This window comes from Pygocentrus nattereri, chromosome 1, assembly GCF_015220715.1.
Source record: "Pygocentrus nattereri isolate fPygNat1 chromosome 1, fPygNat1.pri, whole genome shotgun sequence".
Lineage (NCBI taxonomy): Eukaryota > Metazoa > Chordata > Actinopteri > Characiformes > Serrasalmidae > Pygocentrus > Pygocentrus nattereri.
Genome location: NC_051211.1, coordinates 29,256,129 through 29,327,307, shown reverse-complemented (window position 1 = coordinate 29,327,307; position 71,179 = coordinate 29,256,129). Strand labels below are relative to the sequence as shown.

Here is a 71,179-nt window from a genome sequence, read left to right as displayed (position 1 = left end):
GTATGGGAGAGACTCCTAATGTTCCTAGGCTGATGTCTGCTTCTGCAGGCTATTTAAGGTATGCTGAACTAGACCACACAAATTTTGTTAAACTTAACATGCAAGGATAACTGTATTGATATTCTTTTTTGTAGGCTTATTGCAAATCAGTATTTTGTACTAAACAATAATAAAAGGCAAACTTAAAGTGTATTAAGAAATAACAGGGAATGCAGCTTAGTTTTATTGTAGCAATTACAAGATTAAATGTTTGTGTAATGAACATTTCATCTTGTAGATGCTTGCGGTCCTTGTCTTATAAATTAAGAGTCCAAGTTTTTTGTATTTCCTTTCCTGCTTTTTTCCTTTCTTTCTTTTGCTGTAATTGTTTTGGTAATGCTTTGGCGAAATTAATTAATACATTTTTTAACATTAATAAACCATGAATATCAACATTACTAAGACAATGTTTACATAATTTTTTTACATTATTGAACTGTATTTAACACTTGTATTAAATTATGTTTGTTATTGTAAATTAAATAAAAAATACTATATATCATGCTTAGTCTGTTTATTTTTTTAACTCACTTAATTTTTTGCTTGTTTTTATCTTTGCATTCATTCATTTGTCAATTACTCAATACAATTGTATATATTTAATATTTACTATTTCATTTAATATTTAATGAACTATAACGCAAATTCAACTTTTCTTTATGATGTCTTTTCACAGGTATCTTGTATTTTTTCATGCCTTTAAATCTCTCACTTCATTCTCAGTCCCAGCCTTTTGAGAACGGGGCTTCTGACTTTTGTCCACCCACACCAATCTACCGAACATCCCAGGTGGCAGAGCAGTTCTGTGAACAGGACAAAACAAATGCACCTGAAAAAAAGCAGAAGCATTTCAAAAAATAAAAATAATATAGTGCTGGATAATTCATTGGTAAGTCAAATGAAACGATGGAAAAAGGGAAAAAATTCAGGTTAATTGCCACAACACTAAATATTCTCTGTACAAAACCAAAATAGCATGGCTAACATACACAGTATGTAATGAGGCTAGATAAATTCACGTGTGATGGGGTACTATTTATTTAGAAAATTTTTCCTGTTTACTTTGTAAAAAAGTTATAGCCTGCAGTACTTGTTGGATGCAACTTATTAAGGAATGTTGCAGGTTCCAGTAATTTCAGTAAATCACAAGCTCCACAAACCTACAACCCATGGCAAGTCCCTTTTAATAGTGGTGGCTTTTGTGACTTCTCACTGTAGCTTGTGACTTTTCACTGCCAGCAAAGTGGTGGTGAAGTGGCAGTTGATAATAAAAGTGGAGGTGAAGCAGCTCCTCAGTGGAGGCCGCTAATAAAAGTGGACGCAAAGTGGCGATAAAGTAACTGCTCAGTGGCACCTGCTAATAAAAGTGGCCATGAAATAGAGGTGAAGTGACTGCTCAGTGGTGCCCCACTAAAAAAAGTGACCACAAAGTGCCGTAGCCATTAAGCCCATTGATATGTTTCAGTGGACACCTCCTGTGCCTGATAGAAAGTTCAGAATGGGGATGTCATCCATTCCTATGGTTCAACATCCAGACCAATAAGGAGCCAGTACTTTCTGCCTGTAATCATTAGCTAGCAGGGCTATTGCTAAGATTAAGTAGGGACCTCCTGCACCGCAAAGAAGGTTCAAAATGTGGCTGTCATCCATTCCTATAGTTCATCAACCAGACCAGTAAGGAGTGACAACAGCCAATGAAATGCAAGGATTTATGGATGCGCTTCATTCCAGCAGTGGCATAAATCAGGTAAGCATCTTTACATCATATAACTAAGACAAACATCTGAATACGACTGCGTTATTGTGATCACCTTTAAAGTACGTGGTTCTCTACCAGCTAAAATATAGCATTGGTTAGTTCTTTTGCTTTAATTTGCTTTATAACGAATACATGATACAAGTGAGCCATCGCCTAAGGTGATAACGTGTTAGCTAGCTAGGTTAATAGCTAGCTTTTTAGCTAACAGCTAACTTCATGTTGCATTGTAAGCTAACACATATTAACACATATACATAACACATTATATTACACAATATACATTAACACATACATAACACATAAGCTGATATTATTATTATCACATATATAATTTGAGTTTCATAAATCTGCAGTATGATGTAAAATAAATCTGAACATTTCATGATTTTATAGCACTGTGTGGTGAAAAGCTGGATATGAAAACAATTGTGCTGTATTTTCGAGTTTGTTGTTAAATCAGTCGACAAAAAAACAATTTAAGTAACTTTATCTAGCTACCATATTTCTCAAAGCTAAACTACTGCTCACTACCTGTAATGCTAGCATTTAGCTGCTGCCTTTGGCCAAATACTGCTAGCTATGTCATCAATCCTACTAAGGTTTGTGATGTTGTGCTGCATATGAGCGCAGCACATTATCAAGATACAGCACCCTTTCTGGGTAATTACAAAAGACGGTCCACTTTCACTTTATTAAAGACTTTGCTCATTTAAAATATTGTAGACTTGATCCAGATTTTTTAGACCAAAGCTTTTAGGTTGGAGTTGCCTGTTTATGTACATCTATCTAGTAGGTTGTTATACACTTTGACCATAAGAATGTTATTAATCAATCTGGATGTGTTTTCATGGTTGATCAATAGAAACGTATAGATGGTCCTGCTATTCAGTGGGTATCAATGGCCCTAAGGTTTTTATGAAAAAATGTTTGGTACACCATCATGCAGCCATCACCAGAATGAGGATGACACAAAACATAACTTTAGGTTCCTGTGTTTATTGCACTACTTTCTGATGTTTTCATCTGCATGATGAGAAAGGAACCTGGGCTCATCTAAACAAGCAGCTTATGTACACGCATTAATGATTGTTTTGACCCTGCTATACCTGCTAGAGTCTTTCTTGCGCTTTTGCTGACATAGACATCTGATATGGTCTCTAGCTGTTGTGATACATCTGAGATATAGTCTTATAAATAGAGTATTCTGAGATGACATTCTGCAACTCAGGGTTGATTTCAGATGCAAATTGCCATCTGTTTGCATTTTTTGCCAGTTTGTTTTGAGCCCTGTGATCCATAAGGTGTCCATGTCCACAGGATCACTTGTCACTGTTAGTTTCTTGCTTTCACTCCATTCTCAGCTAACCCTTGAAAAAGTTGTGTAAAAAGCCAAAATTTTGCTAATTAAAATGATCTTTGAACAGTAATTTTTGCAAGAAATGCCAATCTGTCTGATTTCAACAGTTGTAATATGATAGGTCTTGTTGAAATGTACAATTTAACATTTTTATTTTATTAAGTAAAGAATGCCTTTACTTGTAGAAGAATTAACTACACTGTATATTTAACTGTTTGCAGTGCCTGTTTTTTTTCATCATAAGTGAACATGTTGTACAGAGCTCTGGTGGGAGAGTCCATGTCCCAGTTTAAGCGCTATTATTTCCGACAGAGAACTTTAGTCAATCTTTGCCCTCGGTTGTTTGATGGGAGTACGTGTACTGCATGCCCAAAGGTTGGAACTCCTAGGATACTTTGTTAAATTACTTTGATTTAAGTTTTCTAGGAATAATTATATTTTTCTGTGCAGAATGTCATAATTACAGTTTATTTTTTTAATTATAAAATTGTGTGGAGTATGTTTATACAACAATATTGGCTTGTGTACATGTATGTTTAGTTTTGTATTCAGACTGGTGCTTAGTATGCATGATATTTATACAAGTGTTAAAGCTTGTGTATCCTTCAGTCTATGTTTCAAAAGTTTTCATTTTCCAGAGGGATGGAGACATGATAGTAACACTAGATACAAACGTTGGCCTTGTGAGGAAACAAAACTCAGGAACAAGTATATTTCAGCCTTTACATGGAAGCCGAATGTTTGTTGGAGATGAAAAATTACAGGTATATTTGTTAGCATATGCAGACGACTCCAAACCTTACAAGGTTAGTCATTGTTACAGACTAATTTATTTACTATTTAGGACTCATCATAACAGAGATCATTTGACATTAACGTGAGCCCAGAGTGTCATTCCTCCCGTATAAACAGAAATCATTCCCATTTCTCTAGGATTGCAATAACTTTAAGGCTGGCAACCTCCTAAGGCCAGCAAAACAGGTGTGTAAGCTTGATGTTAAAGGGGTATTTGGCGCCTCTTGTCATGAAATACCTCGTATGTTTGTCAACATGAACCAGGGAGAGTGGTAACTAAGTTCAGGTTTCAGTTTATGCTGCTAAATGAGAGACTTGCCTTAGTACATTCTCAACATTCAATTTCACAGTAACCACTCATGCAACCATGCTGAAATTGGCATTTTACACATAGCAATGTTGATTTATGAACACCTTTTGTTGGACGTTATATGATAATCCCAGTTTTTGTCTCATCCATCCATCCATCCATCCATCCATCCATCCATCCATCCATCCATCCATCCATCCATCCATCCATTTTCTAAGGGTCAGGGTCGCGGGGGGATGCTGGAGCCTATCCCAGCAGTCTTCGGGCGGAAGGCAGGATACACCCTGGACAGGTCGCCAGTCCATCGCAGGGCAGGCAGGCAGGCAGGCAGACAGACAGACAGACTCACACACACACACACACACACACACACACACACACCTAGGGGTAATTTAGCACGTCCAATTGGCCTGACTGCATGTCTTTGGACTGTGGGAGGAAACCGGAGAACCCGGAGGAAACCCACGCAGACACGGGGAGAACATGCAAACTCCACACAGAGAGGACCCCAGTCACCCAGCCGTGGAATCGAACCCAGGCCCTCCTCGCTGTGAGGCGACAGCGCTATCCACCACGCCACCGTGCCGCCCTTTTTGTCTAATCATTTTATAATATTCACCAAAGTTACACCTTTGATTGATCTATAGGTTGTGTGCTTTGAATCTTTTACTTTTTCCTTGTTTTTTTTCCTTTTGACATACAGTATCTCACAAAAGTGAGTACACCCTTTTCATTTCTGCAAATATTTTATTATACCTTTTCATGGGACAACATTATAGAAATGAAACTTGGAGTAGTCAGTATACAGTTTGTATAGCAGTATAGATTTGCTGTCCTCTGAAAATAACTCCACACACAGCCGTTAATGTCTAAATAGCTGGCAACACAAGTGAGTACACCTCACAGTGAACATGTCCAAATTGTGCTCAAAGTGTCAATATTTTGTGTGACCACCATTATTGTCTAGCACTGTCTTAACACTCTTGGGCATGGAATTCACCAGAGCTGCACAGGTTGCTACTGGAATCCTCTTCCACTCCTCCATGATGATGTCACGGAGCTGGTGGATGTCAGACACCTTGTGCTCCACCTTCCGCTTGAGGATGCCCCACAGGTGCTCAATTGGGTTTAGGTCTAGAGACGTACTTGGCAAGTCCATCACCTCAACCTTCAGCAAGGCAGTTGTCATTTTGGAGGTGTGTTTAGGGTTGTTATCGTGTTGGAAAACTGCCATGCAGCACAGTTTCTGAAGAGAGGGGATCATGTACTGCTTCAGAATGTTCTGGGACTGCTTGTCTTCAGCAAATTGTTTGCGTGCTTTCATGTGCATCAGCTTTAGCAGAGGCTTCCATCTGGGATGATGGCCATTGTTAGAAAAATCAGTATTATACTCTATGTTGATCATTATTATATTCTGTTAATGATCAATATTATATCAACGCTGTAACCACTTACTAACATATAGTGTAATGACCTTTAATGTTCTCTTATTCTAGCCGTACAATTTGTTTCACCCCTGTCCTACCAGTGCACTTCTCCATGTTTCACCTTGGCCTCTCGGTACACTTCCCTTTCTTGGCTAATTCTAGTGATATACTGAGACAGGGAGAGCTGAGTGGGGGAACCCTTGGAAGAAGTATGACATATGCTGGCGCATAACGAGGTGATGGGAGGTGTCAACTTATCTGGCAACTGGAAAGGAGGTGTAAATCTAAGGCGTGTTAATCTAACCACTAAGAGTACAAAAAGCATGATATGCCAAGTATACTTTGAGCATTTGCATTTAGACTTTGTTCTGTTTGTAACTGCTCCCTTGATGCAAGAATAAAGACTTCAAAGACATTGGTGATCTCAGGCTGATTATTTAAATAGAATTTTTCTGTCAGCCATGCAGACCGAGTTGATGCATTGTGCGGCGTATGGTCTGAGCCTCCCACTTCTTCAACATCTGCAGCGATGCTGGCAGCACACATACGTCTATTTTTTGAAGCCAACCTCTGAATATGACAGTGAACACATGGACTCAACTTATTTGGTCGACTCTGGCGAGGCCTATTCCAAGTGGAACCTGTCCAGGAAAACTGCTGTATGACCTTGGCCACCATGCTATAGCTCAGTTTCAGGGTGTTAGCAGTCTATAGACTAGGCATCTTTGTGGAGAGCAACAATTCTATTTCTCACATCCTCAGAGTTCTTTGCCATGAGGTGCCATGTTGAATTTCCAGTGGCCAGTATGAGCGAATTGTACCCAAAACACCAAATTTAACAGCCCTGCTCCCCATTCACACCTGGAACCTTGTAACTCTAACAAGTCACATGACACCAGGGAGGGACAACGACACAATTGGGCACAGTTTGGACATGTTAACTGTGAGGGCTTGCCAGTTATTTAGACATTAATGACTGTTTTTAGTTATTTTCAGAGAACAGTAAATCTATACTGCTATAGAAGCTGTACACTGACTAAGTTATATACAAGTTTAATTTATATAGTGTTGTCCCATGAAAAAGTATAAAATATTTGCAGAAATGTGAGCGGTGTACTCACTTTTGTGAGATATGTAGGTTAGCCTATCCTCTGTATGTCATCAGTGTGGTCTATGACATAGCATGTTGTTGCCTCACATATCAATCAACATTTATTTTATGTAAACTCAGAAACATTGAAGGAGACCCTCATTTACAGTGTAGCTGAGTAATACAGGAATCAGGGATTGATTCTATCTCTGATTCTCATATTTTATAGGGGGCATGCTTATTTACCACTGACAGGAATGTTTTGCAAAAAAGGTCTAGCACTAAATCAACATCCAGGATTTCAGAAGTGTAGTGGATGTCACTGTGAGATCATTTAAAAGGCTTGATCATTAAAATGTTTAAAGTTTCGTCTAACCGCCATTTGATAGCCTGAATAAAACACACCTGCAGAAGTCATTTTTCCATGTCTGTTGGATAAAATTAAGTCTATTAGTGTTGACTTCATGGGATCATGGAAGTTAGGTTGTGTTGGCTCCGTAATTAGTTGCATTAGACAGATTTCCACACTTCCTTTAGTTGATCAAATGCATTAGTTAACGAGTTTGAATTAATATCACCTAGGATTAGCATTTCTGAGTGGATGTATGGATTTAAAAGCTAAGTTAAGTCATCAACCATGTGAGAGGAAGGAAGTAAGTCTTTAGATCCCAGTTGCCACAAAACTGTTATTAGTTTCTTCCGCAGGGTGTCTGGACTCTCCCTTAGAGATAGGGTGAGAAGTTTGGTCATCCGGGAGGGACTCGGAGTAGAGCCGCTGCTTCTCCACGTCGAGAGGAGCCAGCTGAGGTGGTTTGGGCATCTGGTTAGGATGCCTCCTGGACGCCTCCCTCAGGAGGTGTCAAAGGCAAGTCCACCCAGGAGGATACCCAGGGGAAGACCCAGGACACGCTGGCGTGACTATATTGCCCAGCTGGCCTGGGAGCGCCTCAGAATCCCCCCGGGGAACTAATGGAAGTGGCTGGGGAAAGGGAGGTTTGCCCCCGCAACCTGAACCCCAGAGAAGCGGAAGATAATGGATGGATGGATGGATGGACGAAACTCTTATTGTATCCTATGCACACTTTTACACATGTGGCCGACAAAAGCACAGGAGGTGAGGGTGAACCAGGTGACCAGGCTATCGCATGGATTTGTTACATTTCATTCAAGTAATGCAGGCTGGTTTGGAAATGCTCAGACAGACATTAAATCAATACTTATTGTATTAATGTTATTTATATTTATTTTGAATATTTTTTTAAACAAGCAAATGTTATTAATTAACTGCTTTTTAATTCGAATTTTTCTGCACATGCTTTGTCTGGGCTACAATGCTGTCTTCATCTGCTCTCTAGATACTGTCCCTAGATAGAAGGACTATGTAATGAAGTTGATTCAGTACAAAAACCTCAAGTAAGAGTTAATTACACTTGCCTTGCATGTGATAATAAATCTTTGGGGGGATAAAAGTTTTTATGTATTAAATGGCTATGGAAATGTTTTAATACTGCAGAAACTGCATTTTTTGCGAAGTTGCCATGTTTCTGTAATGCTATCTCGTCAGTAATGTTTTTGTGGTCTGTCTCATTCTTGATCATGTACTGTAGGTCTGGAGGTAATAAATTGTGTATGGCAGTTAAGTAAAGCAAAGTAAGTAAACCAAATACTTTTCACAGGTTCTTTTTACAAATTTGCGCCATGGAATAATAGAAACTTTACTGATCATTGAAGACTTAAGGCATCTTTACTGAATTTGGAAGAAAAACACCGCATTGAAAGAAGATGTGGATTTAAACTTCCAGGAATGTGACTTAAACTTCCAGTCTACCCTGAAAGACTTCAGAGCACAACTCATCTGCAAAGCTAGAACTGAAGCAAGGGAGAGAGCAGACCTCCTCCAGCTTAAAAGAAAATATCCAGGTAAAGTGATGTGCATTTTAACACATTTATGTTCACCAACATTTACCAGAAATTGCCCCATAACACATGGCTATATCACCCCAGACGACAATGATGATGATGATGATGATGGCAGTGATGATGACGTAAAACAGGACTGGGTACTTTTTTTTTCATTACATGCTGGTGGTAGATGTGTAGTTTAGCAGTTACAGTAGCAGTAACTCCACTAAATGTTCTGAATTTTATTTTATTGACAATTAATGCATCGATAGCAGTCTAGAAAACAACTTTAAATTCATCTTGATGTATTTCCTTATTTATTTCCAATTGAACTGAGCTAGTTTCCTCATGGTATATTTGTTTAATTACTTTAAATTGTCCTCCCTAATACAAAAAATGTCACTTTGAAAAATGTATGGTCCTAGAGTATATGATTGGACTTCATAGAGAAGTGGAATTCTGTTGTTCTAATTTGTTCTGGTAGGCATGTGATTGGTTATTCTAAGCTACTGTTGTGTTAGTCTAACTGCATGAAGGGTGTGTATGCATGTGCATTTTCTGTTACTTGTAATGGTGTTAAAATTCACAAAAAAAACTGATCAATGCCATTCTAATCTTTGCTTTCTATTTAAGTATTTGTGACTGTTTACCACTGAGATCTACACAATTTCTAAAAACAAATTTGAGCTGTCTCTGAGGATGCTCTTGATGGTATGGTAGGTTTTCTTGTATTACCAAATAAGCAGATATATTAATGTACATATTAAAGGGTTGATGAGTATCTGCATCTCTAAAAAGTGCATAATGAAGTTTAAAACCTTTCATCCTATATGCATTTATCCAAACATTTAAGCTGTCATCTACTTTTTCTTTGAGAACCGATTTGTCTCAAGACCTAATATTGAATACAACACATTAAATTTACCTGTTAAACAGGCTGAATTGTGCAACGAGTGCAGTCATGAGGGGATAACCTGTGCAAATTTTATTATATATTATACTATGCCTTGATCATGAGGCATTTGATGTCCTGAATGGCAGTGAGGACAGCTAATCACATGTTCTCAGCTGTTCCCTCTAACCTCTACACTGTGTGCACAATTATTAGGCAAGTGAGTATTTTGACCATGTTATAAAGGCATATTTTAGGCATATTTTCAAACTCCAAGCTGGATAAACTTGAATGCTTAATGGATTTAAGCATAGCAGGTGATGTGTATCTGTGTAATGAGGGAGGGTGTGGCTTAAGGAGGTCAACACCCTATATCAAGGTGTACATAATTATTAGGCAGCTTTTTTCTTTAGGCAAAATGGGCCAAAAAAGAGATTTAACTGACTCTGAAAAGTCAAAAATTACCATCCATCCATCCATTATCTTCCGCTTGTCCGGGGTTCGGGTCGCGGGGGCAGCATCCTAAGCAATGAATGAAGCCCAGACCTCCCTTTCCCCAGCCACTTCCACCAGCTCTCCAAGGGGGATTCCGAGGCGCTCCCAGGCCAGCTGGGCGATATAGTCGTGCCAGCGTGTCCTGGGTCTTCCCCTGGGTCTCCTCCCAGGTGGACTCGCCTGTGACACCTCCCGAGGGAGGCGTCCAGGAGGCATCCTAACCAGATGCCCGAACCACCTCATCTGGCTCCTCTCGACGTGAAGAAGCAGCGGCTCTACTCTGAGTCCCTCCCGGATGACTGAACTTCTCACCCTATCTCTAAGGGAGAGTCCAGACACCCTGCGGAAGAAAACTAATTTCGGCCGCTTGTATTCGCGATCTTATTCTTTCGGTCATTACCCAAAGCTCATGACCATAGGTGAGGGTGGGAACGTAGATCGACCGGTAAATCGAGAGCCTTGCCTTATGGCTCAGCTCTTTCTTTACCACAACAGACCGGTAAAGAGCCCGCATCACTGCTGACCCAGCACCAATCCGCCTGTCAATCTCCCGCTCCCTTGTACCATCACTCGTGAACAAGACCCCGAGATACTTGAACTCCTCCACTTGAGGCAAGAGCCTATCCCCGACCCAGAGAGGGCTCTCCACCCTTTTCCGTCTGAGAACCATGGTCTCGGATTTAGAGGTACTGATTCTCATCCCAGCCGCTTCACACTCGGCTGCAAACCGATCCAGTGAAAGCTGAAGTTCGCGGCCTGATGTCCCCAATAGGACCACATCATCTGCAAACAGCAGTGATGTGACCCTGAGGTCACCAAACCGGACACCCTCCATCCCTTGACTGCGCCTAGAAATTCTATCCATAAAAATTATGAATAGAATCGGTGACAAAGGGCAGCCCTGACGGAGTCCAACTCTCACTGGGAACGAGTCTGACTTACTGCCGGCTATGCGAACCAAACTCCAGCTTTGTTTGTACAGGGCCTGAATGGCTCGTAGCAAAGAGCCATGTACCCCGTACTCCCGAAGCACCTCCCACAGAATACCCCGGGGAACACAGTCGAATGCCTTCTCCAGATCCACAAAGCACATGTGGACTGGTTGGGCAAACTCCCATGAACCCTCCTGAATCCTGGAGAGGGTGAAGAGTTGGTCCAGTGTTCCACGACCAGGGCGGAACCCGCAGGTTCGACTATAAGCCGGACTCTCTTCTCCAGTACCCCTGCATAGACCTTGCCAGGGAGGCTGAGGAGTGTGATTCCCCTGTAGTTGGAACACACATCTTTTTAAAAAGAGGCACCACCACCCCAGTCTGCCAATCCAGTGGTACCGCCCCCGATGTCCACACAATGTTGAAAAGGCGTGTCAGCCAAGACAGCCCCACAACATCCAGAGCCTTGAGGAACTCAGGGCGGATCTCATCCACCCCTGGAGCCTTGCCACCAAGGAGCTTCTTAACTACCTTAGCGACTTCTGCCTCAGTAATGGACAAGCCTATTCCCATGTCCCCAGACTCTGCCTCCTCACTGGAGAACGTGTCGGTGGGATTGAGAAGGTCCTAAAAGTATTCCTTCCACCGCCCAATGACGTCTTCAGTCGAAGTCAGCAGCACACCATCTCCACTATATACAGTGCTAGTGGCACACTGCTTTCCCCTTCTGAGTCACCTGATGGTTTGCCAGAATCTTTTCGGAGCCGACTTAAAGTCAGTTTCCAAGGCCTCACCAAACTCCTCCCATACACGGGTTTTTGCCTTGGCAACAACTGAAGCCGCAGATCGCTTGGCCTGTCGATACCTGCCAGCTGCCTCTGGTGTCCCACAGGCCAACCATGCCCGGTAGGACTCCTTCTTCAGCTTGACGGCATCTCTCACCTGGGGTGTCCACACCGGGTTCGAGGATTACCGCCCCGACAGGCACCAACTACCTTATGGCCACAGCTACAGTCAGCCGCTTCAGCAATGGAGGAATGGAACATGGCCCATTCTGAGTCAATGTCCCCCACCTCCCCCGATATCTGGTCAAAGTTCTGACGGAGGTGTGAGTTGAAGATCAATCTGACAGGTTCTTCTGCTAGACGTTCCCAGCAAACCCTCACTATGCGTTTGGGCTTGCCTGGTCTGACCGGCATCTTCCCCCACCACCTGATCCAACTCACCACCAGGTGGTGATCAGTTGACAGCTCAGCTCCTCTCTTTACCCGAGTGTCCAAAACACATGGCCACAAGTCCGATGACACGACTACAAAGTCAATCATTGAACTGCGGCCTAGGGTGTCCTGGTGCCATGTGCACTTATGGACATCCTTGTGTTCAAACATGGTGTTCGTGATGGACAAACTGTGGTTTGCGCAGAAGTCCAAAAACTGAACACCACTCGGGTTCAGATCAGAGAGCCCATTCCTCCCAATCACACCCCTCCAGGTCTCACTGTCATTGCTCACGTGAGCGTTGAAGTCCCCCAGTAGGACAATAGAGTCTCCAGGAGGAGCACTTTCAAGCACCCTTCCCAAGGACTCTAAGAAGGCTGGGTACTCTGAACTGCTGTTCGGTGCATAAGCACAGACAACAGTCAGGACCCATTCCCCAACCCGAAGGCGTAGGGAAGCTACCCTCTCGTCCACCGGAGAAAACCCCAACATACAGGCACCGAGTCGAGGGGCTATGAGAAAGCCCACACCTGCCCACCGCCTCTCACCATGGGCAACTCCAGAAAAGAATAAAGTCCAGCCCCTCTCAAGGAGATTGGACCCAGAGCCCAAGCTGTGTGTTGAGGTGAGCCCGACTATATCTAGCCGGTATCTCTCAACCTCGCGCACCAACTCAGGCTCCTTCCCCGCCAGTGAGGTAACGTTCCAAGTTCCAAAAGCCAGTTTCAGCAACCGAGGATCAGAACGCCAAGGCCCACGCCTTCGGACACTGCCCGATCCACAACGCACCGAACCCCTACTACTGCCCCTCCCATTGGTGGTGGGTCGATGGGAGGGGGGACTCATGTAACTCCTTCAGGCTGGGCCCGGCCGGGCACCATGAGTAAATGCCCGGCCACCAGACGCTCGCTGGCGAGCCCCTCCCCCAGGCCTGGCTCCAGGGTGGGGCCCCGGTAACCCTGTTCCGGGCAGGGTACACAAGTCCTGTTTTTGTGTTTTCATAGGGGTTATTATGGATCACACTTTGTCTGACCTGTCACCTAGGACCAGTTTGCCATGGGAGACCGTACCAGGAGCTTTTGCTCCAGACAACATAGCTCCTAAGATCATTCAAGCACGCAAACCCCTCCACCACGATAAGGTGGTGATCCAAGGAGAGGAAAATTACCAAAAGTCTAAAATTGAAATTGCTAAGATATTGGGGAGTGATCACAGAACCATCAAACGTTTTGTTGGAAATAGTCAACAGGGTCGCAAGAAACGTGTTGAGAAAAAAAGACGCTAATTAACTGCCAAGGATTTGAGAAGAATCAAGCGTGAAGCTAGCAGGAACCCAATATCTTCCAGTTCTGTCATATTCCAGAACTGCAGCCTAGCTGAAGTGTCAAGAAGTACAAGATGTTCAGTGCTCAGAGACATGGCCAAGGTAAGGAAGGCTGAAACCCGACCACCACTGAACAAGACACATAAGCTGAAGCATCTAGACTGGTCCAAGAAATATCTGAAGACAAATTTTTAGTTTTAATTTTTTAGGTTTAATGGACTGATGAAATGAGAGTGATTCTTGACAGACCAGATGTATGGGCCCAAGGCTGGATCAGTAACGGGCACAGAGCTCCACTTCGAGTCAGACGCCAGCAAGTTGGAGGTGGGATACTGGTATGGGCTAGTATTATTAAAGATGAGCTGGTTGGACCTTTTCGGGTTGAAGATGGGCTCAAAGTTTTTTTAGAAGACACTTTGTTTAAGCAGTGGTACAGGAAGAAGTCTGCATCTTTCAAAAAGACAATGATTTTTATGCAGGACAATGCTCCATCACATGCATCCAAGTACTGCTCTGCATGGCTCGCCAGTAAAGGCGTTAAAGATGAAAAACTTATGACATGGCCCCCTTCTTCACCTGACCTGAACCCAATTGAAAACTTGTGGGCAATTCTTAAACGGGAGATTTACAGTGAAGGAAAACAGTACACCTCTCTGAACAGTGTCTGGGAGGCTGTGGTTGCTGCTGCACAAAAAGTTGATCGTCAACAGATCAAGAAACTGACAGACTCTGTGAATGGAAGGCTTATCACTGTTATTGAAAAGAAGGGTGGCTATATTGGTCACTGATTTTTTTAATATTTTTTTTTAATATGTCAAATGTTCATTGGAAAGTTTTGAGTTGTTTGTTTATAATTCTCACTTGAACAGATGAAAATAAAAAACATGAGATGGGAAAATGTGTGTTTTTCATTTAGCTGCGTAATAATTCTGCACAGTAATAGTTGCCCAATAATTGTACACATATACATATTCTCCTAAGAAAGCCAAAACCTCACTTTTACTTTCTTAAACATTCATGTTTGCAGTTTATTAACATTTTGGATTAAATGAGAGCACTGTAGTTGGTGATTAATAAAAATAAACCTCAAAAATAAGACTTGCCTAATAATTGTGCACACAGTGTATATGGTTCTTACTTGTCTTGAGATGTTGTGTTGACAGTCCAGGTGGGGCACTCTAATATGTGCACTGCCAGGAACTTAAAGTAGCTTACTGTGGTCACCAAGTGCCAGGGTTGGGATAGCTACTAAAAAATTAGTTGTTAGCTACTTTGTATACAGTAAAAATAAAAATGTTACTTTAACACCTAGAGTTTAATTTAACTCCATTTCAGATAACGTTTGGTCCCACTCGAAAACAGTATTAAACTTTCCGAGTAAATTCTACTAAAAATGGTGTTGAAATTAACACCAACATGTGTAAAAGTATTTAACACTGGTTAATTTACACTTTTCAGAGTAATATAATTACACTTTTCAGAGTTAATTTAACTCAAAACTTTGCCACACAAAAATTGCCACTCTTACATGTAATTGTATTTAACCATGATGCAGTTGCATTTAATGATTTTTTGTCTCTAAAATGTTATTTCTAAATCTCAATTGCATGATACAATGTTACTAAATTGCTGTAATGTAATTACTGTCAAAAGCAAACAAACAGGATAACACAAGATGACAGTACCAGCATTTATTGTAAAGGTAATAATACTGAACAAACATGAACAAAACATGACCAATCCTGCTGCCCATGCTCATCTTGCCTATAATAGTGAGATCAATATATCAATGTCAAATGACAAATCACATGCTCACCAGAGAAAGCAATAGGGTCAACAGACCTGTTCCATATGACATTTGTATGTCAAAAGGCCTATTGTAATGCAGGCTGTCAAGATTAAGAGACCCTTATTAGTCCCACAACGGGGAAATTCAACCTCCGCATTTAACCCAACCGTGAAGTGAAACACCACATACACTCTAGTGAGCACACACACACTAGGGGGCAGTGAGCACACTTGCCTGTAGAGGTGGGCAGCCCAATCTGCAGCACCTGGGGAGCAATTGGGGGTTAGGTGTCTTGCTCAAGGACACCTCAGTCATGTGCTGTCGGCTCTGGGGATCAAAATGGCGACTTTCCGGTCACGAGGCTGGTTCATAATGTTGAAAAGACACTTTAACTTACATATTCATTGTGTTTGTGTTGTGAATATGGGTCTTTAAAATAAGGAAACAATGCAACTATCCCCTGTGCATACACTTTTTGGGGGGGATGTCCTAGGGAAGTTATTTGAATTCAATGATGGTACAAGCATACTTATTTGGCATAAAACAACACACAATTAAAATAATTACTAATTGTAAAATACTAGCAATATTTCTTTGCATCCTAATCATATGCTTAGGGCTTACCCATTTGTTTTCTCTCATCTCAGCAGCAAGGATGTTAATCATCTGTCATCCAGTCGCATCTGTCAGAGTTTTGTTTATTTCATACTCTTGTATAATCTGTTCACCACCAGGTTTTGATGTTAGGATTTTTTCAATCAACTTTAAGTGGAATAAAATGATGCTGTCAGTGATTTTCAAATCATATGTAAGAAGTAAAATTGAAAGAAAAAAAAAAGCTTGAGAACACTCCCCACCATATGAAACAACATTCAGATTAGGCTACTACCTTCCGCTTTTGCCTCACAATTCATTCAGCATGGCCTTTTAGGTTAGCTTCCTTCACCAATTACTACTTCTTTGTGAGGGTCACACACAGTTAAGTTTAGTGTGATGGTGTCATCAGATCTTACAGAGGATGACGATGATTGAGAGGCACCTATGCATTAAGAAATTAGTACAAAATAGAAATATTATATCACATAGATCTGTTATATTTATGAGGATTTTTTAAAAAGCAAAGATGTAAAACCACATGATCAATCCATGTGTACAAAATCTTTAGTATCTTAAATAGTTTCATACTAACCCAACCTTTCAGCTTAATAATAGTCTGAATGATTACCAGGTTCTTCACTGCATAGAGTGAACCTGAAGATTCCAGATGACTCCTTTGCAAGTTCTTCAAAAACCTCTGAGTCAACTTCTGTGTCAGACTGGTCATAAACCTTGATGTCAGGCTGTCTTCCTTCTGGTATGTTGAATTTAAGGAGCACTGGTAAAAAAGCAAGTTGCAGAAATAATGTGTTCTGGTCATTTATTGGTGCATGTCTACACTCTCAGGAAAAAAGATACGACACTGTTACTGGGGCAGTAACCTTTTTGTCACTGTGATGGTAACATAACTGAACCACAATCCACTGAAATTATATTTTCTAAGTTGTACTGACTCCACACACCCTGTCTCGCCTCCAGGGTTTGTATTTTATTGTTCTGTTTTAAAATATTGGTTTATAAAAAGATACAAATTTCTACTTTTCCACTAGGAAAAACTTACTCAAGGTACACAGTTGGACCTTAAAATCACTGTTGCATTTTTGAGGGTACACTTACATTGTTTGTACCTTGATGAACGAATCATGTAGCTGCATGGTAACTTTATTTCTAACAGTGTATATTAGTTTAGGTCCACAACTGGAAGACTACATACACCTTTTTCTGTAAGGTGATCAAACTGTAAGACCAGTAAGACTACATACACCTTCCTCTGTAATGTGATCAAACTGTAAGACCAGTGAGACTACATACACCTACCTCTGTAATGTGATCAAACTGTAAGACCAGTAAGACTACATATACCTACCTCTGGAATGTGATCAAACTGTAAGACCAGTGAGACTACATACACCTACCTCTGTAATGTGATCAAACTGTAAGACCAGTAAGACTACATACACCTACCTCTGTAATGTGATCAAGCTGCAAGACCAGTAAGACTACATACACCTACCTCTGTAATGTGATCAAGCTGCAAGACCAGTAAGACTACATACACCTACCTCTGGAATGTGATCAAACTGTAAGACCAGTGAGACTACATACACCTACCTCTGTAATGTGATCAAACTGTAAGACCAGTAAGACTACATACACCTACCTCTGTAATGTGATCAAGCTGCAAGACCAGTAAGACTACATATACCTACCTCTGTAATGTGATCAAACTGTAAAACCCATTAGACTACATACACCTATCACTGTAATGTGATCAAGCTGCAAGACCAGTGAGACTACATACACCTACCTCTGTAATGTGATCAAGCTGCAAGAACAGTAAGACTACATATACCTACCTCTGTAATGTGATCAAACTGTAAGACCAGTAAGACTACATACACCTACCTCTGTAATGTGATCAAGCTGCAAGACCAGTGAGACTACATACACCTACCTCTGTAATGTGATCAAACTGTAAGACCAGTGAGACTACATACACCTACCTCTGTAATGTGATCAAACTGTAAGACCAGTGAGACTACATACACCTACCTCTGTAATGTGATCAAACTGTAAGACCAGTGAGACTACATACACCTACCTCTGTAATGTGATCAAACTGTAAGACTAGTAAGACTACATATACCTACCTCTGTAATGTGATCAAACTGTAAGACCAGTGAGACTACATACACCTACCTCTGTAATGTGATCAAACTGTAAGACCAGTGAGACTACATACACCTACCTCTGTAATGTGATCAAACTGTAAGACCAGTGAGACTACATACACCTACCTCTGTAATGTGATCAAACTGTAAGACCAGTAAGACTACATACACCTACCTCTGTAATGTGATCAAGCTGCAAGACCAGTAAGACTACATACACCTACCTCTGTAATGTGATCAAACTGTAAGACCAGTAAGACTACATACACCTACCTCTGTAATGTGATCAAGCTGTAAGAGCAGTAAGACTACATACACCTACCTCTGTAATGTGATCAAACTGTAAAACCCATTAGACTACATACACCTATCACTGTAATGTGATCAAACTGTAAAAACCCATTAGACTACATACACCAACCTCTGTGAACTTCCTTTCATGGAATCAATGTGACCTTTCACTGTATCCATAGTTTAGTTTCAGTATGAAAGTTTGGTTGAAAATCTTTTAACTATATGCAAGCCAGCATAATCTCCCGTCCAGTCACTGATCTGGCCCAGCCTCGCTTAGCTTCACAGATTTATACAGCCAAGGGTTCCCAGCTCCACAGATCCATTGGTTGAAGCTGGCTTCCAGTGTTGGCCATTTAAAATATCCCACCACTCTATTAGGACAGACTATTCTGAAGTTCTTCATTTTAATTCAAACTTAAGTTAATTTCAAAGTAAAGGTTAGGTTCATAACATAATTGCAACTTCTAACGTCAGTTAGTTTCGATTCAAGGCCTGACCAAGACCCACATTGCTTAGTTTCTGACATTAGACCAGACCAAGGGTTCTCATAGGTTTGGATACACTGAATGCAACCACATTAAATTTAGCCCCCATTACGGAAGGAAAGAAAAGCCGTTATTAACAGAAAGCTACAAAGCATGTTACTTGTTCTCATAGGTATACAAATGACACGAAGTAAAAAGAAAACATTATACTAATGGACATTGCCCATGAATGCCTTTAAAAGTAAAAATATTCTAACTGTGACTTGAACGTGAGATAGCAGTTGGCGAACTATGACTGTCGTATCCAGTAAGAAAACTAGAAGAAAATGTGAATCCACATTTTATGAGGTTAATAACCTATAGCAGCCAGTAGGTGGTGCTCTAAGGCTGCAAACAACAAATGAGACCTTCTACTGCATGCGCAGACTACATTCGAGGTCCACTGAGATAATGACACTTGATTTTGAACCAGAGTTATTTTTATTTCAAAGTAAAGTTTTGGTTCAAAACCTGATTGCAACTTCCCATACTGGTTAGTTTCTAACGTAAGACAAAACCAAGGGTTCTCATAGAGTTGTATAAACTGGCTGAATATAGAGGCCTATACAGCTCTTCTAAAGTAATTCAGTAGAATGTATGTCTTTGGCCTTTTGCTTAGACCCAGAGTGTGAACTTCCTTTCACTGTATCCACATTTTACTTTCAAAATAAAAGTTTGGTTGAAAAGCTTTGAGCTATAGGCAAGCCAGCATGGCCTCCCATCCAGTCACTGACCTAGCCCAGCCTAGCTTAGGTTCATAGATCATTTCAGTCCATAGGTTCCCAGCCCCATAGAGCTACTAGTTGAAGCTGGCTATTTAAAATATCCCACCACTCTACTGACTATTTTAATGTTCTTCATTTTAATTCAAACTTACGTTAATTTCAAAGTAAAGTTAGGTTCATAGCATAATTGCAACTTCACAGACAGTCACTCACACACTCACACCTAGGGGCAATTTAGCTTGTCCAATTGGCCTGACTGCATGTCTTTGGACTGTGGGAGGAAACCCACGCAGACCCACGCATGGGGAGAACATGCAAACTCCATACAGAGAGGACCCTTGCTGTAAGGCGACAGCGCTAGCCGCCACGCTACCGTGCCGCCGCTTCGTAGATCAATTCAGCCCAAAGGATCATAGCGACACTGGTTGAGGCCGCGGTACCGTATTGGCTATTTAACGACCTCGTAATTTGTAATGTTATCCAGGAGAAAAACGAACAGAGGACAAAATCTTTTTAAGCATCTGTGATGTACATCATTTATGTGATCTGCGTATCACGTGACGGCACACAGTTATGCAGCATGCCGCCTACAGTTACGCGTTTGTTTGCTGAAGAATAAAGAAGTCACGTTATCTGTTATATCCTTCGTCTTTACCTTATTTCAAGAAGGTACAGAACATAGCAGCATCTGTCATTTCACACATCATTAACATGCATATATGCGCTAGTATTATTGCTCTGTTTCGACATAGTATGATATTCTACGTTTTTTGTGCAGCGTTCCATGTTCTGCGCCTCAAAGCTTGCAGCGTCTTATCTTCGTGAACACGCCCCGCACGACGTCGTGCAACGGCCACGTCACCAATAGGAAGTGTTCTGGACCCACTAGTTCAACAGCTGAACGAGTGAGTACGAAAATAAAAACGACAGTTTTTCACAAAGTTTTTGAAAGAAGGCAGCGTGTTCCGTTTATTTCTTTTTAGATTAGCTGCATGCTCTGTGTAGTGTAGACTGGTTAAGAAATACACCGAAGATTATCAGACGCTGTAATTATGAGGTCTGCCTTCCTTATTGGTCCACTCTTGTATAATTACAGAATGTAGCCCATGTTTTGTCGAGCACAGTTTTTCTTCTTGTTATCAGTGGTCGGTTTTTGCCCACAGGACTGCTGTTGACTAGGTGTCGTTTGGGTGGTGAACTGTTCTCAGCCCTGCAGTGACACCGACGTGTTAGTGTGTGTGGTGCTGGTCAAAGTGTGTCATATACAGCAGTGTTGCTGGAGTTTTTACACACACAATGTCACTGCTAGCTTGTGAGTGGACTGCCACCCAAAAATATTCAGAGTAATTCTCTGGTGAAGGGCTGGAGGATGGCTAGTATATCTGTGCGTTACCAAGAAGGGCGGAAGTCTTAAGTAAACGCTAGCAAGGTGAACAAGGTGTTTCTAGTAAAGTGGCAATTCAGTGTATATAGGGAACAATTTCACTGTTCACAAAGTGGTTTTGTAAGTATATGTAAGAACATATGAGGGGAAATTAGGGCCACAGTTGTTTTAGATTCTGTTGCCTTGCATGGGTTTGTTTTCAAAGACAGGACCAGTGCACACTGAGATGGTCTGTAGGCCAAAATGTAAGCACAGAAAGTAGCTTTAAGTATGTTTTTTTGCTTTCTATTTTAATTTTTATTTTGCAGAGATGGACCAGCTTGAGAAGGCCTCCCAGAAATCCATGCTCCATCCCAAACCAAAAGGGCTAATGTTGCAGTATGGCACAGCAGGGTTCCGCACTACAGCGAAACACTTGGACCACGTGATGTTCCGCATGGGCCTGTTGGCCACACTGAGGTCCAGAAAGACCAAGTCCACCATAGGAGTCATGGTCACTGCTTCTCACAATCCAGAGGTTAGTTGCAGTGAATATTTATTGCATTTATTTCTCGTATAGAGAAAGATAAGACTGTTCTCTTACCTTTTTGTCATATACATTTCTGACTCTCTTTCTCTCTGCTTTCTCAGGAAGATAATGGACTGAAACTGATTGATCCTATGGGGGAGATGGTGACCCCATCCTGGGAAGGCTATGCCACACAGCTAGCCAATGCAGAGCAGGAGGTTTTGTGCTCTGCTTTGAAGGACATTATTGAGAAAGAAACCATCAACATGAGTGAGACAGCAAGTGTCTTTGTAGGCAGAGATACCAGGTAAGTCAATGTGCAGTCATTTAGTCTGTTTTTTTTTTTACTTAGTAGTATAATAAAAATGAGTTATAAATATCAAGTATTTAAAATATGTGTATTGTAGTGTGGTACAACATATAAGCTGATTGTGCTTGCTAAGGTTGTGCTTGCTGTCACTTAGGCCAAGTAGTCAGAGATTATCACAGGCTGTTTTGGATGGGGTTTCCTGTTTAGGAGGGCAGATTCAAGGTGTGTTCATGGCTAAGTAAATTTCTTTTTTCTCATTCAAAATTTGGACATTCTATTGCTATAATAGTAGTCATTATAGTAGTAGCCAAACAGACTAATATGGCTGTTGGTGGTAGAATTTTCTTAATAAAAGTAGGGATGCATGATATTGGAATTGTACCCATATATTTGACTGTTTCGAACTGATTGCAAATGAGGGCCACCCTCAATATACTCTGAAAAATCAACCAGGTTGATTGACTGATTATTCATGTACATTTTCATTACGTGTTAATATAATGGTGAGGAATGAGCAAAGACACTTTTACAAAGTCTTTGATGTTTTAGTTTGCTCTTTGACAGATTTGCTGCAAGAAATAAGATTTTCAATAGACTATACTGACAAGATATGGTAGGGACAACATAAACATAAATTATGCCTGTGCTTCATTGTTTTTGCAACCTAATTTTTGCCTGAAATCAGAAAACCCATTGACTCAACCCAGTAGCATATTTACAGTGGAATATAAATGCATTGACTCAGGACAGAGAATTTACTGTCCATGGTAACTGACTATTCTATAGAGACTGCACATAGAGATTAGGTTGAAAACACTGCAGAATTCCAATAATGGCTTGACCTTTTCTACTTGATCATTTAGAGATTTCTGAATTGGGATGTTTTGATATTCTGGTAACATTTCTTTCTCTGTGTGTTGGTGTTTTTTCCCCAGACTATGGTCTTGTGACCACACCTCAGCTGCATTATATGGTCCGCTGTCGTAACACCCATGGTTGCTATGGTACCGACACATTACAAGGCTACTATCAGAAACTCTCCCAGGCATTTATTGAACTCACTAAGAATGTAAGAGCTAAGCCCCTCACTACCTTTGCACTCTGGTTCATAACTACACAACTGTATGCCAACTTAAGTTGCCTTTCAGGCATAAAGGTGCCGTGATTAATGCAGTGCAATGTTTTTTGGTTGTCTGAAGATCTTTTTCAATGGATAGCTCTTTTAGAAAGCTGTTTTTATAAATAAGTATGAAGAACCTTTTTAAAGTTTAAAGAACCTCCTCAAAATCCTTAAATTGGCAAAGAACTTTACATTGTTTGGAGGTTTGTTATGCTTTTGAAAGGTTCTTTGCCCTCACACATCTCATTTACAACAACTTTTTTTTTTTTTTAGGGAAGTTACATTTTTGTGTTTTTCTGCACCAAAAGACTCATTTCACCTCAAGGAAGACTTGCTAATTAGCTGCTTTTGTGTTGGGAGGACAGAAATGTGGTTTAGAAAACGGTGTTCTGTAGCATCACTCAAAGAACCCTTTAGGTTTTCTCTATTCTTTAAGCTCATAGGTTTTCTGTACACAATAAAGGGCATAATTCAGGTAGGTACAGTTAACATTTTCTTTTTTTCGATGTCTGAAAGCAGAGAGCAAATCATGAACAAGCATGAGCTGATAGACACATTACATGTGTATTTGTTTTCATGTCTGTAAAACTTTTAATGTCTCTAAACCTTACTTAGTTAAAAAAGCAAAAAATTCTGATGTTACAATAATACAATGTTTGCAATTGTATTAATTTATTTAGCTGGAAAAATGGTATTAGACTACCATTTGTATCTTAGGTTACAGTGTTTTGTGGGATCTCCATGTGCTTTGCAACACTTTGGCTTCCACTGTTTGTATATTTTGTAAGAATGTAAATCTGAGGGACAATGAGAAAGCAAGAAATAGAATAATTATCCAAAAACGTAGTAACAAAACATGGTGTCCTGTGTCCCAGGCCCGGAATCACACTGACGATCAGAAGCGGCTGCTGGTGGATGGGGCCAATGGGATTGGTGCACTGAAGGTGAGAGAACTGGAGGCATGTCTCCAGTCTGAACTGCAGATGGTGCTCTTTAATGATGGCAGCAACGGCAAACTGAACTACCTGTGTGGAGCTGACTACGTGAAAGTACAGCAGAAACCTCCACAAGGTCAGTTGGAGTATTCACCTTGGTGTCACAGCAACGTTTGACTTTATGGCATTGCTTTGATCAGGACAGATCTGTTAATGTGCTGAAACCCCTATTCATTGGCATGAACAACCAGTGCTGGGTTTTCCGAAAGCATCTTCGCCCAAAGATTAAATGGTAGAGTGAGCATTAGACTAAACACTCTCTCTACCAGTACACTAAGGTACCTTTAGGAAACTGAACCCAGATCAGGTGGAACTTTAACCCCATTTGGATTTTGTCTGCTTCTTGCTTTCATCTCTAGACCTTTCAACATTTTATGTTAAATGTTTGTTATGGTAAAACTCAAAGATCAAATCTTACAAAATATTTCAGTGACCAAATCTTAGTTTCATTATAAAGTCTTAATGTTAAGCCTTGTCACACTTGGCCAGTGAAAATTACTGTATGAGTCTCTCTCTCTCTCTCTCTCTCTCTCTCTCTCTCTCTCTCTCTCTCTCTCTCTCTCTCTCTCTCTCTCTCTCTCTCTCTCTCTCTCTCTCTCTCTCTGGAGGAATCAATATGGGGGCAGGTGAGCGTTGCTGCTCATTTGATGGTGATGCTGATCGTATTGTTTACTATTACAACGACTCAGACGGAAGCTTCCATCTATTGGATGGAGACAAAATTGCTACTCTCATTAGCACATATCTCAAAGAGCTTCTGACTCAGGTAGAAAACATTACACATCTTTAGTTAACCTCACTGATGTACACATGAATCTTCAGGTGTATCTAACAAGTCAAGAGGCTATTGTTGTCATTCCATCTATGTATAAGTACACAGTGGAGAGAAATTGTTCCTCCAGGAACAAGGAGCAATGTGAAACAAAATAGACAGTACAAAGTATAGTGTATTGGGCATGGTAAAAGTATAGTGGATTGGCCAGCTACTGTATGAGTAAGCAGTCTTAAAATGTATAAACTCTATAAAATAGCATTGCTAATAGTATTGGATGCACTGGTGCAGCTGCTTATGATCCTAAGGTCACCATGACCAATTAAATCTATTTTATTTGTATAGTACTTTTCACAACTGATGTTGCCACAAAGCAGCTTCACAGATTCCAGAAAAGACAAAGTTTTAACAAGAATGTAAAACCCCCAGGTGAGCAAGCCAGGGGCGAAGGTGGCAAGAGCTGAGGAAGAAACCTTGGGAGGAACCAAGGCTCACAAGGGGGACCCATCCTCCTCTGGTCAAACTACCTACAAATGATTATACTACTAATATTAATAGTAGTAGTATTAGTAGTAGTAATAGCTAGGAGTCCCTGAAAACATCAACGTAGTTTTCCGGGCAGCTAGTCCAAGGCAGGTGGCGGTAGCTGGGGCGTGGGCAGCTGGTCTGAAGTGGGTAGCAGGAGGGCTTGACAGTCAGTTGTCCTTCACTGTCTGGCCAGATGTATACTCTGAAAAAAGGCAGGGAGATGAAATTAGTTTTATTCTGTCTGTTTGTACGTAAACATAGAATTGGTGTCTACCAATGCCTGCTAGAGGGGGTATAAATCCTCCCCAGCATTGGGCTGTGGAGCAGTGGGACTGCACTCTATGGAATGATGGAGCTCCATCCAGTAGCTTTGGGTTGTGATGAAGTGGCACTTGTAATCCACAACTTATGATCCACTAATATTAATGACTAGTGATACACTAATACTTTTTTTCACTGAAAGCAGTCAAATCCTCACAGCAATATTCCAACATCTAGTGTAAACCCTTTCCAGAAGAGTTGTGGTTGTTGCTCTTGATTTCAGAAGAAACTGTATGATTCAGTGTATAGTGTATAGATGCTTCTAACATGCAATTGCAACTGTTCCTGACTGGGTTTTGGATACATAGGAATTAAGTAGGTATATATGTATGTGTGTTTATGTACAGGCGGGGCTTAACCTACAGATTGCTGTTGTACAAACAGCATATGCTAATGGAAGCTCCACACAATACTTGGAAGATATAATGAAGGTAAATCATTTCTGATGCTCCATTATATTAACACAAACTTCCATTTAATTCTCCTAGATTTTCTGATATTTCATAATTTTAGTATTAACAGCATTTTGTTCATGAATCTTTTAGAAATAATCCATAACAGCCCTTAATTTTCTACATTCTAAATAACTGTTTTTAAATAATTTAAATAATGCTTGTAACGTTTAGGTCACCGTGAGCTGTACGAAGACAGGAGTGAAGCATCTTCACCACGCAGCTCAGAAATTTGATATCGGAGTTTACTTTGAAGCCAACGGTCATGGAACGGTATTACAGCTATCAGAGTTTATTCGATTGAAAGCCTCAGTGTGCTTAAACACAAAACTGTAGTCATGAATCTTCTAGGAGAAGGACTGCAGATCTAGGATTTGTTCCTGTCTGCATGGTCATAGTGAATAAAATCCTAGATCAGCACTTCAACTCTGAGAAGCTTTGTTAAAATGGAGCTGAAAACTTTACTGGAGTTTGATGAATGATGAATTTGATGAATTGCTGAACAAATTGTCTGCCAGTCAAAAATTTCCTTGCATCCAAACAGTCCTATAACATTTGAATACTTCAGAAAACTCAATTGTGTAAGAGCACATTTGACCTAACTGAACTGTTACAACAACACCTAACTAAAAATTAAACTGGGTCTTTGCTGGTCAATTTAAGGCTCTGTTCAGTGAAAAAGCAGAGAAGGAAATTCAGCAGCTAGTCAAAGACCCAAATGTGAGTGATGAAAAGAAACATGCAGCAAAGCTTCTGGAGAACACAATCAACCTCATCAACCAGGTACAATAACCAAAACCATTATGTTCCCTGCTTTTTGAATTAGCTCACTCAGCTGTCACATGTGTAACACTGTTTCATCATGTCTCTTGTGTCTATTATTGTGTCTTGTGTTCGGTCTTCTTTGGCTTTCTTTTTCTTCGTTGACTTGCTGTCTTTCTCTCTCCTGCTGCAGGCTACTGGTGATGCTATTTCAGATATGCTGGTTATTGAAGCTGTGTTGGCCATCAGAGGGATGACTGTTCAGGAATGGGACAGCATTTACACAGATCTGCCAAACCGGCAGCTCACAGTCAAGGTGTGTGTCATTGCTAGTCTATATTTGAGTGTTTATGAAACCTTGAATCATTTTTTTTTTTTAATTTTAAATAAGACAATTTTGTTTTTGCAGATACATTATTCTAATATACTGATACTACTTTACAATTTAGGCTTCAAATCATATAGAATATTCTGAAATGACCATATAACATAGAGAAAGAAAAACCATATAACATGGAGAAAGAAGCTGTAGAAAAGTGAATATCAGAATGCTTGTAGGAAAATCAAATCTTGAGGCAGATAAGTTATCAAGAAATTACTAAAATACATTGTTTCAGTGTGTTGTCATTCACTAACTTGAAATATTGTGTAAAATAACTAATGGTGTCTAATTTATAATTGCAATTAGACATATTTACCAGAGTGGTATTACTAACAAAGTACAGTGTTTCTCAGCCTTGGTCCTGGAGGCCAAGAGCCCTGCTCATTTTAGTGTTTTCCTTGCTCCCAACACACCTTATCCAACTAATCAGCTCATTAAAAACCCATAATTGAGTTATAGTGAGTTAAAGCAGGAAAAGCAATAAAATTTACGGTATCGGCTGATCTGTTTTTGTTGAAAACTGCTAAGCCTTTAAAAGAGCTGTTCCTTTTTTTTATTTAATTGTACTTAAGTATATCATGCTCAGACTACTCAAATACTCTGTCACAAACATCACATCACGAAATCTGTGATGGTTCAGGATAGATTTGTTATAAAACTGAATCAGATTCAGTCCTTTTTTTACTCTATCCATTTCAGTGCTTTCTGCTGATATCAGCCCGATACCAATACCCATCAGTGCTAGTATGCCATCTGTGATTAAAAGGTCATTTAGAAAATTGAAAGTGTCACCTTTATTTGTAAGATTGCAGTGTGAGTCCCTACATTACTGCAAAATGTGCTTTAAGTACCCTGACTGATGTGTTTGTGTTATGGTCTTGTTTTGCCAGTGTAGGTGGCAGACAGACGTATGATAGACACAGCAGATGCAGAGCGTCGTGCAGTAACGCCAGCAGGTCTACAAGATTCCATAGATGCTCTGGTTAAAAAGTACACGAAAGCTCGAGCTTTTGTCAGACCCTCAGGCACCGAGGACCTGGTCAGAGTGTACGCTGAAGCTGAAACACAGGTAAATCCTTACATATAGACTCTCTCTGTCTTTGTTTCACACCACAGAATGACCTCCTCTGCTCTTTATTATTGGGACCTGCAGTATAATCTTTGGTCCGTATTGTATCAGAAATGCTCAGCTACATTTGGTGACATGAAACATATTCGTGTGCGCAGGAGAGTGCAGATGTCTTGGCACATGAAGTAAGTCTGGCTGTATACCACATGGCTGGAGGAGTTGGAGAGAAGCCAAAGCCCTTAAAGTGACCACGCAAACACCCTCCTATATCTTGCACTTCAGTGATATACATATATGCATGCATATGCACACATGCCTTCAAAAGGGAGAACCCAGTGATTTTTAAATCAACATTCTCCTGTGAATACCAATAGCAGATTAGTGTTTATGATAGTACTGGAGGTACTTAATGTACCAGATATTTTATGGTGGGTATAATGAGCTTTGTCTACAATCAGGGGCCTTTCAGAAGATTATGCAGGTGTTGCTACATACCTTCTGTTGCCCTTTTCTGTAGGTTTCATGGGACACTAACTAGGTTGGTTCTGATAGTGGAATTCTTTGTGCCTCTGAGTGTTTTGTGTTATTTTTATTTTTTGTCACTTGGATCCATTAGAAGTTTATTTTGACACTGCCACATAAAATAATCATAGTATGAAGGAAATGGAAATAAAACAACCTGATGGAAAAAAAGCTCTAAAGTTCATTTTTAGTCTGTTTGTTGTTTGTGAAAGGTAACAGCTGAACCCAAGTTATTGCTCACTGGTTTAAATAAATCACAATTTGCTATCAGTCTTATCAGTGTATAAACGTTATGTGATTGCAAGATGAGAATTAAATTATTCTGATAAATATTAAAGAGAAAAGGAAGCTGTAAATTTAAAGAATGATAAATAGGGTATCAAATGTTCTGGAATGGCATAATGACATGTTCCAGAATGATATATACATTTATAAAACTATACATGTATAGGAAATGTGTTCTGAATATAAATTATGTTATCATAAAATTACAACACAAAATTAAAGTAGGAGATCAAATCTTAAGGCAGATTATCAAAATTGAATGCTGTGTAATGAGTTATTATTGCATATAAAATAATAGTTTGTTCATATGGCAAGTAATTCCAAAGTTTTGAACAGAAGTTTATGCTTTCTTTCTAGGTAAAGGGGAATTCAGACATTTTTAGAAAAAAAAAAAATTAGAATTCATTGGCTGAGATGTAGACAAAGAGAAACTTAACGACTCAGATTTCTTTACAATGGTCGTGATGGGAACCAGAAGCTGCTGTGCGCACAATGCAAATGTGGCATTTTATTTACTATACAAAACCACCAGTGAACCTGCACATCTGCTACTTTATGTGTAATTCTGACAATAAAATAGTAAAATAGTGGTAAATCTGTAAAAATTATTTGGGGACTTGTTCCTTTTAACATCCTGCATGTACCTCCCCACCATGAATGGCTTTTAAAAATAAAATTTTTGACAAAAGATTTATCTCAAAACTGTTTGGGGCATGAGGCAGTGTATTTGTTATAATTTCTTCTAATAACTTTCTGTGAGATTGCTCTTAGAGGCTCTTCAGATGTCTGGTTCTGGAACGGATGATTGCACATCAAATCACTCTGAATTACAGAAATAAAACATTCTTTCTGACAATGAATTTATCCAAGACTACTTAATGCTTTGCACTCAGGTTTATTTCTTGTATGTATCTTAACAGGTCCAGAGGAGCCAGTGGAGGTTAAAGGTTTCAATACAGTTAGCAGTTTTAGTCATAACAGAATTGCACCAACAGAGGAGGTAGATACTGAGGAGTAAGGCTTGCTCTACAATTTCTTATCAGGATAAAGTTAAAGCTTATGATTTTGTATGTGAAACTTGTTCATGCTATCTCTAGTAGAATCCATTCTCTCCTTCGCTCACCGATGAGAAAAAGAATCTTTTCAAGCTGAACCTTTTGGAGGTGTAATGCAATCATTTAAAACTATAGAATGTAGAATCTTTTTTGTAACAATATAACTAATTAAAGCTATGCTATGTTCTAGGTTTGTTAGTTTCAAGCCTGCTAGTGGAATGGAGGAAGAAAGTGGATTCTGGTAAAGATATGGATTTATGCAGTAGAGAAAGGTTATGCAGTTTCCGTCTACTCCTCTGTCTCATCTGCTGCTCCGGAGATGGTGATGGTGCGTTCCTGTGTGTCACTCTGAACATTGTTCTCCTCTGTCTTAACTGTTCTAAACCAAAATAAAGATGGCATTAGTGGCAATTATTAAGAGTCTATTACAGAAATACCCTTATAAAAACAAAAAAATCAGAATATTTAAACAGCACTTTAACTGAGAAATCGTGGGGGTAAAAAACCTACACAGCTTACCAAGTTCAAGCATTCTCTACCTGTCCAGAAAATGACATTCTAATAATGTAGTAAAACAGTAGGGTTTAGTTTAATTGATTCAGTCCATCCTTCATATGAATGCTCTGAACATTATAGCAGATATATTTACATCAGTGTATTCCATAGAAAGGCTTCTATATTTTGTAAAAGGCATTCTCTATTCTCTAATTTAACAGGCAGGGATATATTCCAGAATCAATCTATGCCATCCTAAAGCTGAAGGGACCCTGTCAGTAATCCAGTGGTGTAGTATATTTCTCCTGCTGCAAAGTTTTAAATAAAACGTTTTCTCCTATGTACATCCACAGTATATTTACTAGGGAGACCCAGGACAAGAGAGTGGATCAAGTTTGTTTCTCCTCTAGTATTTGCTCTATTTCCTGTAAAACATCTCTCCACTGTCTCTACAGTTTGGGGCATAACCAGCGACAGTGAGGTGAGGCTTCTGGTGTCTGTTTTACCTATAGGACATAAAGGGGATATGCCAAATTTGAATTTGGAGAGGGGATATGTGTACTCTATGAAAATCTTAAATTGTAAAGCTCTTGCCAAATTACGTATTGTCATTTTCTTTGCAATATTCCAAATGTTTCCCCATATCTTTTCTATGATTTCTAGCCCCAGTTCCCTCTCCCATGTCAGTCTCACGTGCTCAGTACTAACACAAGAGTAAGATTTAAGAATGGCATAAGAAGTGCTGTGCTACCACGTTTGTTTTTCAGTAAGTGAGGCCGTACAGTCAGTGAGTAATGCATTTTTTTTTCTTTATTAAGTCTTGTATTTGAAAATGCCAGAAAAAAGGTCTTTTGCATATTGGATTGTATTTTTCCCCTACTTGATTAAAGGCAGAATTTTCAAACAAATCACACAAGACCCTCAGAGGCCCAGTGTTCAAATCCAACATCCATAACACATGGAATTATAATTGGGATTATCAGCAATCAGAGTGAAAACAGAAGTTGGTCTATTTCTCTGTTCAGAGCTTCACACTGTTCTATACACTTCAACTGTATTGACTGTATTCCTTAACAACCTGTTCTAATATTCTTTTACTTAAGAGCAAACTTTCCAATAGCATTTTCCTGTAGCATTTATTGGTATGGCAGATTTAAAAATGATGGTTTGGTGAAAATAATTTAGTTTTGTTTTTTTACCCTAAATATAGTCCAGTCAGTATTCTTTAGTTTTGCATTTGAAATATGAGTAGCTAACAATGGAAGCTTATTCCTAAACAATTAGCAGTGCAAACTGCAAATTGTAATTTATTTGGCCAAACAATCATTTTAATGGTGTGTCCTTTCGTGTGTCCTTTCTACTTTTACCTAATAAGGACAGTTTTCCTCTCCGTCACCTCCACGGCCTGCTCGTGGGTGAACTCCTCCATTGTCCCCTGGCGGCCAGTTGAGGAAGATGCTACCTTTGACAAAGCTGTGGCCGTTCCACTAACTGCCCCACCGGCTGCTCCATTGGTCACCCCACCCAGAGCTCCACTGAGACCAACTCCGGAGGCACTGACAAGTCCAGTGCTGACAAACGTGCTGCTGCTCATCAGAGACAAGCCACGCACCATGGCTGTCAGGCGGCTATCCTCACCCTCAATCAGCTTCCTGAAGACCAGTAAAAAGATGAAAGCCAATTAACTGTCTTTTCTTGGTCTCATATTAATCACTTAAACATGATTACCCATTCCCTTGAAAGTGATTGAGTTCCAAAAAAAAAAAAATATGAAATCAACTTCATGGAGTTCAGAGCCTCAATTCAGGCACTGTACATTAGAGCGTACATTAGAGGGCGTATACAAACGTATGAACACTCAAATTACACGTTTTCTTGATTTATTAAGTGATGATAAGTTAATACATCCTCTACGGGGAACAGACATAATGTCGCATTTTTCACAATCTTCAGTGTACAATGTGTAAAATCTTGGGAAAAAATTTGACAAATTATGAAATGCACAATTTTACAGTGCATATTTTATGTTTTATTATTATTTAATTTGGTATGAGTATGTATATTTTATTTTCACTTAGAAAATCAACAAAATGTAATTTGGCCAGGGGCACTCAGACGACAATGTCATATGTAACATGATATTGATTTTCTGCATTATATTTGACAGATAATGACCATTACATCAAAGAAATAAGAGTCATGACATAGCAGTGCACTGACAAGATGAGTGTTGTTTATTCTTTTAATTCTATTTTGTGTATTTGTGATACCCAAGACTTGACAGTATGCAATTCTTTATTATTTTAAAAGAACAGTTTAAAATTCACAAAAATTAAATAAATAGTAAGTAGTAATACATTTTCTATAAATGTGTTTTCTGTCTGGCTAATGTTTACAGTACTGATTTAATACTTACTATGATCAGTATTGTGATATTGAATTTTATCAACAACATCTAAGTCTACTATGAAGTATATTCTTACACTAAATATTTGTCACTACATAGTGCATAGATGTTTATACTGTAGTATCATCTGAAATGCAACATGAACATTTTGCACTAAATGGAAATTTCTATATCTCATCATTAAATATTGCCAGTTTAACATTTTAAAAATTCCGTTCTCATAAACAGTAGTGGCAGGCTTGCTTGGTGCATCTGCTGTTTTGATCATTCTAAATGTAGTGGCCCTGATGTCTTCAGCTCTTTGGAGAAGTTTGATAGCCTGTGACTGCTAAGTGAAGTCCCTATACTTCATTTTTGTTGATATTAACAGCACGTCATATTCCCCATCATCTCTGAGTGTGAACAGTACCTGTATGTAGTGATTTCAATCTCAAGAGCCATCTTTACATTGAGGAGGTCCTGGTACTCTCTCAGCAGCAGAGCTATCTTCTCTTTCACTATCTTCATGTCCAGCTTCAGAGCCTCCATGCGGGCCTGGAAAATGTACTGCCATAAGACTTTACAAGCATTTATTAAAGGGCCCATGTCACTTTTTCATCACTTTTTTCAAATTAAAGAGTATGATGTAGTATGTAAACGCTGTCAGTGTCAAACGCTAACCCAGTCCAAATAGATCATATATGAATTCTAAATTGCCCATTTTGATTTTGTTGTTTTTATAATGTTACAAAAACCAATGCCTTTACATATACACTGATCAGCCGTAACATTGAAATCACCTCCTTCTATCTACATTCACTATCCATTTTATCAGCTCCACTTACCATTTAGGTGCACTTTGTAGTTCTATAATTACAGACTGCAGTCCATTTGTTTCTCTGTATGCTTTGTTAACCCCCCTTTCACCTTGTTCTTTGGTGCTCAGGACACCCACAGAATTATTCTCTGCACTGCAGTGACACTGATGTGGTGGTGGCATGTTAGTGTGTGTTGTGCTGTTGTCCACCAGCCTAATAAATCCAGCCAACAGCGTCCTGTGGACAGTGTCTTGTGACCACTGATGAAGGATTAGAGGATGACTAACACAAACTGTACAGCAACGGGTGAGCTACTGTCTCTTTACATCTACAAGGTGGACCAATGTGGCAGGAGTGTTTAATAGAGTGGACAGTGAGTGGACACAGTGTTTAAAAACTCCAGCAGCATTGTTGAGTCTGATCCACTTGTACCAGCACAACACACACTAACACACTGCCACCACGTCCCTCAGTGCAGTGCTGAGAATGATTCACCACTCAAATAATACCTGCTCACCTGCTCTATGGTGGACCTGTGAGGGTTCAGACCATTGAAGAACAGAGTGAAAGTTGGCTAATAAATTAAGCAGAGAAACAGATGGACTACAGTCTGTAGAGCTACAAAGTGCAGCTATATGGTAAGTGGAGCTGATAAAATGAAAGAAAGAAGGAAGCGGTTAATGTTAATGGCTGATCAGAGTATATTCACCTGTTCAACCTACAGTGACTTAGCCCTGATCATTCATGCTGAAGTTAAAAGGAGTGCTCCATCCTGGGCTGCTTTTTGAACAAGGTACAATAGAGGGCAGGCAATCATTAGAGGTACAGTAACCAAAACAGCCTGTTTAATTCTAGGGGATTAAGAGAGTTTGGAAATGGTCATATTAAAATGCTTTATTTCTTTTTTTTCTTTTCAAAAAAACTTACAAACGTTAGAAGCTACAAAAGTGGATTTGTAAGTGACAGACAAACCTTTACATGTAGTAAAAATCTCTTTCCATGTGATCAGTTTTAACATGTTTCTACTCTCACCTGTAAGTCGTCTTCCTCCTTCCTATGTCTCTCCTGAGCCTCACGAATCTGTGCCTGCAAAGCTTCATTCCTGGTCTTGAGAGCATTCAGTTCTCGCTGCTTATTCTGAATCTATGGATGCACAAGCATAGTTTGAGACTGATGACTCTACCTCTACATATAATTAGCCTGCACAGTTCATGTTATGGGAAATTCCACTGTTTTTTAAAATGATTCTGCATAATTTAATCATAAATATGGAAACAAAGCCAACTGGAGCTGTTTGGCATAAAATTCTCCATTGAAAGGAAACTTACAGTTATAATTGTTCACAATGTTGGTGATTGGATCTTGAATTCATAAACATTTAAAGCTTCACAGAAACCTGTTACATGAGACAGTTATAAATTGTTGCCTGGTAACTGAGAAAGTATTTTATGATAATTCTAAGATAAAAACATGTTTGTCATACATATAAACATATAATACATTCATGGGGAGGAGTACATCCAGGGCACTGTAAGACAGAATAGTCCCATGATAAAATCATGATCCCTGGTTCCTATAACCACCACTGTACAGAATTTGGGTCAAGACATTTCTCTACAATAAACCATCCCACATTAAACCACCCTGAATTACTTTGTTTTGTTCATTTCAGTGTCTAAATAATTCAGACCTTTTCGAAAAAATCAGTGGAATTCCTCTTTAACTATGAGAAGATTTGTGGAAATTTAGAAGTTCTGCACTAACTTCTTTCTTCAAGCCATTGATTTCCTCTCTGAGGCCTCGAACGGATTCTGCATGCCGTGTTGACGCTAAATTTAGGTCTTGAAATTTTGACTTATACCAGGCGTCCATTTCCTGATGACCAAAAAATCAGACAGTGATACAAGCATGGGTGAGCAGATGCAAGTTGTAGACATGGGCTTTTTACCTGCACATCTAATACCTATCCAAGGCTTAGAATAATGAGATTATTTTCTATTAATAGAGAGACTTTTTTCTGTTCAGTTCAGTACAACTTAATTCACAAATTAAATAAAGTGCTATAGTATTGAAGCAATAAGAAAACTTAATTTTTTTGTCTACCTGTAAGTTTTGTGCAGCAATGCTGTCATACTGGGACTGGATCTGCTTGAGGGCAGAGGCCAGGTCAGGCAGAGTGAAGGACACATCGACCTTAGCCACTGTTCCATAAATCTGAGCCATCAACTCTTCGATTTCCTAAAGGGAGGGGTCAATTCAATCCAAGCAGTTTGTTTAAAACAATGTTTTCAACCAACCAACTTTTAAAATGAATTTAACTTTTAAATTAATAAGTGAATTTAAGTGAAAGAATGTGTAGGTCAAACCACTCAGCGAAAATCTCAGTAAAGTAAGTTTCCTTCATCAAAGAAGGCCGAACATTAATTTTTGTGTTTTTGTCAAAGGTATTCTGTTTAAACTTCACCCTTTCACTGCTTGTTACACCCAGTTCTTCAAGTGACTACTAAAGCTGTACAGCAGGGCAAGCAAATTAATAGGCTTGTGTTCAATGAAGTGTAGACATGAGGCCTATGTAGAGAACATCACTGTGGTATCAAAAGAGCCTCTACCTGTTTGTGAATCCGCTGAAGGAACTCCATCTCCACTTCTAGGTTCTCTAGTTGCTTCTCCAGAGCAATACGGGCAGCAGTGGCTGCATCAACATCCTGGTAGACAAAACAGCAATATTATTCAGCAAATGATAGCATGGTTAATTCTTGATAATTATTAGGGATGTATAATGGTATTCAGTAAAGATAAATATTTGCTTAAAGGGAACCCTGACTGTTAGGACTCATATGCCTTGCAATTGTGTACATGTTCAAAAAGCCCTCTACTAATAGACTGCTATTGTCCCACTGTGGTGATATCTTGTGGTTGCACTGGACTACCAGGCAATCAAAGAAATTCTTCTCTTGGGTATCTCTAACTAAAATTCAAAAGGCTGAATTAAATATTTGAGCTAGATTATATATTTAGAGCACAATTCCTCACTTAGTAGACAAGAAAACAACATTTTGATGCAGAAACAAAAATGACAATCAAGTATTGGAGAGAGAAAATTCTTTGCTTAGTTCACACTAATTTAGGTTGGTCTACACATTTTTGATGATAATAATAATGATCACATACACCATATTAAGCCATCTATATAATAACAGCCAGTGTTTCCTTTGTAAAAATGATCAGCATTGGACAGATGTTTAGATTCATAATATTTGAAATGGATATTTGATGACATATGTATTATAGACATAATACAAGAAGGAGCAGAAGATTTTGCTAAAATGTATGTATTTCATTTATTTCACTGCATTAGGCTAGTATAGTCTAGATAAATCTAGTCCCAGTTTCTACTTTATTTGCATATTTATGTAATGGGGTTGGTATTAGCATCAGCAGATATATACCTGAAAGATATTGAATATCTGCATCAGCCCTCTTTTAGTAATTATTCATTCATTCACTCACAGATGTTCATTAACCTCACACTATTCTCATATAGCTTCTTCATAGCTTATTGTTTATTCACAATTATGAGGCATTTTTCACTATACTGATAAAATGCTGGGCCTGCAATTTCATCTGTAGGCTAGCCACCCACTCACCGGCTTGAAAGATTCAAGCTCCAGCTCAGCTTTCTTCCTGGCTTCCAGGGCCTCATCGTACTTGGCCTTTACCATCTCCAACTGCCCTGCCATGGCCTCCTTCGCAGCAATGGCTAGGTCCTACAGGAACAGAGATGCTGGTTAGGGAAAGAACATCTCTATGTGCTCTTGGGCAGTGATTAATGAATGTTGTTATGGTTTAAAGTTGGACAAAGAGTGATGTATATGTATGAGTCCCTATGAGTCCCCATGCTGTGTTCTGGCCTTCTCGCACCCTCTGGACCTTCATCTGATCAGCAACCCTCCTCAGCTCTCGCAACTGGTCCTCATACATCATGCGCAGACCTGATGGCTTCACAAAGCGACTCTTCAGAGCATCGATCTCTGTCTCCAGCATTTTGTTCTGCTGCTCCAGAGAGCGAACCTTCAAAACAACCAAACTAATTCAATTTTTCGGATTCCACAGGTAACACCTGTGTAAGTCGTAAGGGAAGTGAGTGACTGTGTCTTACCTTCTCAATGTACACAGCAAGCCGATCATTGAGGGAGATCATCTCCTGTCTCTCGATGTTGCGTGTGCTCAGGAAGGCCTGGTTAGCAGCGGCGGCGGCTTCCAGGTCCAGTGCTCCTCCATGACCCATACCAACACACAGAGTACCCATACTCACACTGCAAAGAAGACACAACACAGAGTGAGCAGTGCAAGTGTCACAAAGCAGCACATGCAAGTGCTGCTTATTGAGAAAGAAAAAAAAAGAAAAAAGGGGAAATATAAAGACAGAGAAAGATAGATAAAAACACAGACTGCATAGATGGCACTTTTTCCTTTCTGATACTGATATTGAAATATTGTGCATCAGGCAGTGCTGACAATCTATCCTTTCTTCTTTTAGAAGATTCAGCATGAGTTATTTTTAATTGAAGCACTTCACTTAAGTTGAGCATCTAAAGGTAGACTATCATACTCAAACTACTCAATCACACTACCTCACAGGAAGAAATACACAGATAACCACACATCAGACAGTGTAAGTGCTTTTTTACAGATACATCACAGATAGATTTATTAGAGGATTGAATCAGATTTTTTTATCAATTACTGTAATTAAATTCAATATTCATATAGTGCTTTTTACAATTGGCTTGCCACAAAGCAGCTCTACTGAAAATCAGGGACTGAGTCTCATATGATAGTTGGCAAAGGTGACAGTGGCAAAGAAAAACTCCCTAAAAATGAGAGAAAGGGGAAAAGACTCAAAAGGGGAACCTATTTCTTCTGGTTGACACCAGATAGCAAAAAATAACGCATAGAATAAGATCTGACTAAGTCAGACTAATATGAAGACATAGATGTGCCAAAATGAAGGAAGAAAAAAAGAAAGAACTGAAGAAATGAAAGACAAAATAAAAAGATAGAAGGACAGAAAATATTAAAAGAGAGACGAAAGTAAAAAGAAAGGAGTGAGAACAAGAAAGAAAAGGAAGAAACAAACAGATATTCAAAATAACTTTACCTGGCAATGCGCGTGCCCGACAGCGCCCGGCGACTCGTGCGCGCGCGGCCGTAGCTCGCGGAGCGGCGAGTCTCGCGGCGCACTGGAGACGGGCTGGACACCCGGATGTGGCAGGAGGAGGAGGAGGCCAGCGCGCCCTCGAAGTGGCGCCGGTAGGAAGACATTCTCTCTGGACTTCTGCTCATACTTAGACCGGGGGGCTTCTTCAACACAGACACAGATCCACTGCAGCTTTTCATTAATGATGGGGGTTTATATCCGGACCTCTAACTCGGGCTCCACCCACAGAGGAATGTTGAACGTCAGTCCGAGACCGAGCAGAAGACCCCAAACATCTCACAGCCAGCCGCGAAGAACCCCGAGGTGTAAAAATAGAGTAGAGAACTGGCTTAATTAGGAGGGACCTGTGTGAGGGGCAGTTGCAGGCTGTGGTTAAACCATGGACTGTTCACACCCTGCTTTTACCTGACTAAGACTCACCCACATTACTCATGTAAATGATAGTTTGATATGCTTAATTTCAGGGAAACGGATCAAGTCTAAATTGTTCGCAGTGGTGGTAATAGGAACCAGACGTCTGAGGAGTTTAATGCTTCTAAACAAGCTACCTCACAAAAAGCCATTATGTTAACTGGTTATGAATACGCTGCTTTATGCTCTAGACATTGGTTTAACATAGTACAATGGTCTCCTCCACAACAACTGTTACATCAAAGATCTCCTGCAGAGCACCTTCATGGCAACAGGAGGCCAACTTGCCTGTCCTTCACAGCCACATCCAGTGTCTCACCATGAGCCTTCAAAATCAAAAAAATGTACAATGCTTACTTTCTGTAAGGCCGGTGATTCCCAAAATCACTCCTTGAGGAACCCCTGCTTGCCCATTTTCCTGCTATGGAGAAAAAGAGATGGATGGATGGAACTATGAAATTACTTTTTAATCTAAAACATTTTTAATCCATACATAGCACACTGTAAAATGTCATCAGCTTCAACCTAAAAACTTAAGATCAAAAGCCTTAAAGTTTGAAGTAAAATTATAACTACACTTTATTTCAGCTCATGACTTAATATTTTTGCTCTCCTCTCTGCAAGTTAATATAACTATATAGAACATATGTTTCAACTTAGCAACACAGGTTTAAGATACAGGTGACTTATTAACATTTAACGAGGTTAGATTATGTAAAAGTATTTCGTGTTTTAAATAGTGAGTTATAGTTACAACAAACATCACTTTTGAGGCAACATCTCACTTTTACTTTCTTGGATGAAGAGTAAATATAGCAAGAACTTTTACACACAAAGGTGTAGAACAAGAAAGCAGCATTCCAAACAGGTGATCTTTCCAACTGGAATACAATGGAAAATGGCTTGAGCATTCAGTTTAGTGTAGTTGAAGGAATAGTTCAACAAAAATCAAATTTACACCATTTTCCCCTTACCCCAGGTGTAATTGATCAGTCAAGACATGTCTGGAGTCCACATTTTAGTTCTTTACTTTATAATAAATTTACTTAAATGTCTTTTTCCAGAAGTCAGTTGTCACCCATTTCATTTACATTAATATGTTCATTTAATATGTTCAATTTTAATCCATTTATATCCAATTCTTAATACCTATACTTCTTCTTTAAACCTTATTTGAACCTAAAACATGTCATATTACACTCTTTGGGTGATTTGTAGGAGTAGTATACAGTTTTTGACCACGAAACTGCTCTTGACTGAATATTTTTGGGTGGGGGACCACTGTCCTGTTAGCCTGGCCATAAAATGTGTAAAAAGCCAAACACCACTACTGTACCAGATACTCTTGCACCACACTACATTCACACGCTACTGTACCACTACCATGTCATAGTTCATTGGACCAAATATGTGGTCAACAGCAGTCCTGTAGTCAGAAACCAGTAATGATTGGAGTAGAGGTTGGCTAAAAAGTGCAGGACAACAGATTTGCTAAATGGACTCAATGGTATGATGATTTCAAGAAGTGGACAATAAGTCTACATACGAGGTAGTTGTTTCTCTAGAAGTTCATCATTAGACAAAATATCAGTTAACGTTTAAAATCTCAGAAACTTTTGTTACATATCAAAAACATTCAATATCTTTATACTGTCAGGAAAAACGATTATGGTCAAACAGTGAAAGAAGCAGAAATATGCTGCCATTGGGTTCTATGCTTTTTTGTATTATTATTATTATTATTATTATTATTATTATTATTATTATTATTATTATTACAGACTCCAAAACCCGATCTGTTCTTGTACCCCACCGGATTCTATTCCCGGCCGGACATAAACCCGTCGGACTGTTTTTCAGTTGCTCCACCACTTGAAGCAGTATCTAAAGTAAAGACGTCAGTTTTCTACCCGTTTCTAACATATTTAAGGTCGCATTCTCTACCTCATCTTGGCCACAATGGCAGGAAACTTCTGGCAGAGTTCGCATTAGTAAGTTTTTTTCACCGTATACTTATTTAGGTTAGGAATAATTCCTTTTTCGGGGCCTAATGGGACCAAGGGGTAAAACGCTAGCAAACGGCTATTCAGCAAGAATTTGTTTAGCTCGACGGAGCGATATATACTGAATATTTTCATAGTATGTTAAAAATAACAATATAACACGCAGTTTAAGCTGACTTCGTCGATTGTTCCTAAGGCTTCTGCATGGCTAGGTAACATAGCGTTATGTAAATCCGTCTTTGTTGCGAGCCGTCTAACGTTAGCTAGCAAAATAACTCGGCAGGTTGTTTCCTTCACTAGCGCTAACGTTAGTTATAGGTTGAAGCTGCAGAGACGTGTTTTGCCTGTAATAATATGTTTTTGACTGAGAAAAATCATTTTAGTTGGAACAAAATGGATGCCGTTAATGCTGTGTAGAGTAAAGACGGAGCTGACTGTATAGCCTGAGTCTCCGTTATAGCTAGCTAACTTAGATTAGCTTAGTTAACCTAAAGCTGTTGCTGGTCTAAAATCTCCACGAATCGCTTTCACAAAATGGTATCTCGCCACAACCCGGTGGAAATTCCACGGGTTTTTAAAAATATGTAACATAATTCTGTGGTTGAGATGTAAAACAGTCATTCAGAGTGGTGTTAAGTGAAACTGCAATGTACACAAAACGACGATTCCTTTACAGTGTTGGTGACAGTAATCAGGGGTCACAAGGTCTACAACGCAGACATGCATATCGCTGTTGAAGAAAATCTCGTGTCTCCAAAATGTTTACAGGAGAAGGAAAACCCTACTTTACTCTTAATGTAACCATTAATGAACCAGATCTTTCCCCCCAAGTCTTTTTGGGCCATTTCTGTTGGTCAGTTCTTGCGATGTAAAGGGCAACAGGCATTTCAAATGATGTCAAAATCTGAAAAATGGAAATACAAGGTTTTTATCTGACAGCAGCGGTATTTTACTTGCTATCCAAAATGGCGATTGAACCTGCACAAGTTTTCATATGCGACGTCCATAATGGTTAAATAATACAGACAGAATAAGTTTTCTTTGTGTTCTATTCTGCCTTAAAACGCCATGCGTGCACACCTCAGCTGTGCATGTTTTTATTAATTTTTTTTTATTATTAAACCAAAGCCTTTTGTAAAAAATTCTAAAACAATGACTGACTCTAGGCAGAGAGTGTTCATAGCAGTTTCACCTAATATCTTTCTGTGACGGAGCTTTCAAAGGCATTAAATGTTCTGGTTCCACTGATGTGAACTATTCTGGCTTGGTATGTTTCTCTAAATTGCCACATTTCACATCAAACTACTCAATCTTTTTTTGGAAATCGTTAGAATCCCTCTTTAACATGGCAAGAAGAAGTCTCTGCAATTAGCTGTACTAGTATTTTTTTAACTGGTGGAAAAATACAGATGTCCCATATTTCTTCAAGTAGATGGGTACATGTAGAATTAGTCCTGTTATGGAGACTGCAAAATTATGTGCATTTGGCACACAAAGTGTGGAACACTGTGTCACTTACAGATAAGAGCGGCTTTAAACACTTTCATGGCTTTGTCTCCTGTGAGATGAGCAACAGATTGGTTAAAATGAGTTATATAGCTGGATTGAAGATGAATGCCTCTGGAAATTATTCCTAATAGGTGAATATGTTCACAGCAGTAAGAAAGGGAAACTTCAATATATGGAAAGTGATCTAAATACATAAAAGATAGTCAGTATATGTTACTGACATTGTAACAATTAAGATGAAAGATATCATTTTCAAATTCATCACTGATTAAAAGTTTATCAGTAGTTTTCCCATTTTGATGACATTTTTATTTTTCTGTTAGCCTGCAGTGGGTGTTGGACAAGCAGGACTTGCTGAAAGAGCGTCAAAAAGATCTGAAGTTTCTTACAGAGGAGGAGTACTGGAAGCTGCAGATATTTTTTGCAAATGGTACAGAACAATGAAATAGCTTTAACTGAAAAGCATTTGTTCAGTGTAGGGTTAGTTCTGAGTCTTCTAGCTGTGCATAGGAATATGTGCAAATGTAATATTAGTGTTATTTAACAACTGTCCTTCTGAATGAGTTCTGTTCAAATGCACACATTTTAAATTGAAGAACAGGAATAAAAACATTGTATATGTTAATTTTAAGCATCTATAGTAGGTATCCATTATCACATTGTATTTAAAACCTGCTGATGATGCCCAAGGACTGCCTAAGCTTAATGAAAGGTGGTAAACGCAGATTTGAGTTGTGATTTGATTTTTCTCTTAGTGATCCAAGCTTTGGGGGAACATTTGAAACTCAGACAGCAGGTCATTGCCACGGCTACTGTCTACTTCAAACGCTTTTATGCCAGGTGAGGTCTGTCTCCATGAATACGTAGTTGTCCAATGTTGGGTAATTTACTGAAAAGTAGAAGGTGGCACTCTAAAGTCACTGAGACCATTACTAAGACTTTTGTTGTTCTTTGTTGTAGTTTCTTTCAGTTCTGTTCAGAATTTGGAAAAGATATTTCAGTCCATACAGCTTGGAAAGCCTGTGTAATATCACAGAATGGGCTGAATAACAAGGCTAGTTAATGAATAATTTGATCCCCTTGACCCCCTCCTTAATTGGTGATGCTATTGTGAGATGAGGAGAGCGTTACTATATTATGATTAATTTAGAGAAAACTGTGGGAAGTGTTGCTAAATGCTATGCAGAATTGCTCAAAATTGAAATTGACATTTTTTTTACTCCAAACGTGATTGCCAATTGACCTTATTATTGATTTTTTTTGTTGGTCTATGTTGCAGCTTTGTGTAAATGTGAGGCCCTCGTGCTACATTTTAGTGCTCTTACACCAGAAAGTCATAGCATAATTATGAATGACTCACTGTGCTAAATAGACAGTCACTCTTACTTTTGATGGAGCACTTTAGACAGACAACGGATTTTTCATTTGGCAAATTAAAATGACAGCTTCACCCATTAAAGAGGAAATGATGGGTTTTTATATTGTGACCTTGGCTTATAGAAAGTACCAGGAAAAAGGGCTAATTTGTCGTGTTCATTTAGCCAACTCAGAGAATGAGCTTTCAGCTTAACAAATCAAAATTGGCCAATAGAATTGTTGAATTTGGCTGATGAATTGTAGAAATCAGAAGCCATAAACATTCATGATATTTACATCACTAATTAATTCTAACTCCAGTGATTATCATTTTGTAACCCTTTTCTTTTTTTGCAGGTACTCTTTAAAGAGCATAGACCCAGTATTGATGGCGCCTACCTGTGTGTTTCTAGCCTCTAAAGTGGAGGTGAAAAGGTCGTTCCAAGATCTGTCTTCATATTTTTCCTTAAAGAAATGTTTTGCACAACTTAACTATTGTCAACTTGTGTCATTGCAGGAGTTTGGAGTCGTTTCAAACACTCGCCTTATTTCCGCAGCAACCTCTGTGTGTAAGTGGAAAAAATTCAAAGTACTATCATTACATTCAAAAACCACAACAGTTGTTGACAGGCTTTTATTTCAGAGAAATAAAGTACTGTCTCGTGTTTCTAACCTGACGGCTAATAATTGTAATTGAGATGGAAAGCACTTTTATGGTGCTTTGAAAATGTCCATTAGATATGACCATTTTGTCTATTTACTATATACAATTAGTATAACAATGTTTAAAAACAGATAAATGGACAAGCCAATATAAGCATGTAGCAGCTTCTCTGGCTCAGCAAATAAGATGGTGAATGTTGTTTACAGTCCTAATTTCTAAAAATAAAAAATTGTACAACAATCTCAAAAGAATTTCAGAGAAATTCAAAAGAACACCACTTCTTGCGTTAATTTATTGGCTTGGTTCTCCAAAGACTGGCCTTTGAAATGGCACAAAAACCATTGTATTAAATTTTTACAAGATATAATTTGTGTAGGTCAACAGAAATCCGCAAAGGCTTGATTATTAATGCCTGCAACGTCTCGCAAAATCTAGTGCCAGTCTTATCCACAGTCTCCCACTTTAGCATCTTACCCACCTGTGTCTGTCTGCCTTGGGGCATGGTCCTTGTCAGCGTTTAACCTTTGTAATCTGTATCTAAAATTCTGAATGTGGTAAAAAAAAAAAATTTTGCGTGTTTTTAAGCTAAACAAAACAGAGAAATCGCACATGGCATCGTAAACTGAGCATTGTGTTGTGACTTCACTGTCAACAGTGTGCGTGGCAGCACAGCCAAGCAGCTTGGATTTACTTCACTACTTTGTAATCTATTTTTGTATCAGTATCATCTACAAGCTGTGACATGCTGCAACAAAGATTGAAAAGCGAAAACTGTTTTCTTGGCAAAAATACAACCCCTGGCAAAAAGTATGGAATCACCAGTCTGGGATGAGCACTCATTCAGACATTTTATTCTGTAGAACAAACTCAGATCAAAAACATGATGCAATAATAAGGTCATTCCAAAGTGCAACTTGTTGGCTTTCAGAAACACTAAAAGAAATAAAAAAAACATTGTGGAAACAAAGTAAATGTTACTTTTATTGTTCAAGCACGGGGGAAAAAAATATGGAATCACTCAATTCTGAGGAAAAAAATATGGAATCATGAAAAACAGATAAACAAAAGAACATTTAAAATACATCACTAGTATTTAGTTGCACCACCTTTGGCTTTTATAACGGCTTGCAGTCTCTGAGGCATGGACTTGATGAGTGACAAACAGTATTCTTCATCAATTTGGTGCCAACTCTCTTTGATAGTAGTTGCCAGATCAGCTTTGCAGGTCGGAGCCTTCTTGTGGACCATTTTTTTCAATTTCCACCACAGGTTTTCAATTGGGTTGAGATCTGGACTATTTACAGGCCATGACATCGACTGAATGTGTCGTTCTCCAAGGAATGCCTTCACTGTTTTTGCCCTATGGCACGATGCATTGTCATCTTGGAAAATTATTTCATCATCTCCAAACATCTGTTCAATTGAAGGGATGAGAAAACTGTCCAAAATGTCAATGTAAACTTGTGCATTGATAGAAGAATCTCCCCAGTGCCTTTGCCTGACATGCAGCCCCATATCATCAAGGACTGTGGAAATTTGGTTGTTTTCTTCAGGCAGTCCTCTTCATAAATCTCACTGGAACGGCACCAAACAAAAGTTCCAGCATCATCACCTTGTCCAATGCAGATTCTTGACTCGTCACTGAAGATGACTTTCATCCAGTCATCCACAGTCCATGATTGCCTCTCCTTAGCCCATTGCAGTCCTGTTCTTTTCTGTTTAGGTGTCAATGATGGTTTTCTTTTAGCTTTCCTGTGTTGAAATCCCATTTCCTTTAGGCGATTTCTTACGGTTCGGTCACATACATTGGCTCCAGCTTCCTCCCATTTATGCTTCATCGGTTTAGTTGTACTTTTTTGGTTTTCAAGACAAATGGCCTTAAGTTCTTTGTCTTGACACTTTGAGGTCTTTCTTGGTCTACCAGTACGCTTGGCTTTAACAACCATTTGTATTTGGTCCATATCTTGGATACAGCTGACTGTGAACAGTCCACATCTTTAGCAACCACGCGTGAAGAGTTACCTTCTTCAAGAAGTTTCACAATCCTCTCTTTTGTTTCAAGAGACATTTCTCTTGTTGGAGCCATGGTTCTTGCCACTCCACTTTGTCCAGCAGCCCTCCAAGGTGTCATGACTGCAGGTGTTTTTAACTGCAGACTAACGAGCAGATCTAATCTGAGGCAGGTGTCCATTTAGGGAAAGGAAATTGACTGGGTGTGTCCTTATTTTCTATCTCCAATTTGAGTGATTCCATATTTTTTTCCTCAGAATTGAGTGATTCCATATTTTTTTCCCCGTGCTTGAACAATAAAAGTAACGTTTACTTTGTTTCCACAATGTTTTTTTTTTTTATTTCTTTTAGTGTTTCTGAAAGCCAACAAGTTGCACTTTGGAATGACCTTATTATTGCATCATGTTTTTGATCTGAGTTTGTTCTACAGAATAAAATGTCTGAATGAGTGCTCATCCCAGACTGGTGATTCCATACTTTTTGCCAGGGGTTGTATAGTTAGCATTTGTGCATGAGTTACTTAGTGGAGGTCATATGGCTTCACTTTGTAGCATGTTTTTCTCTGTGGCACTTAAAGCTTATTTGTTGCCTACTCATTAGCTTCCTCAAGGACTCAATATTTGTCCAAGCCTCCCCCACCCAGCAAGCCATAATACTCACCATAACCTATTGACTGGTTATCCACTATGATCGGTGCCTGTATTTAAAAATTAAAGTATCTGTTCCTGTTTAAACTTGGTGGTCATTGTATATGCTTGAAAAGACTTGTTTTTCTCAACAGTGAAAACAAGATTCTCCTATGCCTTTCCTAAGGAGTTCCCATACAGAATGAACCATGTAAGTATCATGTTCATTAGTGTTACTTCTGCTGATTTTAAAACATCACATAACTAGATTGTCCTTTACTGAACATGTTAGCAAGTGGGGATGTACCAATTTTTCTCCTTTCTCTTCTGCTACCGGCTCTGTCTAACCTTAACTAACTAGTCCCATCTCAAACTTTTTAAATATTATATTTTGGTAAAAGCTGTGTTCTGTGTCACAAATAAAATATACCAAGTTTGAATGAATGGCATTAACTTGTTTGCTATGTTTATATACCATTTTAGATAGTTAGGAAACCATATTTTTTGCCTAACAACTGTATATACTATAAATGATTAGTACAGCATAATATTTAAAAACAGATAAATGGATAAGCCAGCATAAGCATGCAGCAGCTTCCCTGGCTCAGCAAAAAGAATGCTGAATATTGTTTCACATCCAGATTTCTTAAGTTGTGTGTCTCATTTGTGTGTCCTGTATGCTTACTGGCATTACAGATATGATAGAAATGCTTTGAGCATTTTAACTGCTGTTTGTAAACCTTCACCACCAAGGCGTTAAGTTCTGTCTACTGGTGTGCCCACACGTGTCACTAAGCAGCGATAGCAGCATGGTATTGATATTCGTGCAACCTTATTATTGAGTATTGTATTAGCTGAATTTTGGAAATTGTCACCTTTTTGAAAATGACCTGTTCGCTAGCTTGTGTGAAAGGAATGCTACTTTAGCACATCTTTGCTCGTGATCAGTGATGAAGTGTTCGTTAGTCGTGTACGACAAATCAATGTTGCTGTCGTGCATAAAGGCATTCCACACACACACTCTTGACACAAAGGCGTGAAAGTCTCATTGCTTTGTGAAATTGGTGTGGCGGAAGCTCTATTGTCATGTGTATGCTAAGTGTTTTCTGATAACCAGTGGGGTTATTCATTTTGCCCTGTGTGTTATGTGCTTGGTGAGCAATGCCTCAGCTGTCCAAAAGCTGTAGAAGCTTTTATTGATCTGCTTGTGTGGCTCAGTGATGAAGGCGAGGGCAATGATTAGTGCACATGCCATATAAATCCAGCCACTGTGGCTTGTAGGGTGATTTTTCATCAGCATATCCTCATTCGCTCATGTCAGAGCCTGAATTGCATGTCTCTCTCTTTTTTTTCCCACTGTAGATCTTGGAATGTGAGTTCTACCTATTGGAGCTTATGGTTAGTTTGCCACCCTAAATGCCTGGTATTTCTAAATATGCACTGATTTGTGTTAAATGAGTGATTCATGTCTGTGGCTGTTTTTCAGGATTGCTGTCTGATTGTGTACCACCCCTATAGACCTCTTTTGCAGTATGTACAGGACATGGGTCAGGAGGACATGCTTCTTCCCCTGGCATGGTAAGACGCATGTCATTGTGTGAGAGGATATGGCTCACTTCTTCATCATTATTACAATTTTGACCACTGCAGTCTTGGAGCACCGCAACATCCTACTACTTATTTTGGCTAAGGACTCTCCTGTAAATGAGAATTTTAAATTTCACTCTGTCCCTAAATGATTGTTCACTGGGTGTTTTCATGAATGTTGTTTAACCAGTTCAAATGAGTAAAATGACATGGGACAATGTTTTGTTGCATTTAGTTGGAAATATATTGCAACATGTAAAAGTATAAAGATGTTTTCTTTTTTCTGTATTTCATATCACATGCACATCTATTCTAGTCTCTTGCCTATTTAGAAAATAGTAACGATAGATGTCCAAAGCAATGACTTAAGGTGCACTTCAGTATGAACATCGTTTACTGACCTTTTCAGTAAACATTCAGTAGTTCAGTATCTGTCTGTTTTTTTCCTCTGCAGGAGGATAGTAAATGACACATACAGGACGGACTTGTGCCTACTCTATCCACCCTTCATGATAGCCCTCGGTAAGAGCCCATTTTCCGATCATGGTTTTGGCACATAGACAAAGCATTATACAAACAATAGGGCAGGTAGGCTTCTAATTGATTGCAACATATTTCGTTACTAAAATACAGAATATGTTACTCTGTAACTGAGGTTAAGACTAATACAGATGCAACAAAAACACCTTAAAATGCAACACGTGTAGCTCGTACCAAGCTGCTAATGTAATGCTTTTACTGCTGCCTGGGATACTCTTTGTTTTATTGTCTTTACTATGGTAAGTGACAACCAGTTGCAGTGTTTTGTGCATAACTAGTGGACTAGTAAAAATGAATTGTTGTGTAAATTCTTGTTAACTGTCATCACCATTTTGATCTCTGGTTTTGGAGCGCAACAACACATGCAACTTTAATTTTTACTAGGACATTGGGGAATGCTAACAAAAAGCTGAGAAGCTTTTTTACAAGCTGCTGAAAGGCTGTATACCCATGCTTACTATTTACTTCTTTCTAATTTGTGTGAACTACAGTTTTCATCTTTCTCCCTTTCCCTTTTCCTCCACAGCATGTTTGCATGTAGCGTGTGTGGTGCAGCAGAAAGATGCCCGGCAGTGGTTCGCTGAGCTCTCAGTGGACATGGATAAGGTAGAACTATGTTCAGCACTCATCATGAATACCTCTTTGATTATGTGGTTATCTAGCATTTACTCTCAGTGGAAGGTTTTGTGCAACAGCTAGAGCCCAGACTGTAATGCTCTCATAAGTTTATATGATAAACTATAATAGTTCTGTTATTTGATTAACCACTGAATACCTGAATTTTATCATTTGTTCATTTTGACCAAATTTTGACAAACTATTCCTTTACATAGATAAAACAATAGATACTACTCACAAGAAAGATGTGGTTGATTATTATATTTGAAATTTTTTTTTTTCCCTATTGTAACATGACTTCAATGCTCTTTGAGCAGATCCTAGAGATTATTAGAGTAATCCTGAAGCTTTATGATCAGTGGAAGAACTTCGATGACAGAAAAGAAATGCCTGCTGTGCTGAACAAGGTGCCCAAACCCAAGCCCCCACCCAACAGGTATGGCAGGCTAGATCAGACCACATTTGGCTGATCTTGTGACTCTGTAGAAGCAGTGTGCTTTTTCCATTTGCTGTATCTTAAAGAGAGAAACAAAGAAAAACTACAACTTTGGTTGTTAATTACATGAAGCCCAAGGCTATAATATATTTGTGTATGATTTCTTGTTGCATTTTTTTTTTTTTGTTTACCTTGTTGTTTACCCTCTCTGCTTTCTGTTACACAGTGAGAACGACCAGAGCTCCAATGGGAATCAGAACAGCTCATATAGTCAGTCCTAAACCTCCCCCTGCTGGAGCAGCCTAAGGCACTGTCGCCTGAGGCAGCCCTGACCTAAAACAGCAGCACATCATGGACATCTGAACTCTGCTCCAGTCAGAACACATTTGTTTTAATGGCTGAGGGATAACACAGACATGCTACGAAGACTCTCTCTCTTCATCTACTAGTGAGAGGCACATGTGGTGCCAGCTCTGTTTGCTTCACCATTCAGAGTCTGTGAAGCTACTTTTTGATTACTGTATGGAGTCACAAAGGTGGCTTCAGCTAACCAGCAATGGGAATCCTGCTAAAACTCTGTTTTGCATTGATATGGCTGACTGTCTATGGACACACACCCACCCACACAACTCCCACAGCTATCTGTGAAATGCAGTCAAATATGTTGTTCTTGATCCTGACTTCCTTGAAAAATCCCATGATGCAGGTGCTCTGTGGGAACAAGAAAACTTGATCAATTTTTTGTAGTCTTGTGTGGATGAGTGGGGTGACGTTGTGGGTGTGTGTACGTCTATCTGTCTTTCTCTCTGTCTGTGTGCCTCTTGTTGACCATATCACCGTTTGCATTCCTCAGGGAAACACCAGTCTGCTCCACAGAAGGCTGGCTGTGAACTGATTGGCCACAGAGTTTGTTGATCTCGTTGGACCCTTGTACTGTGTAATCAAATCCTGATTGGATACTTTTCCTTTTTTCCTGAGGCAGGCATAGGCACTGTGAATGAGAAAGCACAGATTGTATAATTTGTCTCCTTGTACACCACTTTCTCCCAAACCTGCACTTGTAAATATGCTTTCCAAAATGTATATTTAAAAAAAAAATCACTCTTCAGATTAATTTACTTTGGATTTGTTGTTTTTTGTAATTGCCTATAACCAAACAATTTTAATTTTGTCTTGCTGGCAAATTTATTATGAATTTATTGTACTCTTGGGTGTAGCATGTTCTGTATGTTCATTTCAAAAACATCAAGTAGCCTATTGGCTGTGTATAATTTTTTTTTTCCCCTCCTAGCCATTAGTTTTTAAGTAATATTGGAATATGTTGTATTGGTTTGCAAAAGGGTCACTGGCAATTGGTCATCAAGTCTTTCACAGCAGCCTTGAATCGTACAACATCGTAGGCTTTTTTGTGCTGTTGTCAGGAGAATTTTGTAACCCTTTTCTTGAGCGTGCCAGCTCAAAAAAAATCCCCTTTTGTTGCTCTTTGTTTTTTTTGAGATAGTGTTTCTATGATTTACCTGTAAATATGTTAAGCAGTGAGTTAGTGGATTAGCAGGTTTTTGAATTTTGTCCCTTTTTTGTTTTGGGTGTCACAGATTGAGCACCTTATTCAATAAAGCTGCTGGTTGACCTTAGTCCAAATCTGAGTGATTTTGAAGACGAGAAAATAATAATTGAGGGAGGAGATGCTGTCTTTAGATTCAGAGTATTAAAAGCTGTTGATCCTGAGTCAAAGGTATATGCCAACAAACAAAGCACTTGTGCTTGTGAAACACAATTATGTCAAGAGTTTTTGTTTATAGCCGAGTTTAACACCGAGAGCTATGAAGGAACTCGGGCTCACAACACTGGGACGATATAAAGCAAAGGCCTGTTACAATTAAAATGAGCATTTTAATTGTTTACAGAGAGTCAGATGCACAATAAAATAATGAGCAGGCTCCAGGTGTGCGTTATAACAGAGATGCTTACAAACAAAACAAAGTATAGAAGCCCTGTCAGTCATCCTGTCTTGAAGAGGAATGACACCAGTTAAAACAATGCGTAATTAAATGGTTAGGACGTAAACAATGTGATTGAGTGGTTTGGTGTGAAATGCTCCATTCTAGGGAAACCTAGCAAGTCTGAATTGTTCACAGTGGTGGTGATAAGAGACAGATGTCTGAATTCTTCTCAGTATTCTCCGATGAACAGATAAAACAGGTCTTCTACATACTCTGGTCAAAATAAAAAAATTCAAACACGCTTACTTTCATCCCAAAGTAGCTTGGTAGGCTCTAGGGCAAGATTCTCCCGTTAAAAGTCTGGGAAACCCCCTCTGATTAAACCAGTGAAAATTCTAATTTTGATATCAATAAATTAATTGTTACATGTAAATTTTTACTTTTACATGTGTGTTTTTCACCTCGGTGTGTTTTCCGGGATGCAACAGACGCGCGTCCCTGCGAGGTACAGGCAGCGTTTTGACGTCACCATCAGTGCCGTGGACGACGGTAGCGCGCAGCTGCGGTCGGACGGACTGATCTCGGACCTCGAGGAGGCTGGAGGGCCCCCGAGCATCCCTGATGCCCCTCTGCGCCCCTCCGTATTGGGGGCGATGAAGAAGCCCCCGCTGAGGGCCGCAGGGCTGCGCGGCCGGCGGCAGTATGCAGTGGGGCGCCGGGCTCGGCGCGCTCCACTTCGACCGCAATAGGAGTATCTCCTGCGGCCGTCTGGTTGTCGTCGCCGGACACCCGCTGCCGGAGTCCACCGCCACCATCATGGCCGACTCGTGGTGGCGGAAAACGCTGTGCTTGGCCGGGGGCGCCCTGCTCGCCGCCGCCGCCTATTTACTGCATGAGCTGCTGGTCGTGAGGTAACTTTAGCTTAGCCGCTGAACGACGGGACTTTAGGCGTGTTTACAACGTTATTTGTTCTTTATAAATATGACCTGTTTCTTAATCTACATGATTGGGGCGCATGTTAGAGATTCCTGTTATTACGGGGAGATCTAAAGCATAGTGGCTTTTAACGTGAAGTGGAATTTAATGGCTCGCACAACACGTACCCTCCTCCCACAACAGCAGCATACAGTTGGCTCCATGTTTTGTCAAGGACAACAGTTCCAGTTGCATCGCTAGGATTTTGCCTTTGTGGAAAGTGTCTCATGTTATAGCGCTGAAACTGTGCTGCAGTTTTTAGAATGTCCTTTAATGACCTTTTGGGTGATATTGTTAGTAAGTAATGGTCTCTTGGCCTCTGGGTTTGTTAGTGAAGATTAAAAGACAGCGTCGCTGTTCCCTACAAAACGTCTCGGCTTACATGCAGTTTGGAAGAGCTTGGCAGTTTTGGCAAAAAAGAGCATCACAATTACATGCAAACGCTAGATGACCTGCATCTGTTTATTAATGATGGCACAGCAAAATATTTCTTTGAATTCAGATCTACTAGCCATGTTAGTTAAAAGCCTAAGCTGTGATATTTTGTACAAAAATAAATCTGATCATGTGTTTTAAACAACAAAGTAGTCCTGCTGCTCTTACGTTGCAGTAACAGAGTGACCAGTGTTAACCTTAATGGACAGTTTTACAGAGGTGTATTTCAGCACCACTTCAGTTAGGACAGCTCCCGTTTCTCCTGCATAGAGTAAATTCGTTAGCTGTGTAGATTTTCACAGTAATGCATTCGTCATTTGCAGTGCTTCTGTTTAGTAGTCAGCAGTGTGATGCACACTCATTATCAGCTATTGTGTGTTAAAGATAGAAAAGATGGTCAGAAATATATGGGCTTATATGACATAAAACCTCTATGTGAAGATGCTGTGTCCTTTCACATCTTCATGAATATAAAAATATGCACACAAATCCATATCATAGACCGGAGACTATATGTATTCACAGACTCTAGAAAAGGGACAGTGATATTTCTTCTACAACACATTTTTATTGCTGATTGCTAGTTTGCTTTTGAAAATGTTCTTCCATGGATGGCTCACTTTTGCCCCCTTCCTGTGTGGAGTGCACCTGTCTGTTCTGATGAGTTCTCATGTCTCACAGAAAAGAGCAGGAACTGGATTCTAAAGATGCCATCATCCTTCATCAATTTACTCGGCCCAAGAATGGAATACCCAGCCTGTCCCCTTTTTGCCTGAAAATGGAAACCTACCTGCGCATGGCAGACCTGCCTTACCAGGTGCTCCATTGCTCTGGTGAAATAGAAAATGAATAATCAGGAAAGAGAGTTAATTACAGATAGAAAAGGAGCCACTTCTAACCAGAAAACATTATAAACAGCTCTACACAAAAAGAGAAAATGTTTGTAACATTTTTTAAATAAGGCAAAATACATTTTCTTTTTGCTGTTCAAATTCTCACTCTTAATTATCTCTTCTAATTTTTTCACACCTTCACAGAACTATTTTGATGGGAAGTTGTCTCCACAAGGGAAAATGCCATGGATTGAGTACAACCAGGAGCAGGTGTGTGGTTCGGAGTTCATCATCGACTTCCTGGAGGAAAAACTCGGTGTGAATCTGAACAGCAGTCTGAGTCCTGAAGAGAGAGCAGTGTCACGGACTATCACCAAGATGGTGGAGGAGCACTTCTACTGGTGAGGAGCTCTGCATTCCTTTTACCACTGTTATCACATGCCTACTGGCTAGAAACCTGGAAGGAAAAGGAAGACTCACAGCCTGGGAAGGATGCTTTTGTTAGTGTAGTGGAATTGTTAATGTAGTGGAAAAGAATTGCATTCATGAAGATTGTGTTAGTAGCCAGTCTTGTAAAGATGACACACATTTTCTGCATCCTCTACAGCTTCCAGAGAGACTGGTTTAGCTGGTTTATTCATATTTCCACATTAGTTTATTTAAGCAATATATTCTAGAACGTTTCTATGGTCCTATGAATTCATTTGATACATTGTAGCATCTTTCTGATTACAACTCTCGCTTTTTGGTTTGTTATTTAGCACTGGCCAGTATTATGCTGTAGCAGAAGGGCGGGATAGCAGGTCTGTGTAACAACAAATTTACCCATTGTAGGGGCTGATTTAACTGAAATTTGTGTTGCTTGTATGGACAGATACAAGACAAGCTTTTATTTCTTGCATCCTCTGGATTACACATTTTATTTTGTGTTGCATTTAAATGATTCCATTCCTTGACAATGAAACTTTGGGCCCTGCTTTGCAGAAAGACCTGACTCTACATCTGAATTCAAAGCAGTGACTACCTTATGTTGGTATTTATGTAGGGAATTTGGTGTAGTGAGGATGATTGCATGCATATTTTGCATTAAATATACTATGTATGTGTGTTGTCTTATGTTACAGTATGCTTATAAATTCAAGAAACTGTGTATTATGCATCTAAATTTATATTATATATTCTAATGACTGCATATGTGTTTACAATATTGTTTTGTCTATAGGATGTTAATGTAGAGACTCAGATGTTTAATTTAAAAACATTTAAATTATAAACATTTAAAATGATTGTCCTTTGACTGACTTGGTTGACAATGTATGCATTTATTATTGTAGGACGATAGCCTATTGTCAGTGGGTTGATAATGTGGAGGAAACTAAAAGCATGCTAGCTGTGAGCGGGCCACTAAGTGAACTCCTGAAGTGGATCCTGAGTCACGTGACTGGCAGCCTGGTGAAGAGAGAAATGTATGGCCATGGCATTGGGCGTTTCTCGAAAGATGAAGTCTATGCTTTGATGGAGAAGGATATGCGCACCCTTGCTACTCTGCTTGGTCAGTATGACAGAACACTGTAGGCCTGTAATGATCATGAAATATTATAACTTAGCTGCAAAAATTGCAATCAGGTCAAATAAGTGTGATCAGATGATTATGTAATAATTTTGACAGGGTTAGAGCACTGTAGGCATAGAGCATAGTGGGTTTGTGGCATGTTAAACTAAAATGAGATATGAGTGTGGGGTATATCTAAGGGCAATGGTAATTAAAAATAAATAAAAATATATTTGTCATATTAAAATTATCTGTAGCATATAAAAATAATGAAATAATAAATCATGTAACATTCAAAACAAAAAAAGTACTATACTAAATCAGTGCTGACACCTTTTGGTGAGAAAAGTGTACTACGCCTTCAGTGCTTTGCTGGATTGATGCAGTGTGGATAAACTAAATTATAGATGTCTTGTAGAGCGAAACAGCAAGTGTATTTGAAATGTTTTTTGAAATATATGTTTTTTTTGTTACACTGCTTAAGGAGATAAAAAGTATATCATGGGCCCCGAGGTCTCCACAGTCGATGCGGCTGTATTTGGTCATCTTGCTCAGGCCATGTGGACGTTACCAGGCACACGGCCAGAACAGCTCATTAAAGGTGAGATCATCAAACTTCCTGAAAGTGTTGTACATGAGTCATATTTTTGATCAGTTGTATATGTCCATACTTTGTGTCACTATTTAGTCAAATACAGCATGCAAATGAATGAGCAGGGAGCAGGAAATCACTTTTATATAAATGTTGTAGTACAGTACAACATGGTAAACTAGTCCTAGTATATGCCTGGCATAAAAATATCTATACACTAAATGGACAAAAGTATTGGGATACCCACACACCTACAGGACCTTTTATGATGTCCTATTCTAAGTTTATAGGTAATAATATGGAGTTGGTCCCCACTTTTTTGGAGTGTGTCTGTGGAAGTGTTTGCCCATTCATTCAGAAAAGCATTTATGAGGTCAGACACTGATGTTGGACGAGAGGGCCTGGCTCACAAGCTCTGTTCTAGTTCTTCTTAAAGGTGTTTGATGGGGTTAAGGTCAAGGCTCTTCGTAGGCCAGTCAAGTTCTTCCACACAAAACTCACCCAGCCATTCCTTTATGGACCTTGCTTTGTGTCCCAGGACACTGTCATGCTGGAAAAAAGAAAAGTTGGAAGTATACAATTGTCCAAAATGTCTTGCAGGCCTGATAGTTTTCAGGCGCCACGCCGGAATTCCGGCGTACCGACGTGTCTGCGAGAAAAAAAAAGGCTCGCCTAGCGCAGGGTTCGGCAACCTTTTTGACTCAGAGAGCCATAAAAGCAAAATAATTGGAAATTTATTTCAGTGAGAGCCACATAATATATTAAAACGACGACGACATCTCACTCTAGCGAACCGAAACTAAATACCGGACGTTTGTGATATTCCGCCCAAACATTTTTTAAGTCTCAAAAATAATATACGTTAATCAAATTAATTATTTTCAAAAGCTGAGCCGCATCAGAGGCTCCGGAGCCGTGGGTTGCCGACCCCTGGCCTAGTGATCTGACCATAGGATCTGACACTTCTCTTCATCTGACATATATACAGGTATACAGGTTTCACTGTAACCAACACCAAGGCCTAGCCTACTAGCCGTTAAGCCAGTCAGAAACAGGGCGGGGCAGGACTTGCTTTGACCAAACAAATTGATAGATTCAGTAGGAAATCCCGGGAAATACACGTGCGAATTTTTTTCCACTGTCAACGCGAAACGTATAAACTCAGCCATGGAACACAACTATATTAAGCCTGGGGAAAATGGAACTGAATAGTAATTTTAGGGCTGTAGTATTATTTATGAATTTGTTGCACTGTAACTGTTTCAAAATATTTCAAATAAATGGTGCATAGTTTGCTATTATATTTTTAAAAGAAATGAATGTGTCCTTGTTCATGTCATTTAGTCAATGGTCAATGGTACTTTGGAATATTGTTATTGCCACCTGCTGACCGTTCTTGGTGTGGCTGTAGTATCTGTAGTCTCCTATGCTATAGAAGCAATAAGGTATGTGACTAGTTAAAAACAGGTATGGATTCCTGAACAGGCCTGCTAGTCCCAACAGTTCTGGTAATCTGCACAAACTTCTGAAATATAGGCTTATATTGGGTTTGTTTATCTCATGTCTGAATGTTGTTCATGTATTTCAACAAAATTCAACACAATCTATCATTGAAGGGACTAATTCAAAAGCAAAAATTCTTTGACAGTAATGAAGATCAGGGTTATACATAGACGTATATCTGCGCCCAGGGGCCAACAAGTTATGTCTTAAGTGTGTCGCATACATAGCACCCCCACCCTGCTCACCTCCCGAAAAAAAGTTCAGGCTCACCCCTGTGTCTTGTGATGCTGAAACTTTAAGAGTTTACTTCACTGGAACTAAGGTTCCTAGGTCAGCCCCATAGCATTATCCCTCCTCCACCAAACTTAGCACAATGCAATCAGGAAGGTAATGTTCTCTTGGCATTTGCCAAACCCAGACTCCTATCAGAGAAGCTGCCAGATAGTGAAGCTTGATTCGTCACTCCACAGAATACATTTCCACTGCTCCAGAGTTCAGTGGTAGCGTCCACAAATCACTCCCCCTGATGCTTGCCATTGTGCATTTTGATCTTCGGCTTGTGTGTAACTGCTAGGCCCTGCTTTATGAGTTTCTACTACTGCTGTTTCTACCAAGCTGCTGTTGATTCTAGACACTTCCACTTCCCAATAATAGCACTTACATTTAACAGGGGCAGATCTAGCAGAACAGAAATTTCACAAACTGACCCGTGACAGAGGTGGCATTTTATGACAGTGCCATGTTTAAAGTCACTGAGCACATCAGTACGACTCATTTTACTTCCATTGTTTGTCTGTCGAGGCTGTAAGGCTATGTGCTTAATTTTATCCACCTGTTAGCAATGAGTGTGGCTGAAACACCTGAACTCAGTAACTATGAGGGGTGTCCCAATATCTTTGTCCATATAGTGTATAGGTACTTTCTGCCTTGCGACAGACTGGCAACCTGTCCAGGGTGCTTCCTGTCTTCCGCCAAGTAAACTCTGGGATAAGCGCCAGCACTGGAACAACCCCCCCCATTCATTGCCCAAGATGATAAGTGGCTTAGAAGATGAATGAATGTATGAACAATGAATGAAAAATTCTATATCTATTTTGATAATTTAACCAAACTGTCTAATTTGTGCAGGTGAGTTCATTAATTTAGCCATGTACTGCGAGCGCATCCGGAGAAAATTTTGGCCTGAGTGGTTTGTGGACGTTGACGATTTGTACTACGATGGTATAAGTGAAGAGCCCAACTCTCCATCACAGCTGCCTGACCTGGGTCTGTACTCACGCAGCGACAGCTTCCCTGAAGAACCTAGCACCCTCTCACACTCCGCCACCACACATTCGTTGGACAGCGATCCCACTGGACGTTCAATCTTTGACTCTGACATGGAGGCAGAGTACTCGGAGATGGAGCAGCTCAAGGGTTAATCAATCTTTCCTCTGCAGTGCCTCTGCACAGGCCCTGCCACACTGTCCTCTTTCAGGCCACTCCCACCAGTCAGAAGGAGAGTGGCTTTTATGAGGATGGCAGAGCTTCTTAATGATTCTGAGTGAACAAGAGACTGAAAACGGCAGTTTCACTTTTTACATGCAAGAGAATAATGAATTAAGAGGGGAAAAAACGGAAAGTGAAAAGTTAATCTGCTTATTTGAGAGAAAAATTAAGTGGGGAGGATAACCTGAGAAGAGATTTAATGCATCACACAATACAGAGCACTACTAGGAAGAGAAGTCAAGCAGAAGAATATCAAACAGTAAAATAATGAAGCAAGCTAATGTTTAAAAAGAGAAAGACAAGGGACTGAATGATGCTACTGCTGAATCATTCCCTCCATAGTGAAAGACCACTGCTTGTAGTAGCTGCGTCCTCTCACCATGTTCCTCTTCATCTCTCTCTTGGACATGAACAGTCTCTTTTGTCCTAAGATTTATTATAGTGTGAATGTCAATATGAACGTGAATATTTAAAGTTCTGGATTTGTCATATGTGGCAACCTGTTGATGCATTCTTCAACAATATGGCCTTGGCTAGCTTTGTTGTGCTGGTAGGTTTTACCTAATGTTGCCCTGGGACTACATATGAAAGTCTAGTTCTTCACCACAGTTATTGCTCTGATGTACTGCTCAGTCCACCACCTGTAGATTCCTTTTAACCTTAATAATTGATTAACCTTCTCGTAGAACTATCATAGCCTGGGTCCTGATGAAAAAATCCTAACCCTAACCCAAAAGATATGCCTTTAAACCTCATGATTACCTGAGGCAGTCTAATAGCTCACAAACCGAGGTCCGTTTTTGTTTCTACATAACAATTGGAATAAGAAAATAGGGTGATTGTCATACATGAAGATTAATGAATGGAAGTGTTTGCATAGTATTGTCTTTATGATAAAGATTTATGATATGGATGTTTTCAACTACCTAACACACACTTAATCAATCTGGAGCTTGCATTGGCTTGTCTGATGGGACCCTAGGTGCTTGTCTGACGTGACCCTAGGTGCTTGGCCCCCTGATAGGGCCCTCAGCATTTGAGTTAATGCACCAAGAACAGTTCTCCCCATTCTTTAATATGTTTGTCTCTGTGATCCATCCGCTTTGTATGTTGTAGTCACTGCATGCATAGGCCGTTTACTTAAGCTTGAGCTTGATTCATGGGACCCACAAGAACCAAATTTTTGGCCAGTGGGTTTATTATAATGACCTTATTATTTCAATTGGGTATATGATGCTTCAGCAACTATGCTTGAGGAGCAGTACTGACCAACAATGCAGTGTAGAAATACTATTAGAAATTATAATTAGAAACATCCTGTTTGTGCTCAGTGAGTGAAAGTGGCCAATACATGTGTTTGTCAGACAGCAGATGCGTGTAAACAATGTGCCTGATTTTTAGAGAGCAGTTCTGGTCTGAAAGTGCCATTCTTTTTTTGAAAGGTTTTATTTTTTATTGTTTGCATAAGGACCCAGAAGGATAAGCGGCTTAGGAAGTGCGTGTGTGTGTGTGTGTGTGTGTGTGTGTGTGTGTGTGTGTGTGTGTTTGCATAAGGACTCTATATCTATTTATCTTTTCCAGGAGCAGAATGGAAAAAAAATGGAAAGGAACAGAATGCAGCGTGTCATGTTTTATCAAACAATATTATAATAGACCAACAGTAAGAAATTAGTTAAAATTACCAGTATTGATGGAACTTTTAGATCTTGTTTTTCTCCTTGCATTAACATGAATTTCATATGTGGATCTACTTTTGGAAGCTACTTTCTTGTTGGAAGCTTTCATCGGTCCAGAGTGCAATAAGGCACTTGTTTTTTGGAAAACTCTTGCCTTGTGCATACGTCATTTATCGTTTCACCTGCAAGTCAGCACTCTGCAGACGCATTTCTGGCTAGGTAATTGTATGTGGATATAGAATCCGATCACAGTGCATCTTTGATGTGTTTACACTTGGCTTCAGTATGAATTGTTTACTGTGGTCTATTTCACACAAATCAGAGTTAGACAGGACTTAAACACAAAGGCTACATTCACATTTTTTTTGGTCAGATTCAACCCATGTTTTTTCATGTGGCCAAAATCTTTTGTTAGTGTGAACAGCCTTTTGCCCTGAAAGGATCCATGTTGCACAATGAACTGCGATGGACTGTAAAAGAAAAGGCATGAATTCTTACTGTTTTTATTCCGTTCAAAATTAGGAGGGTTGGATAAGTGTCTGATCTCTAATGAAAGGGTCCCAAATGTGATTAGAAAAGATCAGTTAATTGCCACTTTTAGGCAAAAAATAAATTTGTGTTAATTTAACCTTATAATGTGAACATTTACTTCTTTGGAGTGTTTGTTATCCTGATTTGTAACCACAAATGTCAAATACTGACCAACTCCGGACCAGGCTCAGGGTATCATTCACAGAATTGGATAACAAAACTGATACCTTGAAGAAGCACTGTCTAAGATTTTGAACTGATTACTGTATCAGGGGGGAAATTGTACTAAAAGATTTAGTTTTTCAGCTCAAATGATACGTCTTTACATATTGATATAACACGCACAGACTCAAAAAGAAGGTGCAGCTTGATGTTTAGGTGTCAAATGCAAAATTTGTGTCATTCTGATGAAGATGTGTTACCAATAGTAGAAAATTCTCTTAGACATGAGTTCTCTTTCCATATTCTCACAATGTGCTTGTAATCATTGGATTCATTTGGCTGTAGACGTCCATTGTTACAGATGTTCTTCTGCATGTTGCATGCAATTGCACATTTCCACCAGAGAAGTCTCAATCTCCAAATCGTACATAGTGCAACTTTATTTTTGGCAGTAGTTCCTGAATGATACTATTTTCAATAGTGTGCTTTAAAATACAACCCGAAAGTGGATGTGGCGTACACCAGATTTTCAGTGGAACAAGCTTGTCTTTTGACCAATGTTAAAATTGACTACTTAAGATCTGAAGATGTGGATCCAGGATCCTGGAGAAGAGTCCAAAACATTGTATTGCTTTATCACGAGGTGGATGAAATTTTTAGTTCACTGACAAAAAGAGCTTCAGAGTTGGCATCATTGGCAAGGCGCTTTTGTCCAACTGAATGAATCATTTTGTGTGTCATGAAACAGAAACATTGTGCAGAATTTCCACAAAGGCTCTAGGGAGCTGCGCCAGGGAAAGAAATTTCATATGCAAGAGTGTGCTAAGCATTGAGTCAACACTGGTGATTTTATTGTAGTGGTTAAGGGATGGGCAGGGGTGGGATCATTTTTGTGAGTGAGTATGCGAGTGTAGTATGGTGTGTTTGTGTCCATCTGGTGCATGAATGAGTCATAATCATACATGAATACCGTCAGAGGAAGAATTTCCAAGACTGTTGTCCCATGGGTGGCTAACACACACATGTCCATGAACATAGATCCTGTATGCATAGAGCCTTATCTGAACAGTGACTGCAGCTTCAGTAACCAGCCTTTTGTATAGTACATCTATACGTTTGAGGTGCTGACTATTAAACCGGAATTTTATCTGTGGCATTAATGGTTTACTGTGCCAAACAACTAAAACTGAAGCTTGTTTACTGGTACATGGCCAACTGTACTGTGCACACTGTCACCCACTCTTTGCCATTTTTATTTAGTTTACTTTTTTTTTTTTTTCATTTGTCTATGTCTATTTCTCTTGGTCAAATAGTTATTAGGGATTCCCAATGTGGAATTTCCAGGTTGATAACAATAACTGATAATAACACTTAATAACACATTAATGTAGATTAATAATTTTTATATTGAAATCACAATTTGAAAGAGTGCAGTTTTCAAATTGCATGAGAGATTTTTATTATAGCTTACATTATCAATATTGTGCACATTTGGCGTGCAGTGTTCAAGCCTCAAGCCAGAAAAAAGTAGTTGTGCTGGTTTTCTTGGTAAAAAAAAAAGCTGGCCTGGAACTCATTTTGTAGAAATTGAAATAGCAGTCATAATATTTGTTGGAAAATCAACAACGGATGGTTTGCCCAAATCATTTTGCCCTACCAGTAAGTGACATTGTATGTAAACATTGTTGAAGTATTAAAACTTAACCATTGACTCTCTTCCATGTATGGAAAGCTGAAAAAATGCAGAAACCTACTCATATACATATTTACAGCCTACAGCTGGTCAGCACTGGCCATTCATGCTAAAGGAGTGTTTCAGCATGGAGTATTTTTAATAAGACACAATACAAAACAACCATTTAAAAAAGAGCTCGTTTGCATGTATCAATCTTAAACGCACAGTGACAATTTTTAAGAGATAACAAGAGGTTGGAAAATGGTAGAACTAGAATTGGTTTTGGTGTATAAAGTCATATTAAAGCCGGACCTCGGGGAACAAAAGAAAATGTAAGAAAAATGCGAGTTGGGCCTCTTAATTATACATGGTCATGACACAGTAAACTCAGATGTGACCGTTTTTTTTATATTTACAAGACGTCCACTTATGATGGGAGGTGAATGTAGCACGAGTCTTGCACAGGTTCTCTTAAATTATGTAGTGGTAGTGATTCCATCTAAAACGGGAATTAAACCTCTAATCTTCTGTGTTTGGGTGGTGGTGTTATGTTCTAATGAAGGGAAATGTCCAGCTGTTGTGACTACATTTGCTTCAATGTGTGCATAAGCTAAAAATGTAACACAAAATTATTGTTTGCAGTTATTGCCTGTAATTCCAACAGGGAATCAGTAGTCAATATTCATGAAAGTTGCCCTTTTACTGGTGAATGACACCAGCCACCACTATATTGTGCACGTCTAGCTATTGCTCACATTTTCTTTCTCTCTGTGTAGATGACTCATCCGTGCATGTGCATATCACTGCAGTCAGTGTACCTTTGCTGAGAAACGCAGTCTCTGAATTGAATCTTATACCCTTCAAGCCTGTGCCTGACACCACATAAACAAATGGTCATTTTATATATATATATATATATATATATATATATATATATATATATATATATATATATATATATATATATATATATATGTGAGTGCGTGTGTACATATATATATATATATAAATCAGACATTGATTTCTAATGTATTATGTGTGTTATTTCTTTGCTGTTTTTACATATTATTTAATCAATATATTTTTATACAGAGTGTATGTTAAATTGTGTGAGTGGATTAGATTTTTTGCTTTTTGCAGGTTTAGAACTGAAATATTGGTCAAATGTGGTCGTCCATGTGAACTAAAGGGGTCTTTGCACACTAGCAGGGTTACAGATTTTCATATTCTTGGCTAATCATGTGATTTATTCTAGAAAGAGACCATTCTACAAATAATTTGGGAATTGTTCATTTGTGATTTAAAGTGTCTTTAAATGTCATTCCAAGAAGGAATGCAAAACACAACATGTAAGTCTATTCATGATTGATTTAAAAAAAAAAGTTCAGGGAAATTATTTTTCATAGTGATCGATTATGTTCCACTGATAGGGCTGATAGAGATTAGACTGAAAAGTGCTAGAGTATTCCTTTAACGTTAAACTTGCCTAACAGCAGCAGCTGTAACATTCCTTTCAAAGCAAAAAAAAAAAAAACATTTCAGGAAACTTCTTTTAATAGTTGTAAAATAGTGTGGTCTTCTAAACTCCAAACCTCCAAGTCAAAGCAAACATTTCCAAATCTAACCTGAAGGATGTGCGTAATTTTGAAGTGTTTTCCTGAAAAGAATGAACTGAAGCATAGCGCAAGGATCCAACACTACGTTAAATGATCAACAGCTGTGGGAAAAGGAGATGCATAAAGAGTACAGGTCAATGGTTACATATTAACCAACCTCACCACCCCTCTTCTGTCCTCAGTTGTGTGTGTGTGTGTGTGTGTGTGTGTGTGTGTGTGTGTGTGTGTGTGTGTGTGTGAGCGTGAGCTGAATTCTCTGTGGTTTTTTCTTTTGTGTGTGATGACCCTTGTGTGGGCTTAATGGGATATAATGTATATTTTGGGAAGGGGATCATGTACATGATGTGTATCTCTGTAAAATAAGATGATCTGAGATTCCTTTGAATGTGTAGTAACTAGAGATGAATGGCTGTATGAAAAATCTAAATTAAATTTAACTGTGCTAATTTCTCTCACCCGTGTTTAAAGTCAAGTCCTTCACTCTTATAAATAAAGTTCTTTAAATGGTTCCTTGAATGTAAGTTCTGGGAAAACACTTTGGTATAGAGCCTTTGTGTTATGGTTCTTTATATTTTTTAAAGGATTTCTCACACTTGCACATCTCATCTTCAATTTTTTTTTTCTTCAAAGAACCACACACTGAAAGGTTCTTTATGGAAAACAAACGGGTTCTTCTAGGGCAGAGGGGCTCAATCCTGGTCCTGGAGATCTACCACACTGGAGAGTTTAGATCCAACACACCAGGCTCCAATATTCAGCTGTCCCTGAATAGCTTAATTACTTGATCAGACGTGGGTTTGGAGATAAATTATGGTTGATGGTTGATATCCATGACCAGGACTGAGCACCCATCTTCTATGGCATCACCCTGAGTAAACTTTTAGGCATCTTTATTTTTATGAGAGTTGCATCATGTCACCCACATCTCTTCATCACCATCATAAAGTTGAACTGCACTGATTTTGTCAAAATGTTTGCATAATTAAGATGTACATGAAGTAATTCAGAGTGGTTTGATGTGAAATGCTCCAGTCTAGAGAAATTAATATCAAAGTTGCTCACTACACTGTTGATACAAACCAGAAATCCGAACCATTTAATGTCTCTTAAAGCAACCTCACAGAAAGGTAGCTTGAAAATGCATTAAGTGTCTCTTGCAAATAAACTGCTTGAAGTTTAAGATACTGGTTTATAATTGTTTTTGAAGAGGTTTGGACCTGTAAAACATGCATTCAAATACATTAGTAATGGAGGGTTATAATAATATCCAAAGAAAACCTATTTCTTTTGATTTACCACTTTTCTACCACTGTCAACATTGCACATTAAACCTCAGAAGGCACATATAGGCACATATAGTACTGGCTCAGAACTCATTAATTTAAATCACATAGCAGTAATATAACATACTGCTTCCTTCCACTTCAGAATGCCATTTAACACACTGCACAATGCTAAGAAGGTGATTCATGCTTGTGTCCTCTCTTGCCTGAACTGCTACAGTACTCTGTTTACTGGATTACCTAAAAAGAGTATTGACTTCTTTCAGCTGGTACAAAATGTGGCTGCTGTGACAAATATGAAAATTCCACGAAAATCTTTCTCCAGTTGATTTAAAGAATTTGGCACATGGCTGGGTTGCTTGTTTTTGTTGCTCACTGGATTCCTACAGTCGTTTACAAAAATATGAACACGTGTGTTTTGTTGATTTTACTACAGGCAACAAACTTAAATATGGCAAATTTAGTGCACAATTTCTAGGTATTTCCTGAGTTTTTCCTGAGTTAAATTAAACAAAAATAAAACATACCATAACATTTTTTTCAATATCCAAAATGCATAACATAAACTATAATTGTGCATTAAAATGTGCAGAAATGAATCAGACAATCAACAAAACATTTTGACCACCGGCACCTAAACTTTGGCATATGTGTATGTATAAAAGATGCTAAATGCCTACAAACAAATGCCTTATTATTATTAATAGGATTATTATTATTAGTAGTAGTAGTATTATCATTCAGGCGCTGTGTATTGTTTTTACATGTAGAAGTTATGACTGCCTGCTAAATTTCCTTATCTATCTATCTATCTATCTATCTATCTATCTATCTATCTATCTATCTATCTATCTATCTATCTATCTATCTATCTATCTATCTATCTATCTATCTATCTATCTTTTAAGTCGTGAGTCTCACTATGGCCACTAGGTGGCGCCTAAGCACCGCGAGCCACCTGCTCATCTCTGTGCTTTAATGTTCGATGTTAAATAATCAGAATTTGTCACTACAGGGATGATTTGATGGGTATTTTTCTACCAGACATGCGGTGAATAAACAAACATTGCAGCACAGACTGGCGCAGACATGGTCTCTGCTTAGGTCAGTGCAGACAGTACAGGACAGTAAAATAGGAAAACACACCACAATCTGTGGGGCTTCAGGCCTGTGAAAGACAGACAAACGAAGCTTAAATCAGACTATATCTGCGCAAATACATGTAAATAAAATTCGTGTAAAGATTTAAATTAAATTAAAATGTAGAATGAAACAAAACAAAATAGGTTAGGAACGTATTTCTGAATATTTATATATATTTATATATATTTCTATGAATCCAAATATTGGTGTATATTGCTTCAGTCACTAATTCGGATTCTGAAAACAAGTAAATAGTTAGATAGACAGATAGACAGACAGATAGACAGAGAGAGAAACTGTCGTTTATAGTGTATACTGCTAACTTTAGTTCACAGTGTTTTGCTACAGCTCTTTCAGGAAGACTGTCGTAATGGTTGTAAAATCAAACCGCAGCTCAGTGCGTCTTGCAGCGCTGTTGATGTTTTTGTTTCTGCTCACTCCAGATAACGCGTTTGCTAGAAATATGAGTTTAAAAAAAAACGACAGCATCTGTGTCCAGTCTTTAGAGGTAGGATATAAACGTGGAAAACCTTGAGAACAATATTATTATTTAGGCACCAAAAGCCCAAAAAAGATCATGTTTACTAAGACAGTATCTGAACAAATACCTCAGTGAAAAGGCGAACTGGGTTTAACTAAATATTTACTGATGTCTTTAAAACGAAACAGCTGCCAGAGCTCGTTTTAAACCTTTATTCTTTATCTGTTCGAGTTTTCCTGCTTCCACAAACGGCTCATCGCTGTTAAACTTAAAACCGGTCTGCTTTGTTGTGCTGGATGAAGAGCCAGTGCTTATTTATGGTCAGGAATGTCAGCTGGTTGTGGGAAAACTATGGAGGCTATATATAAGTTAGAAACACAATGTGCTATATGCTGGCTATAAACATGGCATGTTTCGGTTTAAACGGTCAATTTCAGGGCAAGTAAAAGAAAATAGCCTAAGTGCAAATACAGCTCGAAGCTGTAATGGCCCAAATGCAGTAAAATCAACCTGATGTTCGTTTTGTTTTTAAACGCGCGCTGAGGCAGTTTAGTCCACATTTGTCTGGTGAAATGAATCAGAATCGTGTGTCTTTCCTCTCGGAGCTGAATGAAACTCTTCGGTCGCATTTGCACCGTGCAAAGAGAACAATGAAGGGATTCAGCTCCGCTGCTTTTACTGTACAGTCTAGACTACAATGAAGGAGAAAGCAGCCAAACACACACATCATCATTATTTGGATGCACTTCGCCGAGTGTGGAAAAAGCAAGTGTTCCTTTTAATGACAAAAAAGAGATTTTAAAAAATTGTGCAAGTTTTCAGTCAGGCGTTTTAGTCGAAAAACAAAACACTGCTCTTCTCAGCAGCCTCTGTAGCTACAGTGGAGTTTGTGCTTTGGCGCCAGGATGAGCAGAACAAGACAAACCAACGACTAAAAGCCCTAACCGTAGAAAAACAAGCTACAGCCCAGTGTCTCATATTATCATCATTCTGGTGATCATACAGGCAGTCCGCTGACCACACAGATGCTGCTGGACAGTTTCCCCTTCAGCTAAAGAGAAGGCAGACAGGCTCACAGAAACGGTCGAATCAACAATTTGGTTGACTTAAAAATTATAAATATAAAATACAAACAAACAAGTACAGATTTACATGAGGGTAATACTGCCTACATTATTACACGCTCATAGAAAATGTAACCCATAACGAAAGGCAGTAAAACCTGGCCAATAATACCATATTATTATTATTATTATTATTATTATTATTATTATTATTACGTGTGTAATATTTTTTTAATTGGCCCATTACTAGAAGAACCATTTTTCATCTCATTTAAAATGAATGGTATTCTACAGAGTACAGATGTGTTTTCACTGGGGTTACGTTGTCAGCAGTATAAATGATCTGTTGATAAAACAATGTCAAGTACAGAAATGATGTAGAAATGATGACCAATCTCTATTTCATATTTCCACTGCTTTCAAATCGTGGCCGCAGATCCTCCTTAAATGCCAGTGTGAAGGCCTGTATAGGGCCGACCAGCCGTTTAAAAAGAGCTTCCAACACTGCAGAAATAAACCTGCGTTTACAAACGTAACATCGGCTTTATATTTCATTCTCTACGAGCTAACGCTCATTTTGACTGCAGATCTGTCTTGTTATTTTGCTGGTCAGTTGCTTTGGCATACTGCACAGCCTTCACTGGCGAATAAACACTGATCTGAATGCTGACTGCAGTGTGTAATTATGCTGCACATTGACAAGGGTTTCAAGGGTTTCTGTTTTGTCCAGCAGTGGGGCGAGTCCGTGATCTGCATGAGATTGGACTCCTTTGCGTGTGCAGTACAAGGTAACAGCACTTGACAGTCTTTGTTAGGATTAAAACTGAAACCAGCAAAAACAGCTTTGCAAAAAGAAGAGGTAGGATGGAGCCACTACAGTGCTGCTTTCAAACCACGATATAGATATAGAGGAATAATAATAATAATAATAATAATAATAATAATGCGTACAAAAATATGAATACAACATTAACAACAACAACAACAACAACAACAATAATAATAAGCTTCGTAGCTGGGGTAAAATGGAATGGCAGACCCTGCATCAGTACTGACACGTTATTTTGTGGCCATGACGGGAAGACAGCGTGCTAGGCGCTCTTTCCCATACAATTCGCTTCCCACTGGTTACTATGGAGCGCATCCTTGGGCTTCATCTTGTTTACTCGAGTGTTTTTGTTTCCATACGGGGCGATCGACCCGCTCCTGCAGCGTTTCCTCGAAGCGCCTTCGCCCTGTCCGCCACTGTTTAATAACAAAACGCGCGGCGTCCCTCAAGGGTGTCATATGGGCTCCCTCACGTTTTTGTTTTTTCTTATCTTTTCTGTTCCCTCTGCCGCTAACGGCACAAATAAGATTCAGGTTCGACCCCCGGGGGTCACGGCACCGGTGTCCGGTCGTCATGGTGCGGCGGGGTGTCGCCGTAGGAGTCCTTGGCCAACG

General features: G+C 39.3%; 5 protein-coding genes across 15 annotated transcripts in view; 3 read left to right on the top strand and 2 right to left on the bottom strand.

Moving 5' to 3' along the window:
* Positions 1–20,417: 20,417 nt before the first annotated feature.
* Positions 20,418–32,953, top strand: pgm3 (phosphoglucomutase 3). 10 transcript variants are annotated; one of them, XR_005130369.1, is made up of 14 exons: positions 21,334–21,540; positions 21,654–21,838; positions 21,996–22,063; positions 22,777–22,910; positions 23,837–24,032; positions 24,565–24,722; positions 25,925–26,008; positions 26,204–26,302; positions 26,693–26,812; positions 26,985–27,107; positions 28,069–28,242; positions 28,401–31,080; positions 31,263–31,365; positions 31,975–32,953. XR_005130369.1 is itself a non-coding variant. In XM_017724030.2 (13 exons), the coding sequence occupies exons 2-13, from the start codon at positions 21,334–21,336 to the stop codon at positions 28,488–28,490; spliced, it is 1,620 nt and encodes a 539-aa protein (XP_017579519.1). In that variant the 5' UTR covers positions 20,418–20,544; positions 21,332–21,333; the 3' UTR covers positions 28,491–32,953. The 10 variants fall into 10 exon arrangements, 4 of the variants coding, with proteins under 4 accessions (XP_017579519.1, XP_017579516.1, XP_017579517.1 ...); XM_017724030.2 differs by adding an exon at positions 20,418–20,544 and having other exon boundaries at positions 21,332–21,540; positions 24,583–24,722; positions 28,401–32,953; XM_017724027.2 differs by adding an exon at positions 20,418–20,544 and having other exon boundaries at positions 21,332–21,540; positions 28,401–32,953.
* ngs (notochord granular surface) lies at positions 30,263–39,152 on the bottom strand. The gene is made up of 11 exons (XM_017724032.2): positions 38,965–39,152; positions 37,963–38,119; positions 37,725–37,874; positions 37,451–37,570; positions 36,413–36,508; positions 35,907–36,041; positions 35,568–35,678; positions 34,836–34,946; positions 33,416–33,540; positions 31,967–32,251; positions 30,263–30,483 (listed from the first exon to the last, which is right to left on the bottom strand). The coding sequence occupies exons 1-11, from the start codon at positions 39,147–39,149 to the stop codon at positions 30,393–30,395; spliced, it is 1,566 nt and encodes a 521-aa protein (XP_017579521.1). The 5' UTR covers positions 39,150–39,152; the 3' UTR covers positions 30,263–30,392.
* Positions 39,153–41,273: 2,121 nt separating this feature from the next.
* Positions 41,274–52,418, top strand: ccnc (cyclin C). 2 transcript variants are annotated; one of them, XM_017724026.1, is made up of 12 exons: positions 41,274–41,426; positions 43,271–43,377; positions 43,703–43,787; positions 44,661–44,730; positions 44,821–44,872; positions 47,759–47,814; positions 48,966–49,001; positions 49,090–49,181; positions 49,645–49,712; positions 50,257–50,336; positions 50,666–50,784; positions 51,011–52,418. In XM_017724026.1, the coding sequence occupies exons 1-12, from the start codon at positions 41,395–41,397 to the stop codon at positions 51,063–51,065; spliced, it is 852 nt and encodes a 283-aa protein (XP_017579515.1). In that variant the 5' UTR covers positions 41,274–41,394; the 3' UTR covers positions 51,066–52,418. The 2 variants fall into 2 exon arrangements, with proteins under 2 accessions (XP_017579515.1, XP_037392589.1); XM_037536692.1 differs by lacking the exon at positions 48,966–49,001.
* Positions 52,419–53,266: 848 nt separating this feature from the next.
* Positions 53,267–64,083, top strand: faxca (failed axon connections homolog, metaxin like GST domain containing a). Its single transcript, XM_017724025.2, has 6 exons — positions 53,267–53,638; positions 54,819–54,954; positions 55,175–55,371; positions 56,305–56,522; positions 57,007–57,123; positions 59,746–64,083. Exons 1-6 carry the CDS (start codon positions 53,430–53,432, stop codon positions 60,036–60,038), a joined length of 1,170 nt encoding a protein of 389 aa, XP_017579514.1. The 5' UTR covers positions 53,267–53,429; the 3' UTR covers positions 60,039–64,083.
* A 5,248-nt stretch (positions 64,084–69,331) lies between these two features.
* The window catches only part of pou3f2a (POU class 3 homeobox 2a), a 3,032-nt gene continuing 1,184 nt past the window's right edge, over positions 69,332–71,179 (bottom strand). The window contains exon 1 of the mRNA XM_017724017.2: positions 69,332–71,179. This exon is cut by the window's right edge and continues 1,184 nt beyond it. Coding sequence (XP_017579506.2) covers positions 71,115–71,179 — 65 coding nt within the window. The 3' untranslated portion in view covers positions 69,332–71,114.

What these genes read in the sequence shown, in the direction of transcription:
- pgm3 (XM_017724027.2), top strand. Translation starts at nt 21,334, where the DNA reads ATGGACCAGCTTGAGAAGGCCTCCCAGAAATCCATGCTCCATCCCAAA. An exon ending in TCAAAGAGCTTCTGACTCAG is followed by an intron (nt 24,723 to 25,924) that starts GTAGAAAACATT and finishes GTTTATGTACAG; the next exon opens with GCGGGGCTTAACCTACAGAT. An exon ending in ACTTGGAAGATATAATGAAG is followed by an intron (nt 26,009 to 26,203) that starts GTAAATCATTTC and finishes TGTAACGTTTAG; the next exon opens with GTCACCGTGAGCTGTACGAA.
- ngs (XM_017724032.2), bottom strand. Translation starts at nt 39,149, where the DNA reads ATGAGCAGAAGTCCAGAGAGAATGTCTTCCTACCGGCGCCACTTCGAG. An exon ending in TCGGGCACGCGCATTGCCAG is followed by an intron (nt 38,120 to 38,964) that starts GTAAAGTTATTT and finishes TCTTCTTTGCAG; the next exon opens with TGTGAGTATGGGTACTCTGT. An exon ending in AGGAAAACTGTCCTTATTAG is followed by an intron (nt 30,484 to 31,966) that starts GTAAAAGTAGAA and finishes ATTTTGGTTTAG; the next exon opens with AACAGTTAAGACAGAGGAGA.
- ccnc (XM_017724026.1), top strand. Translation starts at nt 41,395, where the DNA reads ATGGCAGGAAACTTCTGGCAGAGTTCGCATTA. An exon ending in TTCTAGCCTCTAAAGTGGAG is followed by an intron (nt 44,731 to 44,820) that starts GTGAAAAGGTCG and finishes GTGTCATTGCAG; the next exon opens with GAGTTTGGAGTCGTTTCAAA. An exon ending in CCCAAGCCCCCACCCAACAG is followed by an intron (nt 50,785 to 51,010) that starts GTATGGCAGGCT and finishes TCTGTTACACAG; the next exon opens with TGAGAACGACCAGAGCTCCA.
- faxca (XM_017724025.2), top strand. Translation starts at nt 53,430, where the DNA reads ATGCAGTGGGGCGCCGGGCTCGGCGCGCTCCACTTCGACCGCAATAGG. An exon ending in GTGGAGGAGCACTTCTACTG is followed by an intron (nt 55,372 to 56,304) that starts GTGAGGAGCTCT and finishes TTATTATTGTAG; the next exon opens with GACGATAGCCTATTGTCAGT. An exon ending in CACCCTTGCTACTCTGCTTG is followed by an intron (nt 56,523 to 57,006) that starts GTCAGTATGACA and finishes ACACTGCTTAAG; the next exon opens with GAGATAAAAAGTATATCATG.